Source organism: Ranitomeya imitator, chromosome 7 (genome assembly GCF_032444005.1).
Source record: "Ranitomeya imitator isolate aRanImi1 chromosome 7, aRanImi1.pri, whole genome shotgun sequence".
In the NCBI taxonomy this organism is placed as follows: domain Eukaryota; kingdom Metazoa; phylum Chordata; class Amphibia; order Anura; family Dendrobatidae; genus Ranitomeya; species Ranitomeya imitator.
Genome location: NC_091288.1, coordinates 140359351 through 140415330, shown reverse-complemented (window position 1 = coordinate 140415330; position 55980 = coordinate 140359351). Strand labels below are relative to the sequence as shown.

Below are 55980 nucleotides of genomic sequence, written 5' to 3'. Positions count from 1 at the left end.
CATCTTTTAGCACAGCTTCAATTTGGGACTTGTTTTTCTTCCAAGTTATGACACAGAATAGGCAGATTGAAGGAATGCCACAGCAGGGCCAAAAGGAGGAAAAATTAGGAAAGATTGAAAAGTTGGAATTAAAACCCTGAGGACTGGTTCATTTCTTATGCAGAAGAAATTTTTTAAATCACAATTGCATTATTAGTAGAGACGTAGCCATGGAAAATTTGAATTATACGTCATTGAAATTCCCAATTCTTAGCTAGGAAGTTTGTTTCTGAGATGATGAAGACAAGGCACTGCTGAGATTTGAACTCAGGGTCTCCTGTTTACAAGACAGGCACTTTAGACAACTAAGCCACAGCGCTACGTACTTACCACATGTATTAAAACCCTGAGCACTGGTTCATTTCTTATGCAGAAGAAACTCTAAATTTCACAATTGCACTATCAGAAGAGACGTAGCCATGGTAAGTTTGAGGTTGTACGTCAATGGAATTCCCATTTTTAAGATAGGAAGTTTGTTTCTGAGATGATGAAAACAACGCACTACTGAGATTCGAGCTCAGGATCTCCTGTTTACAATACAGGCGCTTTAACCAACTAAGCCACAGCACCACAAGCTTTCCATGTGAAATGCAGGGAACACATAAGAACCAATCGACCATTTCAAGTGGTTAACTTAGCGAAACAACATTGAGTTGAGTTGTATTCCATGCACCTCAAAAACGTGGAACAGGATTTCATATTCAGTCATGACAATTAAGAAACCAAGTAAATTATGAATAGCATTCATTCAACGACATTGACAATTTGCAGTATGCAATAGATTCTGGTTCAATGACAAGGCCTTATGTTTTGAAATTCTATAATTGAATGACCCATCTTTTAGCACAGCTTCAATTTGGGACTTGTTTTTCTTCCAAGTTATGACACAGAATAGGCAGATTGAAGGAATGCCACAGCAGGGCCAAAAGGAGGAAAAATTAGGAAAGAATGAAAAGTTGGAATTAAAACCCTGAGGACTGGTTCATTTCTTATGCAGAAGAAATTCTTAAAATCACAATTGCATTATTAGTAGAGACGTAGCCACGGAAAATTTGAGTTATACGTCATTGAAATTCCCATTTCTTAGATAGGAAGTTTGTTTCTGAGATGAAAACAAGGTACTGCTGAGATTTGAACTCAGGGTCTCCTGTTTACAAGACAGGCACTTTAGACAACTAAGCCACAGCGCTACGTACTTACCACATGTATTAAAACCCTGAGCACTGGTTCATTTCTTATGCAGAAGAAACTCTAAATTTCACAATTGCACTATCAGTAGAGACGTAGCTATGGTAAGTTTGAGGTTGTACGTCAATGGAATTCCCATTTTTAAGATAGGAAGTTTGTTTCTGAGATGATGAAAACAAGGTACTGCTGAAATTCGAACTCAGGATCTCCTGTTTACAAGACAGGCGCTTTAACCAACTAAGCCACAGCGCCACAATCTTTCCTCGTGAAATGCAGGGAACACATAAGAACCAATCGAACATTTCAAGTGGTTAACTTAGCGAAACAACATTGAGTTAAGTTGTATTCCATGCACAGCAAAAACGTGGAACAGGATTTCATTTTCAGTCATGACAATTAAGAAACCAAGTAAATTATGAATAGCATTCATTCAACGACATTGACAATTTGCAGTATGCAATAGATTCTGGTTCAATGACAAGGCCTTATGTTTTGAAATTCTATAATTGAATGATCCATCTTTTAGCACAGCTTCAATTTGGGACTTGTTTTTCTTCCAAGTTATGACACAGAATAGGCAGATTGAAGGAATGCCACAGCAGGGCCAAAAGGAGGAAAAATTAGGAAAGATTGAAAAGTTGGAATTAAAACCCTGAGGACTGGTTCATTTCTTATGCAGAAGAAATTTTTTAAATCACAATTGCATTATTAGTAGAGACGTAGCCATGGAAAATTTGAATTATACGTCATTGAAATTCCCAATTCTTAGCTAGGAAGTTTGTTTCTGAGATGATGAAGACAAGGCACTGCTGAGATTTGAACTCAGGGTCTCCTGTTTACAAGACAGGCACTTTAGACAACTAAGCCACAGCGCTACGTACTTACCACATGTATTAAAACCCTGAGCACTGGTTCATTTCTTATGCAGAAGAAACTCTAAATTTCACAATTGCACTATCAGTAGAGACGTAGCCATGGTAAGTTTGAGGTTGTACGTCAATGGAATTCCCATTTTTAAGATAGGAAGTTTGTTTCTGAGATGATGAAAACAACGCACTACTGAGATTCGAGCTCAGGATCTCCTGTTTACAATACAGGCGCTTTAACCAACTAAGCCACAGCACTACAAGCTTTCCATGTGAAATGCAGGGAACACATAAGAACCAATCGACCATTTCAAGTGGTTAACTTAGCGAAACAACATTGAGTTGAGTTGTATTCCATGCACAGCAAAAACGTGGAACAGGATTTCATATTCAGTCATGACAATTAAGAAACCAAGTAAATTATGAATAGCATTCATTCAACGACATTGACAATTTGCAGTATGCAATAGATTCTGGTTCAATGACAAGGCCTTATGTTTTGAAATTCTATAATTGAATGACCCATCTTTTAGCACAGCTTCAATTTGGGACTTGTTTTTCTTCCAAGTTATGACACAGAATAGGCAGATTGAAGGAATGCCACAGCAGGGCCAAAAGGAGGAAAAATTAGGAAAGAATGAAAAGTTGGAATTAAAACCCTGAGGACTGGTTCATTTCTTATGCAGAAGAAATTCTTAAAATCACAATTGCATTATTAGTAGAGACGTAGCCACGGAAAATTTGAGTTATACGTCATTGAAATTCCCATTTCTTAGATAGGAAGTTTGTTTCTGAGATGAAAACAAGGTACTGCTGAGATTTGAACTCAGGGTCTCCTGTTTACAAGACAGGCACTTTAGACAACTAAGCCACAGCGCTACGTACTTACCACATGTATTAAAACCCTGAGCACTGGTTCATTTCTTATGCAGAAGAAACTCTAAATTTCACAATTGCACTATCAGTAGAGACGTAGCCATGGTAAGTTTGAGGTTGTACGTCAATGGAATTCCCATTTTTAAGATAGGAAGTTTGTTTCTGAGATGATGAAAACAAGGCACTGCTGAAATTCGAACTCAGGATCTCCTGTTTACAAGACAGGCGCTTTAACCAACTAAGCCACAGCGCCACAATCTTTCCTCGTGAAATGCAGGGAACACATAAGAACCAATCGAACATTTCAAGTGGTTAACTTAGCGAAACAACATTGAGATGAGTTGTATTCCATGCACAGCAAAAACGTGGAACAGGATTTCATTTTCAGTCATGACAATTAAGAAACCAAGTAAATTATGAATAGCATTCATTCAACGACATTGACAATTTGCAGTATGCAATAGATTCTGGTTCAATGACAAGGCCTTATGTTTTGAAATTCTATAATTGAATGATCCATCTTTTAGCACAGCTTCAATGTGGGACTTGTTTTTCTTCCAAGTTATGACACAGAATAGGCAGATTGAAGGAATGCCACAGCAGGGCCAAAAGGAGGAAAAATTAGGAAAGATTGAAAGGTTGGAATTAAAACCCTGAGGACTGGTTCATTTCTTATGCAGAAGAAATTTTTTAAATCACAATTGCATTATTAGTAGAGACGTAGCCACGGAAAATTTGAGTTATACGTCATTGAAATTCCCAATTCTTAGCTAGGAAGTTTGTTTCTGAGATGATGAAGACAAGGCACTGCTGAGATTTGAACTCAGGGTCTCCTGTTTACAAGACAGGCACTTTAGACAACTAAGCCACAGCGCTACGTACTTACCACATGTATTAAAACCCTGAGCACTGGTTCATTTCTTATGCAGAAGAAACTCTAAATTTCACAAATGCACTATCAGTAGAGACGTAGCCATGGTAAGTTTGAGGTTGTACGTCAATGGAATTCCCATTTTCAAGATAGGAAGTTTGTTTCTGAGATGATGAAAACAAGGCACTACTGAGATTCGAACTCAGGATCTCCTGTTTACAATACAGGTGCTTTAACCAACTAAGCCACAGCACCACAAGCTTTCCATGTGAAATGCAGGGAACACATAAGAACCAATCGACCATTTCAAGTGGTTAACTTAGCGAAACAACATTGAGTTGAGTTGTATTCCATGCACAGCAAAAACGTGGAACAGGATTTCATATTCAGTCATGACAATTAAGAAACCAAGTAAATTATGAATAGCATTCATTCAACGACATTGACAATTTGCAGTATGCAATAGATTCTGGTTCAATGACAAGGCCTTATGTTTTGAAATTCTTTAATTGAATGATTCATCTTTTAGCACAGCTTCAATTTGGGACTTGTTTTTCTTCCAAGTTATGACACAGAATAGGCAGATTGAAGGAATGCCACAGCAGGGCCAAAAGGAGGAAAAATTAGGAAAGATTGAAAAGTTGGAATTAAAACCCTGAGGACTGGTTCATTTCTTATGCAGAAGAAATTCTTAAAATCACAATTGCATTATTAGTAGAGACGTAGCCACGGAAAATTTGAGTTATACGTCATTGAAATTCCCATTTCTTAGATAGGAAGTTTGTTTCTGAGATGAAAACAAGGTACTGCTGAGATTTGAACTCAGGGTCTCCTGTTTACAAGACAGGCACTTTAGACAACTAAGCCACAGCGCTACGTACTTACCACATGTATTAAAACCCTGAGCACTGGTTCATTTCTTATGCAGAAGAAACTCTAAATTTCACAATTGCACTATCAGTAGAGACGTAGCCATGGTAAGTTTGAGGTTGTATGTCAATGGAATTCCCATTTTTAAGATAGGAAGTTTGTTTCTGAGATGATGAAAACAAGGCACTGCTGAGATTCGAACTCAGGATCTCCTGTTTACAATACAGGCGCTTTAACCAACTAAGCCACAGCGCCACAAGCTTTCCACGTGAAACGCAGGGAACACATAAGAACCAATCGAACATTTCAAGTGGTTTACTTAGCGAAACAACATTGAGTTGAGTTGTATTCCATGCACAGCAAAAACGTGGAACAGGATTTCATATTCAGTCATGACAATTAAGAAACCAAGTAAATTATGAATAGCATTCATTCAACGACATTGACAATTTGCAGTATGCAATAGATTCTGGTTCAATGACAAGGCCTTATGTTTTGAAATTCTATAATTGAATGATCCATCTTTTAGCACAGCTTCAATTTGGGACTTGTTTTTCTTCCAAGTTATGACACAGAATAGGCAGATTGAAGGAATGCCACAGCAGGGCCAAAAGGAGGAAAAATTAGGAAAGATTGAAAAGTTGGAATTAAAACCCTGAGGACTGGTTCATTTCTTATGCAGAAGAAATTTTTTAAATCACAATTGCATTATTAGTAGAGACGTAGCCATGGAAAATTTGAATTATACGTCATTGAAATTCCCAATTCTTAGCTAGGAAGTTTGTTTCTGAGATGATGAAGACAAGGCACTGCTGAGATTTGAACTCAGGGTCTCCTGTTTACAAGACAGGCACTTTAGACAACTAAGCCACAGCGCTACGTACTTACCACATGTATTAAAACCCTGAGCACTGGTTCATTTCTTATGCAGAAGAAACTCTAAATTTCACAATTGCACTATCAGAAGAGACGTAGCCATGGTAAGTTTGAGGTTGTACGTCAATGGAATTCCCATTTTTAAGATAGGAAGTTTGTTTCTGAGATGATGAAAACAACGCACTACTGAGATTCGAGCTCAGGATCTCCTGTTTACAATACAGGCGCTTTAACCAACTAAGCCACAGCACCACAAGCTTTCCATGTGAAATGCAGGGAACACATAAGAACCAATCGACCATTTCAAGTGGTTAACTTAGCGAAACAACATTGAGTTGAGTTGTATTCCATGCACCTCAAAAACGTGGAACAGGATTTCATATTCAGTCATGACAATTAAGAAACCAAGTAAATTATGAATAGCATTCATTCAACGACATTGACAATTTGCAGTATGCAATAGATTCTGGTTCAATGACAAGGCCTTATGTTTTGAAATTCTATAATTGAATGACCCATCTTTTAGCACAGCTTCAATTTGGGACTTGTTTTTCTTCCAAGTTATGACACAGAATAGGCAGATTGAAGGAATGCCACAGCAGGGCCAAAAGGAGGAAAAATTAGGAAAGAATGAAAAGTTGGAATTAAAACCCTGAGGACTGGTTCATTTCTTATGCAGAAGAAATTCTTAAAATCACAATTGCATTATTAGTAGAGACGTAGCCACGGAAAATTTGAGTTATACGTCATTGAAATTCCCATTTCTTAGATAGGAAGTTTGTTTCTGAGATGAAAACAAGGTACTGCTGAGATTTGAACTCAGGGTCTCCTGTTTACAAGACAGGCACTTTAGACAACTAAGCCACAGCGCTACGTACTTACCACATGTATTAAAACCCTGAGCACTGGTTCATTTCTTATGCAGAAGAAACTCTAAATTTCACAATTGCACTATCAGTAGAGACGTAGCTATGGTAAGTTTGAGGTTGTACGTCAATGGAATTCCCATTTTTAAGATAGGAAGTTTGTTTCTGAGATGATGAAAACAAGGCACTGCTGAAATTCGAACTCAGGATCTCCTGTTTACAAGACAGGCGCTTTAACCAACTAAGCCACAGCGCCACAATCTTTCCTCGTGAAATGCAGGGAACACATAAGAACCAATCGAACATTTCAAGTGGTTAACTTAGCGAAACAACATTGAGTTGAGTTGTATTCCATGCACAGCAAAAACGTGGAACAGGATTTCATTTTCAGTCATGACAATTAAGAAACCAAGTAAATTATGAATAGCATTCATTCAACGACATTGACAATTTGCAGTATGCAATAGATTCTGGTTCAATGACAAGGCCTTATGTTTTGAAATTCTATAATTGAATGATCCATCTTTTAGCACAGCTTCAATTTGGGACTTGTTTTTCTTCCAAGTTATGACACAGAATAGGCAGATTGAAGGAATGCCACAGCAGGGCCAAAAGGAGGAAAAATTAGGAAAGATTGAAAAGTTGGAATTAAAACCCTGAGGACTGGTTCATTTCTTATGCAGAAGAAATTTTTTAAATCACAATTGCATTATTAGTAGAGACGTAGCCATGGAAAATTTGAATTATACGTCATTGAAATTCCCAATTCTTAGCTAGGAAGTTTGTTTCTGAGATGATGAAGACAAGGCACTGCTGAGATTTGAACTCAGGGTCTCCTGTTTACAAGACAGGCACTTTAGACAACTAAGCCACAGCGCTACGTACTTACCACATGTATTAAAACCCTGAGCACTGGTTCATTTCTTATGCAGAAGAAACTCTAAATTTCACAATTGCACTATCAGTAGAGACGTAGCCATGGTAAGTTTGAGGTTGTACGTCAATGGAATTCCCATTTTTAAGATAGGAAGTTTGTTTCTGAGATGATGAAAACAAGGCACTGCTGAAATTCGAACTCAGGATCTCCTGTTTACAAGACAGGCGCTTTAACCAACTAAGCCACAGCGCCACAATCTTTCCTCGTGAAATGCAGGGAACACATAAGAACCAATCGAACATTTCAAGTGGTTAACTTAGCGAAACAACATTGAGATGAGTTGTATTCCATGCACAGCAAAAACGTGGAACAGGATTTCATTTTCAGTCATGACAATTAAGAAACCAAGTAAATTATGAATAGCATTCATTCAACGACATTGACAATTTGCAGTATGCAATAGATTCTGGTTCAATGACAAGGCCTTATGTTTTGAAATTCTATAATTGAATGACCCATCTTTTAGCACAGCTTCAATTTGGGACTTGTTTTTCTTCCAAGTTATGACACAGAATAGGCAGATTGAAGGAATGCCACAGCAGGGCCAAAAGGAGGAAAAATTAGGAAAGAATGAAAAGTTGGAATTAAAACCCTGAGGACTGGTTCATTTCTTATGCAGAAGAAATTCTTAAAATCACAATTGCATTATTAGTAGAGACGTAGCCACGGAAAATTTGAGTTATACGTCATTGAAATTCCCATTTCTTAGATAGGAAGTTTGTTTCTGAGATGAAAACAAGGTACTGCTGAGATTTGAACTCAGGGTCTCCTGTTTACAAGACAGGCACTTTAGACAACTAAGCCACAGCGCTACGTACTTACCACATGTATTAAAACCCTGAGCACTGGTTCATTTCTTATGCAGAAGAAACTCTAAATTTCACAATTGCACTATCAGTAGAGACGTAGCCATGGTAAGTTTGAGGTTGTACGTCAATGGAATTCCCATTTTTAAGATAGGAAGTTTGTTTCTGAGATGATGAAAACAAGGCACTGCTGAAATTCGAACTCAGGATCTCCTGTTTACAAGACAGGCGCTTTAACCAACTAAGCCACAGCGCCACAATCTTTCCTCGTGAAATGCAGGGAACACATAAGAACCAATCGAACATTTCAAGTGGTTAACTTAGCGAAACAACATTGAGATGAGTTGTATTCCATGCACAGCAAAAACGTGGAACAGGATTTCATTTTCAGTCATGACAATTAAGAAACCAAGTAAATTATGAATAGCATTCATTCAACGACATTGACAATTTGCAGTATGCAATAGATTCTGGTTCAATGACAAGGCCTTATGTTTTGAAATTCTATAATTGAATGACCCATCTTTTAGCACAGCTTCAATTTGGGACTTGTTTTTCTTCCAAGTTATGACACAGAATAGGCAGATTGAAGGAATGCCACAGCAGGGCCAAAAGGAGGAAAAATTAGGAAAGAATGAAAAGTTGGAATTAAAACCCTGAGGACTGGTTCATTTCTTATGCAGAAGAAATTCTTAAAATCACAATTGCATTATTAGTAGAGACGTAGCCACGGAAAATTTGAGTTATACGTCATTGAAATTCCCATTTCTTAGATAGGAAGTTTGTTTCTGAGATGAAAACAAGGTACTGCTGAGATTTGAACTCAGGGTCTCCTGTTTACAAGACAGGCACTTTAGACAACTAAGCCACAGCGCTACGTACTTACCACATGTATTAAAACCCTGAGCACTGGTTCATTTCTTATGCAGAAGAAACTCTAAATTTCACAATTGCACTATCAGTAGAGACGTAGCCATGGTAAGTTTGAGGTTGTACGTCAATGGAATTCCCATTTTTAAGATAGGAAGTTTGTTTCTGAGATGATGAAAACAAGGCACTGCTGAAATTCGAACTCAGGATCTCCTGTTTACAAGACAGGCGCTTTAACCAACTAAGCCACAGCGCCACAATCTTTCCTCGTGAAATGCAGGGAACACATAAGAACCAATCGAACATTTCAAGTGGTTAACTTAGCGAAACAACATTGAGATGAGTTGTATTCCATGCACAGCAAAAACGTGGAACAGGATTTCATTTTCAGTCATGACAATTAAGAAACCAAGTAAATTATGAATAGCATTCATTCAACGACATTGACAATTTGCAGTATGCAATAGATTCTGGTTCAATGACAAGGCCTTATGTTTTGAAATTCTATAATTGAATGACCCATCTTTTAGCACAGCTTCAATTTGGGACTTGTTTTTCTTCCAAGTTATGACACAGAATAGGCAGATTGAAGGAATGCCACAGCAGGGCCAAAAGGAGGAAAAATTAGGAAAGAATGAAAAGTTGGAATTAAAACCCTGAGGACTGGTTCATTTCTTATGCAGAAGAAATTCTTAAAATCACAATTGCATTATTAGTAGAGACGTAGCCACGGAAAATTTGAGTTATACGTCATTGAAATTCCCATTTCTTAGATAGGAAGTTTGTTTCTGAGATGAAAACAAGGTACTGCTGAGATTTGAACTCAGGGTCTCCTGTTTACAAGACAGGCACTTTAGACAACTAAGCCACAGCGCTACGTACTTACCACATGTATTAAAACCCTGAGCACTGGTTCATTTCTTATGCAGAAGAAACTCTAAATTTCACAATTGCACTATCAGTAGAGACGTAGCCATGGTAAGTTTGAGGTTGTACGTCAATGGAATTCCCATTTTTAAGATAGGAAGTTTGTTTCTGAGATGATGAAAACAAGGCACTGCTGAAATTCGAACTCAGGATCTCCTGTTTACAAGACAGGCGCTTTAACCAACTAAGCCACAGCGCCACAATCTTTCCTCGTGAAATGCAGGGAACACATAAGAACCAATCGAACATTTCAAGTGGTTAACTTAGCGAAACAACATTGAGATGAGTTGTATTCCATGCACAGCAAAAACGTGGAACAGGATTTCATTTTCAGTCATGACAATTAAGAAACCAAGTAAATTATGAATAGCATTCATTCAACGACATTGACAATTTGCAGTATGCAATAGATTCTGGTTCAATGACAAGGCCTTATGTTTTGAAATTCTATAATTGAATGACCCATCTTTTAGCACAGCTTCAATTTGGGACTTGTTTTTCTTCCAAGTTATGACACAGAATAGGCAGATTGAAGGAATGCCACAGCAGGGCCAAAAGGAGGAAAAATTAGGAAAGAATGAAAAGTTGGAATTAAAACCCTGAGGACTGGTTCATTTCTTATGCAGAAGAAATTCTTAAAATCACAATTGCATTATTAGTAGAGACGTAGCCACGGAAAATTTGAGTTATACGTCATTGAAATTCCCATTTCTTAGATAGGAAGTTTGTTTCTGAGATGAAAACAAGGTACTGCTGAGATTTGAACTCAGGGTCTCCTGTTTACAAGACAGGCACTTTAGACAACTAAGCCACAGCGCTACGTACTTACCACATGTATTAAAACCCTGAGCACTGGTTCATTTCTTATGCAGAAGAAACTCTAAATTTCACAATTGCACTATCAGTAGAGACGTAGCCATGGTAAGTTTGAGGTTGTATGTCAATGGAATTCCCATTTTTAAGATAGGAAGTTTGTTTCTGAGATGATGAAAACAAGGCACTGCTGAGATTCGAACTCAGGATCTCCTGTTTACAATACAGGCGCTTTAACCAACTAAGCCACAGCGCCACAAGCTTTCCACGTGAAACGCAGGGAACACATAAGAACCAATCGAACATTTCAAGTGGTTTACTTAGCGAAACAACATTGAGTTGAGTTGTATTCCATGCACAGCAAAAACGTGGAACAGGATTTCATATTCAGTCATGACAATTAAGAAACCAAGTAAATTATGAATAGCATTCATTCAACGACATTGACAATTTGCAGTATGCAATAGATTCTGGTTCAATGACAAGGCCTTATGTTTTGAAATTCTATAATTGAATGATCCATCTTTTAGCACAGCTTCAATTTGGGACTTGTTTTTCTTCCAAGTTATGACACAGAATAGGCAGATTGAAGGAATGCCACAGCAGGGCCAAAAGGAGGAAAAATTAGGAAAGATTGAAAAGTTGGAATTAAAACCCTGAGGACTGGTTCATTTCTTATGCAGAAGAAATTTTTTAAATCACAATTGCATTATTAGTAGAGACGTAGCCATGGAAAATTTGAATTATACGTCATTGAAATTGCCAATTCTTAGCTAGGAAGTTTGTTTCTGAGATGATGAAGACAAGGCACTGCTGAGATTTGAACTCAGGGTCTCCTGTTTACAAGACAGGCACTTTAGACAACTAAGCCACAGCGCTACGTACTTACCACATGTATTAAAACCCTGAGCACTGGTTCATTTCTTATGCAGAAGAAACTCTAAATTTCACAATTGCACTATCAGTAGAGACGTAGCCATGGTAAGTTTGAGGTTGTACGTCAATGGAATTCCCATTTTTAAGATAGGAAGTTTGTTTCTGAGATGATGAAAACAACGCACTACTGAGATTCGAGCTCAGGATCTCCTGTTTACAATACAAGCGCTTTAACCAACTAAGCCACAGCACCACAAGCTTTCCATGTGAAATGCAGGGAACACATAAGAACCAATCGACCATTTCAAGTGGTTAACTTAGCGAAACAACATTGAGTTGAGTTGTATTCCATGCACAGCAAAAACGTGGAACAGGATTTCATATTCAGTCATGACAATTAAGAAACCAAGTAAATTATGAATAGCATTCATTCAACGACATTGACAATTTGCAGTATGCAATAGATTCTGGTTCAATGACAAGGCCTTATGTTTTGAAATTCTATAATTGAATGACCCATCTTTTAGCACAGCTTCAATTTGGGACTTGTTTTTCTTCCAAGTTATGACACAGAATAGGCAGATTGAAGGAATGCCACAGCAGGGCCAAAAGGAGGAAAAATTAGGAAAGAATGAAAAGTTGGAATTAAAACCCTGAGGACTGGTTCATTTCTTATGCAGAAGAAATTCTTAAAATCACAATTGCATTATTAGTAGAGACGTAGCCACGGAAAATTTGAGTTATACGTCATTGAAATTCCCATTTCTTAGATAGGAAGTTTGTTTCTGAGATGAAAACAAGGTACTGCTGAGATTTGAACTCAGGGTCTCCTGTTTACAAGACAGGCACTTTAGACAACTAAGCCACAGCGCTACATACTTACCACATGTATTAAAACCCTGAGCACTGGTTCATTTCTTATGCAGAAGAAACTCTAAATTTCACAATTGCACTATCAGTAGAGACGTAGCCATGGTAAGTTTGAGGTTGTACGTCAATGGAATTCCCATTTTTAAGATAGGAAGTTTGTTTCTGAGATGATGAAAACAAGGCACTGCTGAGATTCGAACTCAGGATCTCCTGTTTACAATACAGGCGCTTTAACCAACTAAGCCACAGCGCCACAAGCTTTCCACGTGAAACGCAGGGAACACATAAGAACCAATCGAACATTTCAAGTGGTTTACTTAGCGAAACAACATTGAGTTGAGTTGTATTCCATGCACAGTAAAAACGTGGAACAGGATTTCATATTCAGTCATGACAATTAAGAAACCAAGTAAATTATGAATAGCATTCATTCAACGACATTGACAATTTGCAGTATGCAATAGATTCTGGTTCAATGACAAGGCCTTATGTTTTGAAATTCTATAATTGAATGACCCATCTTTTAGCACAGCTTCAATTTGGGACTTGTTTTTCTTCCAAGTTATGACACAGAATAGGCAGATTGAAGGAATGCCACAGCAGGGCCAAAAGGAGGAAAAATTAGGAAAGAATGAAAAGTTGGAATTAAAACCCTGAGGACTGGTTCATTTCTTATGCAGAAGAAATTCTTAAAATCACAATTGCATTATTAGTAGAGACGTAGCCACGGAAAATTTGAGTTATACGTCATTGAAATTCCCATTTCTTAGATAGGAAGTTTGTTTCTGAGATGAAAACAAGGTACTGCTGAGATTTGAACTCAGGGTCTCCTGTTTACAAGACAGGCACTTTAGACAACTAAGCCACAGCGCTACGTACTTACCACATGTATTAAAACCCTGAGGACTGGTTCATTTCTTATGCAGAAGAAATTTTTAAAATCACAATTGCATTATTAGTAGAGACGTAGCCACGGAAAATTTGAGTTATACGTCATTGAAATTCCCATTTCTTAGCTAGGAAGTTTGTTTCTGAGATGATGAAGACAAGGCACTGCTGAGATTTGAACTCAGGGTCTCCTGTTTACAAGACAGGCACTTTAGACCAGAGGTCCCCAACCGCCGGTCCGCGGACCAGGACCGGGCCGTTGAGGTTTTTCAGCCGGTCCGCGGCGCCGCTGACAGCTAGCTTCGCGGCCCTGCGCCTGGTCAGAGCACACTCTGTGACAGCTCGCAGCTCCCGGCAGAGAACATGGCGGGGCGTCAGGCGGGTCTTAGTGACGCAGCCCTCCTGCGCAGCATGGTGTGTTCCTGATGGGGTGGGGCGGCAGGCTCTCCTCACTGACACGCCCAGTGGCGTATCTAGGGGGGGGGCAGCCGGGGCATTTGCCCCGGGTGCAGCCGGCAGGGAGGGGCGCAGTCGGGCCGCCTCATTCGGCGGTCCGCAGTGTCTCCCCCGGCGGCTGCATTCTGCCGCCCCCGGTCAGGGAGTCAGCTGTTCTCTGTGCCGACTGTCAAGCTGCAGAGCGCCGGCTCCCAACGTGTGCAGAGGTGGAGGGGAGCCCCTGCAGGGTGGCTGCGACGGGCAGGGAGAAATCCCCGCAGCTCCGCTGCCCAGCGATCTGTCTTCCTGCTTCCTCTCACACAGACGCGCCGCTGGATGACGTCATCATTCAGCGGCCGGCTGTGTCAGAGGAAGGCAATGAGATGCTGTGGTAGAGTGCGAGGAGAGGTGAGAGGGGTGTGTGAATGTGTGTGCGAGAATGTGTGTGTGTGTGTGAGAATGTGAGAATGTGTGTGTGTGTGAATGTGTGTGAGAATGTGAATGTGTGTGTGTGAGAGTGTGTGTGTGAGAGTGTGTGTGTGAATGTGTGTGTGAGAATGTGTGTGTGTGTGTGTGTGTGTGAATGTGTGTGTATGAGAATGTGTGAATCACATTCTCATTATAAATGTCATAATTACATGATAAGTATGCACTAAGCTCCACCACTCCATAACCCCACCCCCATATGACCAGAGCCCCACCCCTGCCCCACCCCCACCCCACCGGGCCATGGAAAACTGGTCTTGCTTAAAGCCGGTCCCTGGTGCAAAAAAGGTTGGGGACCTCTGCTTTAGACAACTAAGCCACAGCGCTACGTACTTACCACATGTATTAAAACCCTGAGAACTGGTTCATTTCTTATGCAGAAGAAACTCTAAATTTCACAATTGCACTATCAGTAGAGACGTAGCCATGGTAAGTTTGAGGTTGTACGTCAATGGAATTCCCATTTTTAAGATAGGAAGTTTGTTTCTGAGATGATGAAAACAAGGCACTGCTGAAATTCGAACTCAGGATCTCCTGTTTACAAGACAGGCGCTTTAACCAACTAAGCCACAGCGCCACAATCTTTCCTCGTGAAATGCAGGGAACACATAAGAACCAATCGAACATTTCAAGTGGTTAACTTAGCGAAACAACATTGAGTTGAGTTGTATTCCATGCACAGCAAAAACGTGGAACAGGATTTCATTTTCAGTCATGACAATTAAGAAACTAAGTAAATTATGAATAGCATTCATTCAACGACATTGACAATTTGCAGTATGCAATAGATTCTGGTTCAATGACAAGGCCTTATGTTTTGAAATTCTATAATTGAATGATCCATCTTTTAGCACAGCTTCAATTTGGGACTTGTTTTTCTTCCAAGTTATGACACAGAATAGGCAGATTGAAGGAATGCCACAGCAGGGCCAAAAGGAGGAAAAATTAGGAAAGATTGAAAAGTTGGAATTAAAACCCTGAGGACTGGTTCATTTCTTATGCAGAAGAAATTCTTAAAATCACAATTGCATTATTAGTAGAGACGTAGCCAAGGAAAATTTGAGTTATACGTCATTGAAATTCCCATTTCTTAGCTAGGAAGTTTGTTTCTGAGATGATGAAGACAAGGCACTGCTGAGATTTGAACTCAGGGTCTCCTGTTTACAAGACAGGCACTTTAGACAACTAAGCCACAGCGCTACGTACTTACCACATGTATTAAAACCCTGAGCACTGGTTCATTTCTTATGCAGAAGAAACTCTAAATTTCACAAATGCACTATCAGTAGAGACGTAGCCATGGTAAGTTTGAGGTTGTACGTCAATGGAATTCCCATTTTCAAGATAGGAAGTTTGTTTCTGAGATGATGAAAACAAGGCACTACTGAGATTCGAACTCAGGATCTACTGTTTACAATACAGGTGCTTTAACCAACTAAGCCACAGCACCACAAGCTTTCCATGTGAAATGCAGGGAACACATAAGAACCAATCGACCATTTCAAGTGGTTAACTTAGCGAAACAACATTGAGTTGAGTTGTATTCCATGCACAGCAAAAACGTGGAACAGGATTTCATATTCAGTCATGACAATTAAGAAACCAAGTAAATTATGAATAGCATTCATTCAACGACATTGACAATTTGCAGTATGCAATAGATTCTGGTTCAATGACAAGGCCTTATGTTTTGAAATTCTATAATTGAATGATTCATCTTTTAGCACAGCTTCAATTTGGGACTTGTTTTTCTTCCAAGTTATGACACAGAATAGGCAGATTGAAGGAATGCCACAGCAGGGCCAAAAGGAGGAAAAATTAGGAAAGATTGAAAAGTTGGAATTAAACCCCTGAGGACTGGTTCATTTCTTATGCAGAAGAAATTCTTAAAATCACAATTGCATTATTAGTAGAGACGTAGCCACGGAAAATTTGAGTTATACGTCATTGAAATTCCCATTTCTTAGATAGGAAGTTTGTTTCTGAGATGAAAACAAGGTACTGCTGAGATTTGAACTCAGGGTCTCCTGTTTACAAGACAGGCACTTTAGACAACTAAGCCACAGCGCTACGTACTTACCACATGTATTAAAACCCTGAGCACTGGTTCATTTCTTATGCAGAAGAAACTCTAAATTTCACAATTGCACTATCAGTAGAGACGTAGCCATGGTAAGTTTGAGGTTGTATGTCAATGGAATTCCCATTTTTAAGATAGGAAGTTTGTTTCTGAGATGATGAAAACAAGGCACTGCTGAGATTCGAACTCAGGATCTCCTGTTTACAATACAGGCGCTTTAACCAACTAAGCCACAGCGCCACAAGCTTTCCACGTGAAACGCAGGGAACACATAAGAACCAATCGAACATTTCAAGTGGTTTACTTAGCGAAACAACATTGAGTTGAGTTGTATTCCATGCACAGCAAAAACGTGGAACAGGATTTCATATTCAGTCATGACAATTAAGAAACCAAGTAAATTATGAATAGCATTCATTCAACGACATTGACAATTTGCAGTATGCAATAGATTCTGGTTCAATGACAAGGCCTTATGTTTTGAAATTCTATAATTGAATGATCCATCTTTTAGCACAGCTTCAATTTGGGACTTGTTTTTCTTCCAAGTTATGACACAGAATAGGCAGATTGAAGGAATGCCACAGCAGGGCCAAAAGGAGGAAAAATTAGGAAAGATTGAAAAGTTGGAATTAAAACCCTGAGGACTGGTTCATTTCTTATGCAGAAGAAATTTTTTAAATCACAATTGCATTATTAGTAGAGACGTAGCCATGGAAAATTTGAATTATACGTCATTGAAATTCCCAATTCTTAGCTAGGAAGTTTGTTTCTGAGATGATGAAGACAAGGCACCGCTGAGATTTGAACTCAGGGTCTCCTGTTTACAAGACAGGCACTTTAGACAACTAAGCCACAGCGCTACGTACTTACCACATGTATTAAAACCCTGAGCACTGGTTCATTTCTTATGCAGAAGAAACTCTAAATTTCACAATTGCACTATCAGTAGAGACGTAGCCATGGTAAGTTTGAGGTTGTACGTCAATGGAATTCCCATTTTTAAGATAGGAATTTTGTTTCTGAGATGATGAAAACAACGCACTACTGAGATTCGAGCTCAGGATCTCCTGTTTACAATACAGGCGCTTTAACCAACTAAGCCACAGCGCCACAAGCTTTCCACGTGAAACGCAGGGAACACATAAGAACCAATCGAACATTTCAAGTGGTTAACTTAGCGAAACAACATTGAGTTGAATTGTATTCCATGCACAGCAAAAACGTGGAACAGGATTTCATTTTCAGTCATGACAATTAAGAAACCAAGTAAATTATGAATAGCATTCATTCAACGACATTGACAATTTGCAGTATGCAATAGATTCTGGTTCAATGACAAGGCCTTATGTTTTGAAATTCTATAATTGAATGATCCATCTTTTAGCACAGCTTTAATGTGGGACTTGTTTTTCTTCCAAGCTATCACACAGAATAGGCAGATTGAAGGAATGCCACAGCAGGGCCAAAAGGAGGAAAAATTAGGAAAGATTGAAAAGTTGGAATTAAAACCCTGAGGACTGGTTCATTTCTTATGCAGAAGAAATTTTTTAAATCACAATTGCATTATTAGTAGAAACGTAGCCACGGAAAATTTGAAATATACGTCATTGAAATTCCCAATTCTTAGCTAGGAAGTTTGTTTCTGAGATGATGAAGACAAGGCACTGCTGAGATTTGAACTCAGGGTCTCCTGTTTACAAGACAGGCACTTTAGACAACTAAGCCACAGCGCTACGTACTTACCACATGTATTAAAACCCTGAGCACTGGTTCATTTCTTATGCAGAAGAAACTCTAAATTTCACAATTGCACTATCAGTATTGACGTAGCCATGGGAAGTTTGAGGTTGTACGTCAATGGAATTCCCATTTTTAAGATAGGAAGTTTGTTTCTGAGATGATGAAAACAAGGCACTGCTGAGATTCGAACTCAGGATCTCCTGTTTACAAGACAGGCGCTTTAACCAACTAAGCCACAGCGCCACAAAATTTCCACGTGAAATGCAGGGAACACATAAGAACCAATCGAACATTTCAAGTGGTTAACTTAGCGAAACAACATTGAGTTGAGTTGTATTCCATGCACAGCAAAAACGTGGAACAGGATTTCATTTCCAGTCATGACAATTAAGAAAAAAAGTAAATTATGAATAGCATTCATTCAACGACATTAACAATTTGCAGTATGCAATAGATTCTGGTTCAATGACAAGGCCTTATGTTTTGAAATTCTATAATTGAATGATCCATCTTTTAGCACAGCTTCAATTTGGGACTTGTTTTTCTTCCAAGTTATGACACAGAATAGGCAGATTGAAGGAATGCCACAGCAGGGCCAAAAGGAGGAAAAATTAGGAAAGATTGAAAAGTTGGAATTAAAACCCTGAGGACTGGTTCATTTCTTATGCAGAAGAAATTCTTAAAATCACAATTGCATTATTAGTAGAGACGTAGCCACGGAAAATTTGAGTTATACGTCATTGAAATTCCCATTTCTTAGATAGGAAGTTTGTTTCTGAGATGAAAACAAGGTACTGCTGAGATTTGAACTCAGGGTCTCCTGTTTACAAGACAGGCACTTTAGACAACTAAGCCACAGCGCTACGTACTTACCACATGTATTAAAACCCTGAGCACTGGTTCATTTCTTATGCAGAAGAAACTCTAAATTTCACTATCAGTAGAGACGTAGCCATGGTAAGTTTGAGGTTGTACGTCAATGGAATTCCCATTTTTAAGATAGGAAGTTTGTTTCTGAGATGATGAAAACAAGGCACTACTGAGATTCGAACTCAGGATCTCCTGTTTACAATACAGGCGCTTTAACCAACTAAGCCACAGCACCACAAGCTTTCCATGTGAAATGCAGGGAACACATAAGAACCAATCGACCATTTCAAGTGGTTAACTTAGCGAAACAACATTGAGTTGAGTTGTATTCCATGCACAGCAAAAACGTGGAACAGGATTTCATTTTCAGTCATGACAATTAAGAAACCAAGTAAATTATGAATAGCATTCATTCAACGACATTGACAATTTGCAGTATGCAATAGATTCTGGTTCAATGACAAGGCCTTATGTTTTGAAATTCTATAATTGAATGATCCATCTTTTAGCACAGCTTCAATTTGGGACTTGTTTTTCTTCCAAGTTATGACACAGAATAGGCAGATTGAAGGAATGCCACAGCAGGGCCAAAAGGAGGAAAAATTAGGAAAGATTGAAAAGTTGGAATTAAAACCCTGAGGACTGGTTCATTTCTTATGCAGAAGAAATTCTTAAAATCACAATTGCATTATTAGTAGAGACGTAGCCAAGGAAAATTTGAGTTATACGTCATTGAAATTCCCATTTCTTAGCTAGGAAGTTTGTTTCTGAGATGATGAAGACAAGGCACTGCTGAGATTTGAACTCAGGGTCTCCTGTTTACAAGACAGGCACTTTAGACAACTAAGCCACAGCGCTACGTACTTACCACATGTATTAAAACCCTGAGCACTGGTTCATTTCTTATGCAGAAGAAACTCTAAATTTCACAATTTCACTGGAAATCGAAGATTTCAAGTGGTTAACTTAGGGAAACAACATTGAGTTGAGTTGTATTCCATGCACAGCAAAAACGTGGAACAGGATTTCATGTTCAGTCATGACAATTAAGAAACCAAGTAAATTATGAATAGCATTCATTCAACGACATTGACAATTTGCAGTATGCAATAGATTCTGGTTCAATGACAAGGCCTTATGTTTTGAAATTCTATAATTGAATGATCCATCTTTTAGCACAGCTTCAATTTGGGACTTGTTTTTCTTCCAAGTTATGACACAGAATAGGCAGATTGAAGGAATGCCACAGCAGGGCCAAAAGGAGGAAAAATTAGGAAAGATTGAAAAGTTGGAATTAAAACCCTGAGGACTGTTTCATTTCTTATGCAGAAGAAATTCTTAAAATCACAATTGCATTATTAGTAGAGACGTAGCCAAGGAAAATTTGAGTTATACGTCATTGAAATTCCCATTTCTTAGCTAGGAAGTTTGTTTCTGAGATGATGAAGACAAGGCACTGCTGAGATTTGAACTCAGGGTCTCCTGTTTACAAGACAGGCACTGTAGACAACTAAGCCACAGCGCTACGTACTTACCACATGTATTAAAACCCTGAGAACTGGTTCATTTCTTATGCAGAAGAAACTCTAAATTTCACAATTGCACTATCAGTAGAGACGTAGCCACGGTAAGTTTGAGGTTGTACGTCAATGGAATTCCCATTTTTAAGATAGGAAGTTTGTTTCTGAGATGATGAAAACAAGGCACTACTGAGATTCGAACTCAGGATCTCCTGTTTACAATACAGGCGCTTTAACCAACTAAGCCACAGCACCACAAGCTTTCCATATGAAATGCAGGGAACACATAAGAACCAATCGACCATTTCAAGTGGTTAACTTAGCGAAACAACATTGAGTTGAGTTGTATTCCATGCACAGCAAAAACGTGGAACAGGATTTCATTTTCAGTCATGACAATTAATAAACCAAGTAAATTATGAATAGCATTCATTCAACGACATTGACAATTTGCAGTATGCAATAGATTCTGGTTCAATGACAAGGCCTTATGTTTTGAAATTCTATAATTGAATGATCCATCTTTTAGCACAGCTTCAATTTGGGACTTGTTTTTCTTCCAAGTTATGACACAGAATAGGCAGATTGAAGGAATGCCACAGCAGGGCCAAAAGGAGGAAAAATTAGGAAAGATTGAAAAGTTGGAATTAAAACCCTGAGGACTGGTTCATTTCTTATGCAGAAGAAATTTTTAAAATCACAATTGCATTATTAGTAGAGACGTAGCCACGGAAAATTTGAGTTATACGTCATTGAAATTCCCATTTCTTAGCTAGGAAGTTTGTTTCTGAGATGATGAAGACAAGGCACTGCTGAGATTTGAACTCAGGGTCTCCTGTTTACAAGACAGGCACTTTAGACAACTAAGCCACAGCGCTACGTACTTACCACATGTATTAAAACCCTGAGAACTGGTTCATTTCTTATGCAGAAGAAACTCTAAATTTCACAATTGCACTATCAGTAGAGACGTAGCCATGGTAAGTTTGAGGTTGTACGTCAATGGAATTCCCATTTTTAAGATAGGAAGTTTGTTTCTGAGATGATGAAAACAAGGCACTACTGAGATTCGAACTCAGGATCTCCTGTTTACAATACAGGCGCTTTAACCAACTAAGCCACAGCTCCACAAGCTTTCCACGTGAAATGCAGGGAACACATAAGAACCAATCGAACATTTCAAGTGGTTAACTTAGCGAAACAACATTGAGTTGAGTTGTATTCCATGCACAGCAAAAACGTGGAACAGGATTTCATTTTCAGTCATGACAATTAAGAAACCAAGTAAATTATGAATAGCATTCATTCAACGACATTGACAATTTGCAGTATGCAATAGATTCTGGTTCAATGACAAGGCCTTATGTTTTGAAATTCTATAATTGAATGATCTATCTTTTAGCACAGCTTCAATTTGGGACTTGTTTTTCTTCCAAGTTATGACACAGAATAGGCAGATTGAAGGAATGCCAGAGCAGGGCCAAAAGGAGGAAAAATTAGGAAAGATTGAAAAGTTGGAATTAAAACCCTGAGGACTGGTTCATTTCTTATGCAGAAGAAATTCTTAAAATCACAATTGCATTATTAGTAGAGACGTAGCCACGGAAAATTTGAGTTATACGTCATTGAAATTCCCATTTCTTAGCTAGGAAGTTTGTTTCTGAGATGATGAAGACAAGGCACTGCTGAGATTTGAACTCAGGGTCTCCTGTTTACAAGACAGGCACTTTAGACAACTAAGCCACAGCGCTACGTACTTACCACATGTATTAAAACCCTGAGCACTGGTTCATTTCTTATGCAGAAGAAACTCTAAATTTCACAATTGCACTATCAGTAGAGATGTAGCCATGGTAAGTTTGAGGTTGTACGTCAATGGAATTCCCATTTTTAAGATAGGAAGTTTGTTAAAGAGATGATGAAAACAAGGCACTGCTGAGATTCGAACTCAGGATCTCCTGTTTACAAGACAGGCGCTTTAACCAACTAAGCCACAGCTCCACAAGCTTTCCACGTGAAATGCAGGGAACACATAAGAACCAATCGAACATTTCAAGTGGTTAACTTAGCGAAACAACATTGAGTTGAGTTGTATTCCATGCACAGCAAAAACGTGGAACAGGATTTCATTTTCAGTCATGACAATTAAGAAACCAAGTAAATTATGAATAGCATTCATTCAACGACATTGACAATTTGCAGTATGCAATAGATTCTGGTTCAATGACAAGGCCTTATGTTTTGAAATTCTATAATTGAATGATCCATCTTTTAGCACAGCTTCAATTTGGGACTTGTTTTTCTTCCAAGTTATGACACAGAATAGGCAGATTGAAGGAATGCCACAGCAGGGCCAAAAGGAGGAAAAATTAGGAAAGATTGAAAAGTTGGAATTAAAACCCTGAGGACTGGTTCATTTCTTATGCAGAAGAAATTCTTAAAATCACAATTGCATTATTAGTAGAGACGTAGCCAAGGAAATTTTGAGTTATACGTCATTGAAATTCCCATTTCTTAGCTAGGAAGTTTGTTTCTGAGATGATGAAGACAAGGCACTGCTGAGATTTGAACTTAGGGTCTCCTGTTTACAAGACAGGCACTTTAGACAACTAAGCCACAGCGCTACGTACTTACCACATGTATTAAAACCCTGAGCACTGGTTCATTTCTTATGCAGAAGAAACTCTAAATTTCACAATTGCACTATCAGTAGAGACGTAGCCATGGTAAGTTTGAGGTTGTACGTCAATGGAATTCCCATTTTTAAGATAGGAAGTTTGTTTCTGAGATGATGAAAACAAGGCACTACTGAGATTCGAACTCAGGATCTCCTGTTTACAAGACAGGCGCTTTAACCAACTAAGCCACAGCGCCACAAGCTTTCCTCGTGAAACGCAGGGAACACATAAGAACCAATCGAACATTTCAAGTGGTTAACTTAGCGAAACAACATTGAGTTGAGTTGTATTCCATGCACAGCAAAAACGTGGAACAGGATTTCATTTTCAGTCATGACAATTAAGAAACCAAGTAAATTATGAATAGCATTCATTCAACGACATTGACAATTTGCAGTATGCAATAGATTCTGGTTCAATGACAAGGCCTTATGTTTTGAAATTCTATAATTGAATGATCCATCTTTTAGCACAGCTTCAATTTGGGACTTGTTTTTCTTCCAAGTTATGACACAGAATAGGCAGATTGAAGGAATGCCACAGCAGGGCCAAAAGGAGGAAAAATTAGGAAAGATTGAAAAGTTGGAATTAAAACCCTGAGGACTGGTTCATTTCTTATGCAGAAGAAATTTTTAAAATCACAATTGCATTATTAGTAGAGACGTAGCCACGGAAAATTTGAGTTATACGTCATTGAAATTCCCATTTCTTAGCTAGGAAGTTTGTTTCTGAGATGATGAAGACAAGGCACTGCTGAGATTTGAACTCAGGGTCTCCTGTTTACAAGACAGGCACTTTAGACAACTAAGCCACAGCGCTACGTACTTACCACATGTATTAAAACCCTGAGAACTGGTTCATTTCTTATGCAGAAGAAACTCTAAATTTCACAATTGCACTATCAGTAGAGACGTAGCCATGGTAAGTTTGAGGTTGTACGTCAATGGAATTCCCATTTTTAAGATAGGAAGTTTGTTTCTGAGATGATGAAAACAAGGCACTACTGAGATTCGAACTCAGGATCTCCTGTTTACAATACAGGCGCTTTAACCAACTAAGCCACAGCACCACAAGCTTTCCATATGAAATGCAGGGAACACATAAGAACCAATCGAACATTTCAAGTGGTTAACTTAGCGAAACAACATTGAGTTGAGTTGTATTCCATGCACAGCAAAAACGTGGAACAGGATTTCATTTTCAGTCATGACAATTAAGAAACCAAGTAAATTATGAATAGCATTCATTCAACGACATTGACAATTTGCAGTATGCAATAGATTCTGGTTCAATGACAAGGCCTTATGTTTTGAAATTCTATAATTGAATGATCCATCTTTTAGCACAGCTTCAATTTGGGACTTGTTTTTCTTCCAAGTTATGACACAGAATAGGCAGATTGAAGGAATGCCACAGCAGGGCCAAAAGGAGGAAAAATTAGGAAAGATTGAAAAGTTGGAATTAAAACCCTGAGGACTGGTTCATTTCTTATGCAGAAGAAATTCTTAAAATCACAATTGCATTATTAGTAGAGACGTAGCCAAGGAAATTTTGAGTTATACGTCATTGAAATTCCCATTTCTTAGCTAGGAAGTTTGTTTCTGAGATGATGAAGACAAGGCACTGCTGAGATTTGAACTTAGGGTCTCCTGTTTACAAGACAGGCACTTTAGACAACTAAGCCACAGCGCTACGTACTTACCACATGTATTAAAACCCTGAGCACTGGTTCATTTCTTATGCAGAAGAAACTCTAAATTTCACAATTGCACTATCAGTAGAGACGTAGCCATGGTAAGTTTGAGGTTGTACGTCAATGGAATTCCCATTTTTAAGATAGGAAGTTTGTTTCTGAGATGATGAAAACAAGGCACTACTGAGATTCGAACTCAGGATCTCCTGTTTACAATACAGGCGCTTTAACCAACTAAGCCACAGCACCACAAGCTTTCCATATGAAATGCAGGGAACACATAAGAACCAATCGAACATTTCAAGTGGTTAACTTAGCGAAACAACATTGAGTTGAGTTGTATTCCATGCACAGCAAAAACGTGGAACAGGATTTCATTTTCAGTCATGACAATTAAGAAACCAAGTAAATTATGAATAGCATTCATTCAACGACATTGACAATTTGCAGTATGCAATAGATTCTGGTTCAATGACAAGGCCTTATGTTTTGAAATTCTATAATTGAATGATCCATCTTTTAGCACAGCTTCAATTTGGGACTTGTTTTTCTTCCAAGTTATGACACAGAATAGGCAGATTGAAGGAATGCCACAGCAGGGCCAAAAGGAGGAAAAATTAGGAAAGATTGAAAAGTTGGAATTAAAACCCTGAGGACTGGTTCATTTCTTATGCAGAAGAAATTCTTAAAATCACAATTGCATTATTAGTAGAGACGTAGCCAAGGAAATTTTGAGTTATACGTCATTGAAATTCCCATTTCTTAGCTAGGAAGTTTGTTTCTGAGATGATGAAGACAAGGCACTGCTGAGATTTGAACTTAGGGTCTCCTGTTTACAAGACAGGCACTTTAGACAACTAAGCCACAGCGCTACGTACTTACCACATGTATTAAAACCCTGAGCACTGGTTCATTTCTTATGCAGAAGAAACTCTAAATTTCACAATTGCACTATCAGTAGAGACATAGCCATGGTAAGTTTGAGGTTGTACGTCAATGGAATTCCCATTTTTAAGATAGGAAGTTTGTTTCTGAGATGATGAAAACAAGGCACTACTGAGATTCGAACTCAGGATCTCCTGTTTACAAGACAGGCGCTTTAACCAACTAAGCCACAGCGCCACAAGCTTTCCTCGTGAAACGCAGGGAACACATAAGAACCAATCGAACATTTCAAGTGGTTAACTTAGCGAAACAACATTGAGTTGAGTTGTATTCCATGCACAGCAAAAACGTGGAACAGGATTTCATTTTCAGTCATGACAATTAAGAAACCAAGTAAATTATGAATAGCATTCATTCAACGACATTGACAATTTGCAGTATGCAATAGATTCTGGTTCAATGACAAGGCCTTATGTTTTGAAATTCTATAATTGAATGATCCATCTTTTAGCACAGCTTCAATTTGGGACTTGTTTTTCTTCCAAGTTATGACACAGAATAGGCAGATTGAAGGAATGCCACAGCAGGGCCAAAAGGAGGAAAAATTAGGAAAGATTGAAAAGTTGGAATTAAAACCCTGAGGACTGGTTCATTTCTTATGCAGAAGAAATTTTTAAAATCACAATTGCATTATTAGTAGAGACGTAGCCACGGAAAATTTGAGTTATACGTCATTGAAATTCCCATTTCTTAGCTAGGAAGTTTGTTTCTGAGATGATGAAGACAAGGCACTGCTGAGATTTGAACTCAGGGTCTCCTGTTTAGAAGACAGGCACTTTAGACAACTAAGCCACAGCGCTACGTACTTACCACATGTATTAAAACCCTGAGAACTGGTTCATTTCTTATGCAGAAGAAACTCTAAATTTCACAATTGCACTATCAGTAGAGACGTAGCCATGGTAAGTTTGAGGTTGTACGTCAATGGAATTCCCATTTTTAAGATAGGAAGTTTGTTTCTGAGATGATGAAAACAAGGCACTACTGAGATTCGAACTCAGGATCTCCTGTTTACAATACAGGCGCTTTAACCAACTAAGCCACAGCACCACAAGCTTTCCATATGAAATGCAGGGAACACATAAGAACCAATCGAACATTTCAAGTGGTTAACTTAGCGAAACAACATTGAGTTGAGTTGTATTCCATGCACAGCAAAAACGTGGAACAGGATTTCATTTTCAGTCATGACAATTAAGAAACCAAGTAAATTATGAATAGCATTCATTCAACGACATTGACAATTTGCAGTATGCAATAGATTCTGGTTCAATGACAAGGCCTTATGTTTTGAAATTCTATAATTGAATGATCCATCTTTTAGCACAGCTTCAATTTGGGACTTGTTTTTCTTCCAAGTTATGACACAGAATAGGCAGATTGAAGGAATGCCACAGCAGGGCCAAAAGGAGGAAAAATTAGGAAAGATTGAAAAGTTGGAATTAAAACCCTGAGGACTGGTTCATTTCTTATGCAGAAGAAATTCTTAAAATCACAATTGCATTATTAGTAGAGACGTAGCCAAGGAAAATTTGAGTTATACGTCATTGAAATTCCCATTTCTTAGCTAGGAAGTTTGTTTCTGAGATGATGAAGACAAGGCACTGCTGAGATTTGAACTCAGGGTCTCCTGTTTACAAGACAGGCACTTTAGACAACTAAGCCACAGCGCTACGTACTTACCACATGTATTAAAACCCTGAGCACTGGTTCATTTCTTATGCAGAAGAAACTCTAAATTTCACAATTGCACTATCAGTAGAGATGTAGCCATGGTAAGTTTGAGGTTGTACGTCAATGGAATTCCCATTTTTAAGATAGGAAGTTTGTTAAAGAGATGATGAAAACAAGGCACTGCTGAGATTCGAACTCAGGATCTCCTGTTTACAAGACAGGCGCTTTAACCAACTAAGCCACAGCTCCACAAGCTTTCCACGTGAAATGCAGGGAACACATAAGAACCAATCGAACATTTCAAGTGGTTAACTTAGCGAAACAACATTGAGTTGAGTTGTATTCCATGCACAGCAAAAACGTGGAACAGGATTTCATTTTCAGTCATGACAATTAAGAAACCAAGTAAATTATGAATAGCATTCATTCAACGACATTGACAATTTGCAGTATGCAATAGATTCTGGTTCAATGACAAGGCCTTATGTTTTGAAATTCTATAATTGAATGATCCATCTTTTAGCACAGCTTCAATTTGGGACTTGTTTTTCTTCCAAGTTATGACACAGAATAGGCAGATTGAAGGAATGCCAGAGCAGGGCCAAAAGGAGGAAAAATTAGGAAAGATTGAAAAGTTGGAATTAAAACCCTGAGGACTGGTTCATTTCTTATGCAGAAGAAATTCTTAAAATCACAATTGCATTATTAGTAGAGACGTAGCCAAGGAAAATTTGAGTTATACGTCATTGAAATTCCCATTTCTTAGCTAGGAAGTTTGTTTCTGAGATGATGAAGACAAGGCACTGCTGAGATTTGAACTCAGGGTCTCCTGTTTACAAGACAGGCACTTTAGACAACTAAGCCACAGCGCTACGTACTTACCACATGTATTAAAACCCTGAGCACTGGTTCATTTCTTATGCAGAAGAAACTCTAAATTTCACAATTGCACTATCAGTAGAGATGTAGCCATGGTAAGTTTGAGGTTGTACGTCAATGGAATTCCCATTTTTAAGATAGGAAGTTTGTTAAAGAGATGATGAAAACAAGGCACTGCTGAGATTCGAACTCAGGATCTCCTGTTTACAAGACAGGCGCTTTAACCAACTAAGCCACAGCTCCACAAGCTTTCCACGTGAAATGCAGGGAACACATAAGAACCAATCGAACATTTCAAGTGGTTAACTTAGCGAAACAACATTGAGTTGAGTTGTATTCCATGCACAGCAAAAACGTGGAACAGGATTTCATTTTCAGTCATGACAATTAAGAAACCAAGTAAATTATGAATAGCATTCATTCAACGACATTGACAATTTGCAGTATGCAATAGATTCTGGTTCAATGACAAGGCCTTATGTTTTGAAATTCTATAATTGAATGATCCATCTTTTAGCACAGCTTCAATTTGGGACTTGTTTTTCTTCCAAGTTATGACACAGAATAGGCAGATTGAAGGAATGCCACAGCAGGGCCAAAAGGAGGAAAAATTAGGAAAGATTGAAAAGTTGGAATTAAAACCCTGAGGACTGGTTCATTTCTTATGCAGAAGAAATTCTTAAAATCACAATTGCATTATTAGTAGAGACGTAGCCAAGGAAATTTTGAGTTATACGTCATTGAAATTCCCATTTCTTAGCTAGGAAGTTTGTTTCTGAGATGATGAAGACAAGGCACTGCTGAGATTTGAACTTAGGGTCTCCTGTTTACAAGACAGGCACTTTAGACAACTAAGCCACAGCGCTACGTACTTACCACATGTATTAAAACCCTGAGCACTGGTTCATTTCTTATGCAGAAGAAACTCTAAATTTCACAATTGCACTATCAGTAGAGACGTAGCCATGGTAAGTTTGAGGTTGTACGTCAATGGAATTCCCATTTTTAAGATAGGAAGTTTGTTTCTGAGATGATGAAAACAAGGCACTACTGAGATTCGAACTCAGGATCTCCTGTTTACAATACAGGCGCTTTAACCAACTAAGCCACAGCACCACAAGCTTTCCATATGAAATGCAGGGAACACATAAGAACCAATCGAACATTTCAAGTGGTTAACTTAGCGAAACAACATTGAGTTGAGTTGTATTCCATGCACAGCAAAAACGTGGAACAGGATTTCATTTTCAGTCATGACAATTAAGAAACCAAGTAAATTATGAATAGCATTCATTCAACGACATTGACAATTTGCAGTATGCAATAGATTCTGGTTCAATGACAAGGCCTTATGTTTTGAAATTCTATAATTGAATGATCCATCTTTTAGCACAGCTTCAATTTGGGACTTGTTTTTCTTCCAAGTTATGACACAGAATAGGCAGATTGAAGGAATGCCACAGCAGGGCCAAAAGGAGGAAAAATTAGGAAAGATTGAAAAGTTGGAATTAAAACCCTGAGGACTGGTTCATTTCTTATGCAGAAGAAATTCTTAAAATCACAATTGCATTATTAGTAGAGACGTAGCCAAGGAAAATTTGAGTTATACGTCATTGAAATTCCCATTTCTTAGCTAGGAAGTTTGTTTCTGAGATGATGAAGACAAGGCACTGCTGAGATTTGAACTCAGGGTCTCCTGTTTACAAGACAGGCACTTTAGACAACTAAGCCACAGCGCTACGTACTTACCACATGTATTAAAACCCTGAGCACTGGTTCATTTCTTATGCAGAAGAAACTCTAAATTTCACAATTGCACTATCAGTAGAGATGTAGCCATGGTAAGTTTGAGGTTGTACGTCAATGGAATTCCCATTTTTAAGATAGGAAGTTTGTTAAAGAGATGATGAAAACAAGGCACTGCTGAGATTCGAACTCAGGATCTCCTGTTTACAAGACAGGCGCTTTAACCAACTAAGCCACAGCTCCACAAGCTTTCCACGTGAAATGCAGGGAACACATAAGAACCAATCGAACATTTCAAGTGGTTAACTTAGCGAAACAACATTGAGTTGAGTTGTATTCCATGCACAGCAAAAACGTGGAACAGGATTTCATTTTCAGTCATGACAATTAAGAAACCAAGTAAATTATGAATAGCATTCATTCAACGACATTGACAATTTGCAGTATGCAATAGATTCTGGTTCAATGACAAGGCCTTATGTTTTGAAATTCTATAATTGAATGATCCATCTTTTAGCACAGCTTCAATTTGGGACTTGTTTTTCTTCCAAGTTATGACACAGAATAGGCAGATTGAAGGAATGCCAGAGCAGGGCCAAAAGGAGGAAAAATTAGGAAAGATTGAAAAGTTGGAATTAAAACCCTGAGGACTGGTTCATTTCTTATGCAGAAGAAATTCTTAAAATCACAATTGCATTATTAGTAGAGACGTAGCCAAGGAAAATTTGAGTTATACGTCATTGAAATTCCCATTTCTTAGCTAGGAAGTTTGTTTCTGAGATGATGAAGACAAGGCACTGCTGAGATTTGAACTCAGGGTCTCCTGTTTACAAGACAGGCACTTTAGACAACTAAGCCACAGCGCTACGTACTTACCACATGTATTAAAACCCTGAGCACTGGTTCATTTCTTATGCAGAAGAAACTCTAAATTTCACAATTGCACTATCAGTAGAGATGTAGCCATGGTAAGTTTGAGGTTGTACGTCAATGGAATTCCCATTTTTAAGATAGGAAGTTTGTTAAAGAGATGATGAAAACAAGGCACTGCTGAGATTCGAACTCAGGATCTCCTGTTTACAAGACAGGCGCTTTAACCAACTAAGCCACAGCTCCACAAGCTTTCCACGTGAAATGCAGGGAACACATAAGAACCAATCGAACATTTCAAGTGGTTAACTTAGCGAAACAACATTGAGTTGAGTTGTATTCCATGCACAGCAAAAACGTGGAACAGGATTTCATTTTCAGTCATGACAATTAAGAAACCAAGTAAATTATGAATAGCATTCATTCAACGACATTGACAATTTGCAGTATGCAATAGATTCTGGTTCAATGACAAGGCCTTATGTTTTGAAATTCTATAATTGAATGATCCATCTTTTAGCACAGCTTCAATTTGGGACTTGTTTTTCTTCCAAGTTATGACACAGAATAGGCAGATTGAAGGAATGCCACAGCAGGGCCAAAAGGAGGAAAAATTAGGAAAGATTGAAAAGTTGGAATTAAAACCCTGAGGACTGGTTCATTTCTTATGCAGAAGAAATTCTTAAAATCACAATTGCATTATTAGTAGAGACGTAGCCAAGGAAATTTTGAGTTATACGTCATTGAAATTCCCATTTCTTAGCTAGGAAGTTTGTTTCTGAGATGATGAAGACAAGGCACTGCTGAGATTTGAACTTAGGGTCTCCTGTTTACAAGACAGGCACTTTAGACAACTAAGCCACAGCGCTACGTACTTACCACATGTATTAAAACCCTGAGCACTGGTTCATTTCTTATGCAGAAGAAACTCTAAATTTCACAATTGCACTATCAGTAGAGACGTAGCCATGGTAAGTTTGAGGTTGTACGTCAATGGAATTCCCATTTTTAAGATAGGAAGTTTGTTTCTGAGATGATGAAAACAAGGCACTACTGAGATTCGAACTCAGGATCTCCTGTTTACAAGACAGGCGCTTTAACCAACTAAGCCACAGCGCCACAAGCTTTCCTCGTGAAACGCAGGGAACACATAAGAACCAATCGAACATTTCAAGTGGTTAACTTAGCGAAACAACATTGAGTTGAGTTGTATTCCATGCACAGCAAAAACGTGGAACAGGATTTCATTTTCAGTCATGACAATTAAGAAACCAAGTAAATTATGAATAGCATTCATTCAACGACATTGACAATTTGCAGTATGCAATAGATTCTGGTTCAATGACAAGGCCTTATGTTTTGAAATTCTATAATTGAATGATCCATCTTTTAGCACAGCTTCAATTTGGGACTTGTTTTTCTTCCAAGTTATGACACAGAATAGGCAGATTGAAGGAATGCCACAGCAGGGCCAAAAGGAGGAAAAATTAGGAAAGATTGAAAAGTTGGAATTAAAACCCTGAGGACTGGTTCATTTCTTATGCAGAAGAAATTCTTAAAATCACAATTGCATTATTAGTAGAGACGTAGCCAAGGAAAATTTGAGTTATACGTCATTGAAATTCCCATTTCTTAGCTAGGAAGTTTGTTTCTGAGATGATGAAGACAAGGCACTGCTGAGATTTGAACTCAGGGTCTCCTGTTTACAAGACAGGCACTTTAGACAACTAAGCCACAGCGCTACGTACTTACCACATGTATTAAAACCCTGAGCACTGGTTCATTTCTTATGCAGAAGAAACTCTAAATTTCACAATTGCACTATCAGTAGAGACGTAGCCATGGTAAGTTTGAGGTTGTACGTCAATGGAATTCCCATTTTTAAGATAGGAAGTTTGTTTCTGAGATGATGAAAACAAGGCACTACTGAGATTCGAACTCAGGATCTCCTGTTTACAAGACAGGCGCTTTAACCAACTAAGCCACAGCACCACAAGCTTTCCATATGAAATGCAGGGAACACATAAGAACCAATCGAACATTTCAAGTGGTTAACTTAGCGAAACAACATTGAGTTGAGTTGTATTCCATGCACAGCAAAAACGTGGAACAGGATTTCATTTTCAGTCATGACAATTAAGAAACCAAGTAAATTATGAATAGCATTCATTCAACGACATTGACAATTTGCAGTATGCAATAGATTCTGGTTCAATGACAAGGCCTTATGTTTTGAAATTCTATAATTGAATGATCCATCTTTTAGCACAGCTTCAATTTGGGACTTGTTTTTCTTCCAAGTTATGACACAGAATAGGCAGATTGAAGGAATGCCACAGCAGGGCCAAAAGGAGGAAAAATTAGGAAAGATTGAAAAGTTGGAATTAAAACCCTGAGGACTGGTTCATTTCTTATGCAGAAGAAATTTTTAAAATCACAATTGCATTATTAGTAGAGACGTAGCCAAGGAAAATTTGAGTTATACGTCATTGAAATTCCCATTTCTTAGCTAGGAAGTTTGTTTCTGAGATGATGAAGACAAGGCACTGCTGAGATTTGAACTCAGGGTCTCCTGTTTACAAGACAGGCACTTTAGACAACTAAGCCACAGCGCTACGTACTTACCACATGTATTAAAACCCTGAGCACTGGTTCATTTCTTATGCAGAAGAAACTCTAAATTTCACTATCAGTAGAGACGTAGCCATGGTAAGTTTGAGGTTGTACGTCAATGGAATTCCCATTTTTAAGATAGGAAGTTTGTTTCTGAGATGATGAAAACAAGGCACTACTGAGATTCGAACTCAGGATCTCCTGTTTACAAGACAGGCGCTTTAACCAACTAAGCCACAGCGCCACAAGCTTTCCTCGTGAAATGCAGGGAACACATAAGAACCAATCGAACATTTCAAGTGGTTAACTTAGCGAAACAACATTGAGTTGAGTTGTATTCCATGCACAGCAAAAACGTGGAACAGGATTTCATTTTCAGTCATGACAATTAAGAAACCAAGTAAATTATGAATAGCATTCATTCAACGACATTGACAATTTGCAGTATGCAATAGATTCTGGTTCAATGACAAGGCCTTATGTTTTGAAATTCTATAATTGAATGATCCATCTTTTAGCACAGCTTCAATTTGGGACTTGTTTTTCTTCCAAGTTATGACACAGAATAGGCAGATTGAAGGAATGCCACAGCAGGGCCAAAAGGAGGAAAAATTAGGAAAGATTGAAAAGTTGGAATTAAAACCCTGAGGACTGGTTCATTTCTTATGCAGAAGAAATTCTTAAAATCACAATTGCATTATTAGTAGAGACGTAGCCAAGGAAAATTTGAGTTATACATCATTGAAATTCCCATTTCTTAGCTAGGAAGTTTGTTTCTGAGATGATGAAGACAAGGCACTGCTGAGATTTGAACTCAGGGTCTCCTGTTTACAAGACAGGCACTTTAGACAACTAAGCCACAGCGCTACGTACTTACCACGTGTATTAAAACCCTGAGCACTGGTTCATTTCTTATGCAGAAGAAACTCTAAATTTCACAATTGCACTATCAGTAGAGACGTAGCCATGGTAAGTTTGAGGTTGTACGTCAATGGAATTCCCATTTTTAAGATAGGAAGTTTGTTTCTGAGATGATGAAAACAAGGCACTACTGAGATTCGAACTCAGGATCTCCTGTTTACAAGACAGGCGCTTTAACCAACTAAGCCACAGCGCCACAAGCTTTCCTCGTGAAATGCAGGGAACACATAAGAACCAATCGAACATTTCAAGTGGTTAACTTAGCGAAACAACATTGAGTTGAGTTGTATTCCATGCACAGCAAAAACGTGGAACAGGATTTCATTTTCAGTCATGACAATTAAGAAACCAAGTAAATTATGAATAGCATTCATTCAACGACATTGACAATTTGCAGTATGCAATAGATTCTGGTTCAATGACAAGGCCTTATGTTTTGAAATTCTATAATTGAATGATCCATCTTTTAGCACAGCTTCAATTTGGGACTTGTTTTTCTTCCAAGTTATGACACAGAATAGGCAGATTGAAGGAATGCCACAGCAGGGCCAAAAGGAGGAAAAATTAGGAAAGATTGAAAAGTTGGAATTAAAACCCTGAGGACTGGTTCATTTCTTATGCAGAAGAAATTCTTAAAATCACAATTGCATTATTAGTAGAGACGTAGCCAAGGAAAATTTGAGTTATACATCATTGAAATTCCCATTTCTTAGCTAGGAAGTTTGTTTCTGAGATGATGAAGACAAGGCACTGCTGAGATTTGAACTCAGGGTCTCCTGTTTACAAGACAGGCACTTTAGACAACTAAGCCACAGCGCTACGTACTTACCACATGTATTAAAACCCTGAGCACTGGTTCATTTCTTATGCAGAAGAAACTCTAAATTTCACAATTGCACTATCAGTAGAGACGTAGCCATGGTAAGTTTGAGGTTGTACGTCAATGGAATTCCCATTTTTAAGATAGGAAGTTTGTTTCTGAGATGATGAAAACAAGGCACTACTGAGATTCGAACTCAGGATCTCCTGTTTACAAGACAGGCGCTTTAACCAACTAAGCCACAGCGCCACAAGCTTTCCTCGTGAAATGCAGGGAACACATAAGAACCAATCGAACATTTCAAGTGGTTAACTTAGCGAAACAACATTGAGTTGAGTTGTATTCCATGCACAGCAAAAACGTGGAACAGGATTTCATTTTCAGTCATGACAATTAAGAAACCAAGTAAATTATGAATAGCATTCATTCAACGACATTGACAATTTGCAGTATGCAATAGATTCTGGTTCAATGACAAGGCCTTATGTTTTGAAATTCTATAATTGAATGATCCATCTTTTAGCACAGCTTCAATTTGGGACTTGTTTTTCTTCCAAGTTATGACACAGAATAGGCAGATTGAAGGAATGCCACAGCAGGGCCAAAAGGAGGAAAAATTAGGAAAGATTGAAAAGTTGGAATTAAAACCCTGAGGACTGGTTCATTTCTTATGCAGAAGAAATTCTTAAAATCACAATTGCATTATTAGTAGAGACGTAGCCAAGGAAAATTTGAGTTATACGTCATTGAAATTCCCATTTCTTAGCTAGGAAGTTTGTTTCTGAGATGATGAAGACAAGGCACTGCTGAGATTTGAACTCAGGGTCTCCTGTTTACAAGACAGGCACTTTAGACAACTAAGCCACAGCGCTACGTACTTACCACATGTATTAAAACCCTGAGGACTGGTTCATTTCTTATGCAGAAGAAATTCTTAAAATCACAATTGCATTATTAGTAGAGACGTAGCCAAGGAAAATTTGAGTTATACATCATTGAAATTCCCATTTCTTAGCTAGGAAGTTTGTTTCTGAGATGATGAAGACAAGGCACTGCTGAGATTTGAACTCAGGGTCTCCTGTTTACAAGACAGGCACTTTAGACAACTAAGCCACAGCGCTACGTACTTACCACATGTATTAAAACCCTGAGCACTGGTTCATTTCTTATGCAGAAGAAACTCTAAATTTCACAATTGCACTATCAGTAGAGACGTAGCCATGGTAAGTTTGAGGTTGTACGTCAATGGAATTCCCATTTTTAAGATAGGAAGTTTGTTTCTGAGATGATGAAAACAAGGCACTACTGAGATTCGAACTCAGGATCTCCTGTTTACAAGACAGGCGCTTTAACCAACTAAGCCACAGCGCCACAAGCTTTCCTCGTGAAATGCAGGGAACACATAAGAACCAATCGAACATTTCAAGTGGTTAACTTAGCGAAACAACATTGAGTTGAGTTGTATTCCATGCACAGCAAAAACGTGGAACAGGATTTCATTTTCAGTCATGACAATTAAGAAACCAAGTAAATTATGAATAGCATTCATTCAACGACATTGACAATTTGCAGTATGCAATAGATTCTGGTTCAATGACAAGGCCTTATGTTTTGAAATTCTATAATTGAATGATCCATCTTTTAGCACAGCTTCAATTTGGGACTTGTTTTTCTTCCAAGTTATGACACAGAATAGGCAGATTGAAGGAATGCCACAGCAGGGCCAAAAGGAGGAAAAATTAGGAAAGATTGAAAAGTTGGAATTAAAACCCTGAGGACTGGTTCATTTCTTATGCAGAAGAAATTTTTAAAATCACAATTGCATTATTAGTAGAGACGTAGCCACGGAAAATTTGAGTTATACGTCATTGAAATTCCCATTTCTTAGCTAGGAAGTTTGTTTCTGAGATGATGAAGACAAGGCACTGCTGAGATTTGAACTCAGGGTCTCCTGTTTACAAGACAGGCACTTTAGACAACTAAGCCACAGCGCTACGTACTTACCACATGTATTAAAACCCTGAGAACTGGTTCATTTCTTATGCAGAAGAAACTCTAAATTTCACAATTGCACTATCAGTAGAGACGTAGCCATGGTAAGTTTGAGGTTGTACGTCAATGGAATTCCCATTTTTAAGATAGGAAGTTTGTTTCTGAGATGATGAAAACAAGGCACTACTGAGATTCGAACTCAGGATCTCCTGTTTACAATACAGGCGCTTTAACCAACTAAGCCACAGCACCACAAGCTTTCCATATGAAATGCAGGGAACTCATAAGAACCAATCGACCATTTCAAGTGGTTAACTTAGCGAAACAACATTGAGTTGAGTTGTATTCCATGCACAGCAAAAACGTGGAACAGGATTTCATTTTCAGTCATGACAATTAAGAAACCAAGTAAATTATGAATAGCATTCATTCAACGACATTGACAATTTGCAGTATGCAATAGATTCTGGTTCAATGACAAGGCCTTATGTTTTGAAATTCTATAATTGAATGATCCATCTTTTAGCACAGCTTCAATTTGGGACTTGTTTTTCTTCCAAGTTATGACACAGAATAGGCAGATTGAAGGAATGCCACAGCAGGGCCAAAAGGAGGAAAAATTAGGAAAGATTGAAAAGTTGGAATTAAAACCCTGAGGACTGGTTCATTTCTTATGCAGAAGAAATTCTTAAAATCACAATTGCATTATTAGTAGAGACGTAGCCAAGGAAAATTTGAGTTATACGTCATTGAAATTCCCATTTCTTAGCTAGGAAGTTTGTTTCTGAGATGATGAAGACAAGGCACTGCTGAGATTTGAACTCAGGGTCTCCTGTTTACAAGACAGGCACTTTAGACAACTAAGCCACAGCGCTACGTACTTACCACATGTATTAAAACCCTGAGCACTGGTTCATTTCTTATGCAGAAGAAACTCTAAATTTCACAATTGCACTATCAGTAGAGACGTAGCCATGGTAAGTTTGAGGTTGTACGTCAATGGAATTCCCATTTTTAAGATAGGAAGTTTGTTTCTGAGATGATGAAAACAAGGCACTACTGAGATTCGAACTCAGGATCTCCTGTTTACAAGACAGGCGCCTTAACCAACTAAGCCACAGCGCCACAAGCTTTCCTCGTGAAATGCAGGGAACACATAAGAACCAATCGAACATTTCAAGTGGTTAACTTAGCGAAACAACATTGAGTTGAGTTGTATTCCATGCACAGCAAAAACGTGGAACAGGATTTCATTTTCAGTCATGACAATTAAGAAACCAAGTAAATTATGAATAGCATTCATTCAACGACATTGACAATTTGCAGTATGCAATAGATTCTGGTTCAATGACAAGGCCTTATGTTTTGAAATTCTATAATTGAATGATCCATCTTTTAGCACAGCTTCAATTTGGGACTTGTTTTTCTTCCAAGTTATGACACAGAATAGGCAGATTGAAGGAATGCCACAGCAGGGCCAAAAGGAGGAAAAATTAGGAAAGATTGAAAAGTTGGAATTAAAACCCTGAGGACTGGTTCATTTCTTATGCAGAAGAAATTCTTAAAATCACAATTGCATTATTAGTAGAGACGTAGCCAAGGAAAATTTGAGTTATACGTCATTGAAATTCCCATTTCTTAGCTAGGAAGTTTGTTTCTGAGATGATGAAGACAAGGCACTGCTGAGATTTGAACTCAGGGTCTCCTGTTTACAAGACAGGCACTTTAGACAACTAAGCCACAGCGCTACGTACTTACCACATGTATTAAAACCCTGAGCACTGGTTCATTTCTTATGCAGAAGAAACTCTAAATTTCACAATTGCACTATCAGTAGAGACGTAGCCATGGTAAGTTTGAGGTTGTACGTCAATGGAATTCCCATTTTTAAGATAGGAAGTTTGTTTCTGAGATGATGAAAACAAGGCACTACTGAGATTCGAACTCAGGATCTACTGTTTACAAGACAGGCGCTTTAACCAACTAAGCCACAGCGCCACAAGCTTTCCTCGTGAAATGCAGGGAACACATAAGAACCAATCGAACATTTCAAGTGGTTAACTTAGCGAAACAACATTGAGTTGAGTTGTATTCCATGCACAGCAAAAACGTGGAACAGGATTTCATTTTCAGTCATGACAATTAAGAAACCAAGTAAATTATGAATAGCATTCATTCAACGACATTGACAATTTGCAGTATGCAATAGATTCTGGTTCAATGACAAGGCCTTATGTTTTGAAATTCTATAATTGAATGATCCATCTTTTAGCACAGCTTCAATTTGGGACTTGTTTTTCTTCCAAGTTATGACACAGAATAGGCAGATTGAAGGAATGCCACAGCAGGGCCAAAAGGAGGAAAAATTAGGAAAGATTGAAAAGTTGGAATTAAAACCCTGAGGACTGGTTCATTTCTTATGCAGAAGAAATTCTTAAAATCACAATTGCATTATTAGTAGAGACGTAGCCAAGGAAAATTTGAGTTATACGTCATTGAAATTCCCATTTCTTAGCTAGGAAGTTTGTTTCTGAGATGATGAAGACAAGGCACTGCTGAGATTTGAACTCAGGGTCTCCTGTTTACAAGACAGGCACTTTAGACAACTAAGCCACAGCGCTACGTACTTACCACATGTATTAAAACCCTGAGCACTGGTTCATTTCTTATGCAGAAGAAACTCTAAATTTCACAATTGCACTATCAGTAGAGACGTAGCCATGGTAAGTTTGAGGTTGTACGTCAATGGAATTCCCATTTTTAAGATAGGAAGTTTGTTTCTGAGATGATGAAAACAAGGCACTACTGAGATTCGAACTCAGGATCTACTGTTTACAAGACAGGCGCTTTAACCAACTAAGCCACAGCGCCACAAGCTTTCCTCGTGAAATGCAGGGAACACATAAGAACCAATCGAACATTTCAAGTGGTTAACTTAGCGAAACAACATTGAGTTGAGTTGTATTCCATGCACAGCAAAAACGTGGAACAGGATTTCATTTTCAGTCATGACAATTAAGAAACCAAGTAAATTATGAATAGCATTCATTCAACGACATTGACAATTTGCAGTATGCAATAGATTCTGGTTCAATGACAAGGCCTTATGTTTTGAAATTCTATAATTGAATGATCCATCTTTTAGCACAGCTTCAATTTGGGACTTGTTTTTCTTCCAAGTTATGACACAGAATAGGCAGATTGAAGGAATGCCACAGCAGGGCCAAAAGGAGGAAAAATTAGGAAAGATTGAAAAGTTGGAATTAAAACCCTGAGGACTGGTTCATTTCTTATGCAGAAGAAATTTTTAAAATCACAATTGCATTATTAGTAGAGACGTAGCCACGGAAAATTTGAGTTATACGTCATTGAAATTCCCATTTCTTAGCTAGGAAGTTTGTTTCTGAGATGATGAAGACAAGGCACTGCTGAGATTTGAACTCAGGGTCTCCTGTTTACAAGACAGGCACTTTAGACAACTAAGCCACAGCGCTACGTACTTACCACATGTATTAAAACCCTGAGAACTGGTTCATTTCTTATGCAGAAGAAACTCTAAATTTCACAATTGCACTATCAGTAGAGACGTAGCCATGGTAAGTTTGAGGTTGTACGTCAATGGAATTCCCATTTTTAAGATAGGAAGTTTGTTTCTGAGATGATGAAAACAAGGCACTACTGAGATTCGAACTCAGGATCTCCTGTTTACAATACAGGCGCTTTAACCAACTAAGCCACAGCACCACAAGCTTTCCATATGAAATGCAGGGAACACATAAGAACCAATCGACCATTTCAAGTGGTTAACTTAGCGAAACAACATTGAGTTGAGTTGTATTCCATGCACAGCAAAAACGTGGAACAGGATTTCATTTTCAGTCATGACAATTAAGAAACCAAGTAAATTATGAATAGCATTCATTCAACGACATTGACAATTTGCAGTATGCAATAGATTCTGGTTCAATGACAAGGCCTTATGTTTTGAAATTCTATAATTGAATGATCCATCTTTTAGCACAGCTTCAATTTGGGACTTGTTTTTCTTCCAAGTTATGACACAGAATAGGCAGATTGAAGGAATGCCACAGCAGGGCCAAAAGGAGGAAAAATTAGGAAAGATTGAAAAGTTGGAATTAAAACCCTGAGGACTGGTTCATTTCTTATGCAGAAGAAATTCTTAAAATCACAATTGCATTATTAGTAGAGACGTAGCCACGGAAAATTTGAGTTATACGTCATTGAAATTCCCATTTCTTAGCTAGGAAATTTGTTTCTGAGATGATGAAGACAAGGCACTGCTGAGATTTGAACTCAAGGTCTCCTGTTTACAAGACAGGCACTTTAGACAACTAAGCCACAGCGCTACGTACTTACCACATGTATTAAAACGCTGAGCACTGGTTCATTTCTTATGCAGAAGAAACTCTAAATTTCACAATTGCACTATCAGTAGAGACGTAGCCATGGTAAGTTTGAGGTTGTACGTCAATGGAATTCCCATTTTTAAGATAGGAAGTTTGTTTCTGAGATGATGAAAACAAGGCACTACTGAGATTCGAACTCAGGATCTCCTGTTTACAAGACAGGCGCTTTAACCAACTAAGCCACAGCGCCACAAGCTTTCCTCGTGAAATGCAGGGAACACATAAGAACCAATCGAACATTTCAAGTGGTTAACTTAGCGAAACAACATTGAGTTGAGTTGTATTCCATGCACAGCAAAAACGTGGAACAGGATTTCATTTTCAGTCATGACAATTAAGAAACCAAGTAAATTATGAATAGCATTCATTCAACGACATTGACAATTTGCAGTATGCAATAGATTCTGGTTCAATGACAAGGCCTTATGTTTTGAAATTCTATAATTGAATGATCCATCTTTTAGCACAGCTTCAATTTGGGACTTGTTTTTCTTCCAAGTTATGACACAGAATAGGCAGATTGAAGGAATGCCACAGCAGGGCCAAAAGGAGGAAAAATTAGGAAAGATTGAAAAGTTGGAATTAAAACCCTGAGGACTGGTTCATTTCTTATGCAGAAGAAATTTTTAAAATCACAATTGCATTATTAGTAGAGACGTAGCCAAGGAAAATTTGAGTTATACGTCATTGAAATTCCCATTTCTTAGCTAGGAAGTTTGTTTCTGAGATGATGAAGACAAGGCACTGCTGAGATTTGAACTCAGGGTCTCCTGTTTACAAGACAGGCACTTTAGACAACTAAGCCACAGCGCTACGTACTTACCACATGTATTAAAACCCTGAGCACTGGTTCATTTCTTATGCAGAAGAAACTCTAAATTTCACAATTGCACTATCAGTAGAGATGTAGCCATGGTAAGTTTGAGGTTGTACGTCAATGGAATTCCCATTTTTAAGATAGGAAGTTTGTTAAAGAGATGATGAAAACAAGGCACTGCTGAGATTCGAACTCAGGATCTCCTGTTTACAAGACAGGCGCTTTAACCAACTAAGCCACAGCTCCACAAGCTTTCCACGTGAAATGCAGGGAACACATAAGAACCAATCGAACATTTCAAGTGGTTAACTTAGCGAAACAACATTGAGTTGAGTTGTATTCCATGCACAGCAAAAACGTGGAACAGGATTTCATTTTCAGTCATGACAATTAAGAAACCAAGTAAATTATGAATAGCATTCATTCAACGACATTGACAATTTGCAGTATGCAATAGATTCTGGTTCAATGACAAGGCCTTATGTTTTGAAATTCTATAATTGAATGATCCATCTTTTAGCACAGCTTCAATTTGGGACTTGTTTTTCTTCCAAGTTATGACACAGAATAGGCAGATTGAAGGAATGCCACAGCAGGGCCAAAAGGAGGAAAAATTAGGAAAGATTGAAAAGTTGGAATTAAAACCCTGAGGACTGGTTCATTTCTTATGCAGAAGAAATTTTTAAAATCACAATTGCATTATTAGTAGAGACGTAGCCAAGGAAAATTTGAGTTATACGTCATTGAAATTCCCATTTCTTAGCTAGGAAGTTTGTTTCTGAGATGATGAAGACAAGGCACTGCTGAGATTTGAACTCAGGGTCTCCTGTTTACAAGACAGGCACTTTAGACAACTAAGCCACAGCGCTACGTACTTACCACATGTATTAAAACCCTGAGCACTGGTTCATTTCTTATGCAGAAGAAACTCTAAATTTCACAATTGCACTATCAGTAGAGACGTAGCCATGGTAAGTTTGAGGTTGTACGTCAATGGAATTCCCATTTTTAAGATAGGAAGTTTGTTTCTGAGATGATGAAAACAAGGCACTACTGAGATTCGAACTCAGGATCTCCTGTTTACAAGACAGGCGCTTTAACCAACTAAGCCACAGCGCCACAAGCTTTCCTCGTGAAATGCAGGGAACACATAAGAACCAATCGAACATTTCAAGTGGTTAACTTAGCGAAACAACATTGAGTTGAGTTGTATTCCATGCACAGCAAAAACGTGGAACAGGATTTCATTTTCAGTCATGACAATTAAGAAACCAAGTAAATTATGAATAGCATTCATTCAACGACATTGACAATTTGCAGTATGCAATAGATTCTGGTTCAATGACAAGGCCTTATGTTTTGAAATTCTATAATTGAATGATCCATCTTTTAGCACAGCTTCAATTTGGGACTTGTTTTTCTTCCAAGTTATGACACAGAATAGGCAGATTGAAGGAATGCCACAGCAGGGCCAAAAGGAGGAAAAATTAGGAAAGATTGAAAAGTTGGAATTAAAACCCTGAGGACTGGTTCATTTCTTATGCAGAAGAAATTTTTAAAATCACAATTGCATTATTAGTAGAGACGTAGCCACGGAAAATTTGAGTTATACGTCATTGAAATTCCCATTTCTTAGCTAGGAAGTTTGTTTCTGAGATGATGAAGACAAGGCACTGCTGAGATTTGAACTCAGGGTCTCCTGTTTACAAGACAGGCACTTTAGACAACTAAGCCACAGCGCTACGTACTTACCACATGTATTAAAACCCTGAGAACTGGTTCATTTCTTATGCAGAAGAAACTCTAAATTTCACAATTGCACTATCAGTAGAGACGTAGCCATGGTAAGTTTGAGGTTGTACGTCAATGGAATTCCCATTTTTAAGATAGGAAGTTTGTTTCTGAGATGATGAAAACAAGGCACTACTGAGATTCGAACTCAGGATCTCCTGTTTACAATACAGGCGCTTTAACCAACTAAGCCACAGCACCACAAGCTTTCCATATGAAATGCAGGGAACACATAAGAACCAATCGACCATTTCAAGTGGTTAACTTAGCGAAACAACATTGAGTTGAGTTGTATTCCATGCACAGCAAAAACGTGGAACAGGATTTCATTTTCAGTCATGACAATTAAGAAACCAAGTAAATTATGAATAGCATTCATTCAACGACATTGACAATTTGCAGTATGCAATAGATTCTGGTTCAATGACAAGGCCTTATGTTTTGAAATTCTATAATTGAATGATCCATCTTTTAGCACAGCTTCAATTTGGGACTTGTTTTTCTTCCAAGTTATGACACAGAATAGGCAGATTGAAGGAATGCCACAGCAGGGCCAAAAGGAGGAAAAATTAGGAAAGATTGAAAAGTTGGAATTAAAACCCTGAGGACTGGTTCATTTCTTATGCAGAAGAAATTCTTAAAATCACAATTGCATTATTAGTAGAGACGTAGCCACGGAAAATTTGAGTTATACGTCATTGAAATTCCCATTTCTTAGCTAGGAAGTTTGTTTCTGAGATGATGAAGACAAGGCACTGCTGAGATTTGAACTCAAGGTCTCCTGTTTACAAGACAGGCACTTTAGACAACTAAGCCACAGCGCTACGTACTTACCACATGTATTAAAACGCTGAGCACTGGTTCATTTCTTATGCAGAAGAAACTCTAAATTTCACAATTGCACTATCAGTAGAGACGTAGCCATGGTAAGTTTGAGGTTGTACGTCAATGGAATTCCCATTTTTAAGATAGGAAGTTTGTTTCTGAGATGATGAAAACAAGGCACTACTGAGATTCGAACTCAGGATCTCCTGTTTACAAGACAGGCGCTTTAACCAACTAAGCCACAGCGCCACAAGCTTTCCTCGTGAAATGCAGGGAACACATAAGAACCAATCGAACATTTCAAGTGGTTAACTTAGCGAAACAACATTGAGTTGAGTTGTATTCCATGCACAGCAAAAACGTGGAACAGGATTTCATTTTCAGTCATGACAATTAAGAAACCAAGTAAATTATGAATAGCATTCATTCAACGACATTGACAATTTGCAGTATGCAATAGATTCTGGTTCAATGACAAGGCCTTATGTTTTGAAATTCTATAATTGAATGATCCATCTTTTAGCACAGCTTCAATTTGGGACTTGTTTTTCTTCCAAGTTATGACACAGAATAGGCAGATTGAAGGAATGCCACAGCAGGGCCAAAAGGAGGAAAAATTAGGAAAGATTGAAAAGTTGGAATTAAAACCCTGAGGACTGGTTCATTTCTTATGCAGAAGAAATTTTTAAAATCACAATTGCATTATTAGTAGAGACGTAGCCACGGAAAATTTGAGTTATACGTCATTGAAATTCCCATTTCTTAGCTAGGAAGTTTGTTTCTGAGATGATGAAGACAAGGCACTGCTGAGATTTGAACTCAAGGTCTCCTGTTTACAAGACAGGCACTTTAGACAACTAAGCCACAGCGCTACGTACTTACCACATGTATTAAAACGCTGAGCACTGGTTCATTTCTTATGCAGAAGAAACTCTAAATTTCACAATTGCACTATCAGTAGAGACGTAGCCATGGTAAGTTTGAGGTTGTACGTCAATGGAATTCCCATTTTTAAGATAGGAAGTTTGTTTCTGAGATGATGAAAACAAGGCACTACTGAGATTCGAACTCAGGATCTCCTGTTTACAAGACAGGCGCTTTAACCAACTAAGCCACAGCGCCACAAGCTTTCCTCGTGAAATGCAGGGAACACATAAGAACCAATCGAACATTTCAAGTGGTTAACTTAGCGAAACAACATTGAGTTGAGTTGTATTCCATGCACAGCAAAAACGTGGAACAGGATTTCATTTTCAGTCATGACAATTAAGAAACCAAGTAAATTATGAATAGCATTCATTCAACGACATTGACAATTTGCAGTATGCAATAGATTCTGGTTCAATGACAAGGCCTTATGTTTTGAAATTCTATAATTGAATGATCCATCTTTTAGCACAGCTTCAATTTGGGACTTGTTTTTCTTCCAAGTTATGACACAGAATAGGCAGATTGAAGGAATGCCACAGCAGGGCCAAAAGGAGGAAAAATTAGGAAAGATTGAAAAGTTGGAATTAAAACCCTGAGGACTGGTTCATTTCTTATGCAGAAGAAATTCTTAAAATCACAATTGCATTATTAGTAGAGACGTAGCCACGGAAAATTTGAGTTATACGTCATTGAAATTCCCATTTCTTAGCTAGGAAGTTTGTTTCTGAGATGATGAAGACAAGGCACTGCTGAGATTTGAACTCAGGGTCTCCTGTTTACAAGACAGGCACTTTAGACAACTAAGCCACAGCGCTACGTACTTACCACATGTATTAAAACCCTGAGCACTGGTTCATTTCTTATGCAGAAGAAACTCTAAATTTCACAATTGCACTATCAGTAGAGACGTAGCCATGGTAAGTTTGAGGTTGTACGTCAATGGAATTCCCATTTTTAAGATAGGAAGTTTGTTTCTGAGATGATGAAAACAAGGCACTACTGAGATTCGAACTCAGGATCTCCTGTTTACAAGACAGGCGCTTTAACCAACTAAGCCACAGCGCCACAAGCTTTCCTCGTGAAATGCAGGGAACACATAAGAACCAATCGAACATTTCAAGTGGTTAACTTAGCGAAACAACATTGAGTTGAGTTGTATTCCATGCACAGCAAAAACGTGGAACAGGATTTCATTTTCAGTCATGACAATTAAGAAACCAAGTAAATTATGAATAGCATTCATTCAACGACATTGACAATTTGCAGTATGCAATAGATTCTGGTTCAATGACAAGGCCTTATGTTTTGAAATTCTATAATTGAATGATCCATCTTTTAGCACAGCTTCAATTTGGGACTTGTTTTTCTTCCAAGTTATGACACAGAATAGGCAGATTGAAGGAATGCCACAGCAGGGCCAAAAGGAGGAAAAATTAGGAAAGATTGAAAAGTTGGAATTAAAACCCTGAGGACTGGTTCATTTCTTATGCAGAAGAAATTCTTAAAATCACAATTGCATTATTAGTAGAGACGTAGCCACGGAAAATTTGAGTTATACGTCATTGAAATTCCCATTTCTTAGCTAGGAAGTTTGTTTCTGAGATGATGAAGACAAGGCACTGCTGAGATTTGAACTCAGGGTCTCCTGTTTACAAGACAGGCACTTTAGACAACTAAGCCACAGCGCTACGTACTTACCACATGTATTAAAACCCTGAGCACTGGTTCATTTCTTATGCAGAAGAAACTCTAAATTTCACAATTGCACTATCAGTAGAGACGTAGCCATGGTAAGTTTGAGGTTGTACGTCAATGGAATTCCCATTTTTAAGATAGGAAGTTTGTTTCTGAGATGATGAAAACAAGGCACTACTGAGATTCGAACTCAGGATCTCCTGTTTACAAGACAGGCGCTTTAACCAACTAAGCCACAGCGCCACAAGCTTTCCTCGTGAAATGCAGGGAACACATAAGAACCAATCGAACATTTCAAGTGGTTAACTTAGCGAAACAACATTGAGTTGAGTTGTATTCCATGCACAGCAAAAACGTGGAACAGGATTTCATTTTCAGTCATGACAATTAAGAAACCAAGTAAATTATGAATAGCATTCATTCAACGACATTGACAATTTGCAGTATGCAATAGATTCTGGTTCAATGACAAGGCCTTATGTTTTGAAATTCTATAATTGAATGATCCATCTTTTAGCACAGCTTCAATTTGGGACTTGTTTTTCTTCCAAGTTATGACACAGAATAGGCAGATTGAAGGAATGCCACAGCAGGGCCAAAAGGAGGAAAAATTAGGAAAGATTGAAAAGTTGGAATTAAAACCCTGAGGACTGGTTCATTTCTTATGCAGAAGAAATTTTCAAAATCACAATTGCATTATTAGTAGAGACGTAGCCACGGAAAATTTGAGTTATACGTCATTGAAATTCCCATTTCTTAGCTAGGAAGTTTGTTTCTGAGATGATGAAGACAAGGCACTGCTGAGATTTGAACTCAGGGTCTCCTGTTTACAAGACAGGCACTTTAGACAACTAAGCCACAGCGCTACGTACTTACCACATGTATTAAAACCCTGAGAACTGGTTCATTTCTTATGCAGAAGAAACTCTAAATTTCACAATTGCACTATCAGTAGAGACGTAGCCATGGTAAGTTTGAGGTTGTACGTCAATGGAATTCCCATTTTTAAGATAGGAAGTTTGTTTCTGAGATGATGAAAACAAGGCACTACTGAGATTCGAACTCAGGATCTCCTGTTTACAATACAGGTGCTTTAACCAACTAAGCCACAGCACCACAAGCTTTCCATATGAAATGCAGGGAACACATAAGAACCAATCGACCATTTCAAGTGGTTAACTTAGCGAAACAACATTGAGTTGAGTTGTATTCCATGCACAGCAAAAACGTGGAACAGGATTTCATTTTCAGTCATGACAATTAAGAAACCAAGTAAATTATGAATAGCATTCATTCAACGACATTGACAATTTGCAGTATGCAATAGATTCTGGTTCAATGACAAGGCCTTATGTTTTGAAATTCTATAATTGAATGATCCATCTTTTAGCACAGCTTCAATTTGGGACTTGTTTTTCTTCCAAGTTATGACACAGAATAGGCAGATTGAAGGAATGCCACAGCAGGGCCAAAAGGAGGAAAAATTAGGAAAGATTGAAAAGTTGGAATTAAAACCCTGAGTACTGGTTCATTTCTTATGCAGAAGAAATTCTTAAAATCACAATTGCATTATTAGTAGAGACGTAGCCACGGAAAATTTGTGTTATACGTCATTGAAATTCCCATTTCTTAGCTAGGAAGTTTGTTTCTGAGATGATGAAAACAAGGCACTGCTGAGATTTGAACTCAGGGTCTCCTGTTTACAAGACAGGCACTTTAGACAACTAAGCCACAGCGCTACGTACTTACCACATGTATTAAAACCCTGAGCACTGGTTCATTTCTTATGCAGAAGAAACTCTAAATTTCACAATTGCACTATCAGTAGAGACGTAGCCATGGTAAGTTTGAGGTTGTACGTCAATGGAATTCCCATTTTTAAGATAGGAAGTTTGTTAAAGAGATGATGAAAACAAGGCACTGCTGAGATTCGAACTCAGGATCTCCTGTTTACAAGACAGGCGCTTTAACCAACTAAGCCACAGCGCCACAAGCTTTCCACGTGAAATGCAGGGAACACATAAGAACCAATCGAACATTTCAAGTGGTTAACTTAGCGAAACAACATTGAGTTGAGTTGTATTCCATGCACAGCAAAAACGTGGAACAGGATTTCATTTTCAGTCATGACAATTAAGAAACCAAGTAAATTATGAATAGCATTCATTCAACGACATTGACAATTTGCAGTATGCAATAGATTCTGGTTCAATGACAAGGCCTTATGTTTTGAAATTCTATAATTGAATGATCCATCTTTTAGCACAGCTTCAATTTGGGACTTGTTTTTCTTCCAAGTTATGACACAGAGTAGGCAGATTGAAGGAATGCCACAGCAGGGCCAAAAGGAGGAAAAATTAGGAAAGATTGAAAAGTTGGAATTAAAACCCTGAGGACTGGTTCATTTCTTATGCAGAAGAAATTCTTAAAATCACAATTGCATTATTAGTAGAGACGTAGCCACGGAAAATTTGAGTTATACGTCATTGAAATTCCCATTTCTTAGCTAGGAAGTTTGTTTCTGAGATGATGAAGACAAGGCACTGCTGAGATTTGAACTCAAGGTCTCCTGTTTACAAGACAGGCACTTTAGACAACTAAGCCACAGCGCTACGTACTTACCACATGTATTAAAACCCTGAGCACTGGTTCATTTCTTATGCAGAAGAAACTCTAAATTTCACAATTGCACTATCAGTAGAGACGTAGCCATGGTAAGTTTGACGTTGTACGTCAATGGAATTCCCAGTTTTAAGATAGGAAGTTTGTTTCTGAGATGATGAAAACAAGGCACTACTGAGATTCGAACTCAGGATCTCCTGTTTACAAGACAGGCGCTTTAACCAACTAAGCCACAGCGCCACAAGCTTTCCTCGTGAAATGCAGGGAACACATAAGAACCAATCGAACATTTCAAGTGGTTAACTTAGCGAAACAACATTGAGTTGAGTTGTATTCCATGCACAGCAAAAACGTGGAACAGGATTTCATTTTCAGTCATGACAATTAAGAAACCAAGTAAATTATGAATAGCATTCATTCAACGACATTGACAATTTGCAGTATGCAATAGATTCTGGTTCAATGACAAGGCCTTATGTTTTGAAATTCTATAATTGAATGATCCATCTTTTAGCACAGCTTCAATTTGGGACTTGTTTTTCTTCCAAGTTATGACACAGAATAGGCAGATTGAAGGAATGCCACAGCAGGGCCAAAAGGAGGAAAAATTAGGAAAGATTGAAAAGTTGGAATTAAAACCCTGAGGACTGGTTCATTTCTTATGCAGAAGAAATTCTTAAAATCACAATTGCATTATTAGTAGAGACGTAGCCAAGGAAAATTTGAGTTATACGTCATTGAAATTCCCATTTCTTAGCTAGGAAGTTTGTTTCTGAGATGATGAAGACAAGGCACTGCTGAGATTTGAACTCAGGGTCTCCTGTTTACAAGACAGGCACTTTAGACAACTAAGCCACAGCGCTACGTACTTACCACATGTATTAAAACCCTGAGCACTGGTTCATTTCTTATGCAGAAGAAACTCTAAATTTCACAATTGCACTATCAGTAGAGACGTAGCCATGGTAAGTTTGAGGTTGTACGTCAATGGAATTCCCATTTTTAAGATAGGAAGTTTGTTTCTGAGATGATGAAAACAAGGCACTACTGAGATTCGAACTCAGGATCTCCTGTTTACAAGACAGGCGCTTTAACCAACTAAGCCACAGCGCCACAAGCTTTCCTCGTGAAATGCAGGGAACACATAAGAACCAATCGAACATTTCAAGTGGTTAACTTAGCGAAACAACATTGAGTTGAGTTGTATTCCATGCACAGCAAAAACGTGGAACAGGATTTCATTTTCAGTCATGACAATTAAGAAACCAAGTAAATTATGAATAGCATTCATTCAACGACATTGACAATTTGCAGTATGCAATAGATTCTGGTTCAATGACAAGGCCTTATGTTTTGAAATTCTATAATTGAATGATCCATCTTTTAGCACAGCTTCAATTTGGGACTTGTTTTTCTTCCAAGTTATGACACAGAATAGGCAGATTGAAGGAATGCCACAGCAGGGCCAAAAGGAGGAAAAATTAGGAAAGATTGAAAAGTTGGAATTAAAACCCTGAGGACTGGTTCATTTCTTATGCAGAAGAAATTTTCAAAATCACAATTGCATTATTAGTAGAGACGTAGCCACGGAAAATTTGAGTTATACGTCATTGAAATTCCCATTTCTTAGCTAGGAAGTTTGTTTCTGAGATGATGAAGACAAGGCACTGCTGAGATTTGAACTCAGGGTCTCCTGTTTACAAGACAGGCACTTTAGACAACTAAGCCACAGCGCTACGTACTTACCACATGTATTAAAACCCTGAGAACTGGTTCATTTCTTATGCAGAAGAAACTCTAAATTTCACAATTGCACTATCAGTAGAGACGTAGCCATGGTAAGTTTGAGGTTGTACGTCAATGGAATTCCCATTTTTAAGATAGGAAGTTTGTTTCTGAGATGATGAAAACAAGGCACTACTGAGATTCGAACTCAGGATCTCCTGTTTACAATACAGGCGCTTTAACCAACTAAGCCACAGCACCACAAGCTTTCCATATGAAATGCAGGGAACACATAAGAACCAATCGACCATTTCAAGTGGTTAACTTAGCGAAACAACATTGAGTTGAGTTGTATTCCATGCACAGCAAAAACGTGGAACAGGATTTCATTTTCAGTCATGACAATTAAGAAACCAAGTAAATTATGAATAGCATTCATTCAACGACATTGACAATTTGCAGTATGCAATAGATTCTGGTTCAATGACAAGGCCTTATGTTTTGAAATTCTATAATTGAATGATCCATCTTTTAGCACAGCTTCAATTTGGGACTTGTTTTTCTTCCAAGTTATGACACAGAATAGGCAGATTGAAGGAATGCCACAGCAGGGCCAAAAGGAGGAAAAATTAGGAAAGATTGAAAAGTTGGAATTAAAACCCTGAGGACTGGTTCATTTCTTATGCAGAAGAAATTCTTAAAATCACAATTGCATTATTAGTAGAGACGTAGCCACGGAAAATTTGTGTTATACGTCATTGAAATTCCCATTTCTTAGCTAGGAAGTTTGTTTCTGAGATGATGAAAACAAGGCACTGCTGAGATTTGAACTCAGGGTCTCCTGTTTACAAGACAGGCACTTTAGACAACTAAGCCACAGCGCTACGTACTTACCACATGTATTAAAACCCTGAGCACTGGTTCATTTCTTATGCAGAAGAAACTCTAAATTTCACAATTGCACTATCAGTAGAGACGTAGCCATGGTAAGTTTGAGGATGTACGTCAATGGAATTCCCATTTTTAAGATAGGAAGTTTGTTAAAGAGATGATGAAAACAAGGCACTGCTGAGATTCGAACTCAGGATCTCCTGTTTACAAGACAGGCGCTTTAACCAACTAAGCCACAGCGCCACAAGCTTTCCACGTGAAATGCAGGGAACACATAAGAACCAATCGAACATTTCAAGTGGTTAACTTAGCGAAACAACATTGAGTTGAGTTGTATTCCATGCACAGCAAAAACGTGGAACAGGATTTCATTTTCAGTCATGACAATTAAGAAACCAAGTAAATTATGAATAGCATTCATTCAACGACATTGACAATTTGCAGTATGCAATAGATTCTGGTTCAATGACAAGGCCTTATGTTTTGAAATTCTATAATTGAATGATCCATCTTTTAGCACAGCTTCAATTTGGGACTTGTTTTTCTTCCAAGTTATGACACAGAATAGGCAGATTGAAGGAATGCCACAGCAGGGCCAAAAGGAGGAAAAATTAGGAAAGATTGAAAAGTTGGAATTAAAACCCTGAGGACTGGTTCATTTCTTATGCAGAAGAAATTCTTAAAATCACAATTGCATTATTAGTAGAGACGTAGCCAAGGAAAATTTGAGTTATACATCATTGAAATTCCCATTTCTTAGCTAGGAAGTTTGTTTCTGAGATGATGAAAACAAGGCACTGCTGAGATTTGAACTCAGGGTCTCCTGTTTACAAGACAGGCACTTTAGACAACTAAGCCACAGCGCTACGTACTTACCACATGTATTAAAACCCTGAGCACTGGTTCATTTCTTATGCAGAAGAAACTCTAAATTTCACAATTGCACTATCAGTAGAGACGTAGCCATGGTAAGTTTGAGGTTGTACGTCAATGGAATTCCCATTTTTAAGATAGGAAGTTTGTTTCTGAGATGATGAAAACAAGGCACTACTGAGATTCGAACTCAGGATCTCCTGTTTACAATACAGGCGCTTTAACCAACTAAGCCACAGCACCACAAGCTTTCCATATGAAATGCAGGGAACACATAAGAACCAATCGACCATTTCAAGTGGTTAACTTAGCGAAACAACATTGAGTTGAGTTGTATTCCATGCACAGCAAAAACGTGGAACAGGATTTCATTTTCAGTCATGACAATTAAGAAACCAAGTAAATTATGAATAGCATTCATTCAACGACATTGACAATTTGCAGTATGCAATAGATTCTGGTTCAATGACAAGGCCTTATGTTTTGAAATTCTATAATTGAATGATCCATCTTTTAGCACAGCTTCAATTTGGGACTTGTTTTTCTTCCAAGTTATGACACAGAATAGGCAGATTGAAGGAATGCCACAGCAGGGCCAAAAGGAGGAAAAATTAGGAAAGATTGAAAAGTTGGAATTAAAACCCTGAGGACTGGTTCATTTCTTATGCAGAAGAAATTCTTAAAATCACAATTGCATTATTAGTAGAGACGTAGCCACGGAAAATTTGAGTTATACGTCATTGAAATTCCCATTTCTTAGCTAGGAAGTTTGTTTCTGAGATGATGAAGACAAGGCACTGCTGAGATTTGAACTCAAGGTCTCCTGTTTACAAGACAGGCACTTTAGACAACTAAGCCACAGCGCTACGTACTTACCACATGTATTAAAACGCTGAGCACTGGTTCATTTCTTATGCAGAAGAAACTCTAAATTTCACAATTGCACTATCAGTAGAGACGTAGCCATGGTAAGTTTGAGGTTGTACGTCAATGGAATTCCCATTTTTAAGATAGGAAGTTTGTTTCTGAGATGATGAAAACAAGGCACTACTGAGATTCGAACTCAGGATCTCCTGTTTACAAGACAGGCGCTTTAACCAACTAAGCCACAGCGCCACAAGCTTTCCTCGTGAAATGCAGGGAACACATAAGAACCAATCGAACATTTCAAGTGGTTAACTTAGCGAAACAACATTGAGTTGAGTTGTATTCCATGCACAGCAAAAACGTGGAACAGGATTTCATTTTCAGTCATGACAATTAAGAAACCAAGTAAATTATGAATAGCATTCATTCAACGACATTGACAATTTGCAGTATGCAATAGATTCTGGTTCAATGACAAGGCCTTATGTTTTGAAATTCTATAATTGAATGATCCATCTTTTAGCACAGCTTCAATTTGGGACTTGTTTTTCTTCCAAGTTATGACACAGAATAGGCAGATTGAAGGAATGCCACAGCAGGGCCAAAAGGAGGAAAAATTAGGAAAGATTGAAAAGTTGGAATTAAAACCCTGAGGACTGGTTCATTTCTTATGCAGAAGAAATTTTTAAAATCACAATTGCATTATTAGTAGAGACGTAGCCAAGGAAAATTTGAGTTATACGTCATTGAAATTCCCATTTCTTAGCTAGGAAGTTTGTTTCTGAGATGATGAAGACAAGGCACTGCTGAGATTTGAACTCAGGGTCTCCTGTTTACAAGACAGGCACTTTAGACAACTAAGCCACAGCGCTACGTACTTACCACATGTATTAAAACCCTGAGCACTGGTTCATTTCTTATGCAGAAGAAACTCTAAATTTCACAATTGCACTATCAGTAGAGACGTAGCCATGGTAAGTTTGACGTTGTACGTCAATGGAATTCCCAGTTTTAAGATAGGAAGTTTGTTTCTGAGATGATGAAAACAAGGCACTACTGAGATTCGAACTCAGGATCTCCTGTTTACAAGACAGGCGCTTTAACCAACTAAGC

At 38.2% G+C, this 55980-nt stretch overlaps 11 non-coding genes across 11 annotated transcripts; all 11 read right to left on the bottom strand.

The window, feature by feature from the left end:
• Positions 1 to 18352: 18352 nt before the first annotated feature.
• TRNAT-UGU (transfer RNA threonine (anticodon UGU)) lies at positions 18353 to 18426 on the bottom strand. The gene has a single exon. It is a non-coding gene; the product is annotated as a tRNA-Thr (tRNA).
• A 4947-nt stretch (positions 18427 to 23373) lies between these two features.
• TRNAT-UGU (transfer RNA threonine (anticodon UGU)) lies at positions 23374 to 23447 on the bottom strand. Its single transcript has one exon. It is a non-coding gene; the product is annotated as a tRNA-Thr (tRNA).
• Positions 23448 to 25992: 2545 nt separating this feature from the next.
• On the bottom strand, positions 25993 to 26066 carry TRNAT-UGU (transfer RNA threonine (anticodon UGU)). The gene has a single exon. It is a non-coding gene; the product is annotated as a tRNA-Thr (tRNA).
• A 549-nt stretch (positions 26067 to 26615) lies between these two features.
• TRNAR-UCU (transfer RNA arginine (anticodon UCU)) lies at positions 26616 to 26689 on the bottom strand. The gene has a single exon. It is a non-coding gene; the product is annotated as a tRNA-Arg (tRNA).
• A 5414-nt stretch (positions 26690 to 32103) lies between these two features.
• TRNAT-UGU (transfer RNA threonine (anticodon UGU)) lies at positions 32104 to 32177 on the bottom strand. The gene has a single exon. It is a non-coding gene; the product is annotated as a tRNA-Thr (tRNA).
• Positions 32178 to 33841: 1664 nt separating this feature from the next.
• TRNAT-UGU (transfer RNA threonine (anticodon UGU)) lies at positions 33842 to 33915 on the bottom strand. The gene has a single exon. It is a non-coding gene; the product is annotated as a tRNA-Thr (tRNA).
• Positions 33916 to 34714: 799 nt separating this feature from the next.
• TRNAT-UGU (transfer RNA threonine (anticodon UGU)) lies at positions 34715 to 34788 on the bottom strand. The gene has a single exon. It is a non-coding gene; the product is annotated as a tRNA-Thr (tRNA).
• A 799-nt stretch (positions 34789 to 35587) lies between these two features.
• TRNAT-UGU (transfer RNA threonine (anticodon UGU)) lies at positions 35588 to 35661 on the bottom strand. The gene has a single exon. It is a non-coding gene; the product is annotated as a tRNA-Thr (tRNA).
• Positions 35662 to 36709: 1048 nt separating this feature from the next.
• TRNAT-UGU (transfer RNA threonine (anticodon UGU)) lies at positions 36710 to 36783 on the bottom strand. The gene has a single exon. It is a non-coding gene; the product is annotated as a tRNA-Thr (tRNA).
• Positions 36784 to 49804: 13021 nt separating this feature from the next.
• TRNAT-UGU (transfer RNA threonine (anticodon UGU)) lies at positions 49805 to 49878 on the bottom strand. The gene has a single exon. It is a non-coding gene; the product is annotated as a tRNA-Thr (tRNA).
• Positions 49879 to 53296: 3418 nt separating this feature from the next.
• TRNAT-UGU (transfer RNA threonine (anticodon UGU)) lies at positions 53297 to 53370 on the bottom strand. Its single transcript has one exon. It is a non-coding gene; the product is annotated as a tRNA-Thr (tRNA).
• Positions 53371 to 55980: the final 2610 nt, after the last annotated feature.